Source organism: Rattus rattus, chromosome 3 (genome assembly GCF_011064425.1).
Source record: "Rattus rattus isolate New Zealand chromosome 3, Rrattus_CSIRO_v1, whole genome shotgun sequence".
In the NCBI taxonomy this organism is placed as follows: Eukaryota; Metazoa; Chordata; class Mammalia; order Rodentia; family Muridae; genus Rattus; species Rattus rattus.
In genome coordinates this window covers 204424361-204496449 of record NC_046156.1, presented here as the reverse complement: position 1 = coordinate 204496449, position 72089 = coordinate 204424361, and the positions used below count along the sequence as shown (strand labels likewise).

General features: G+C 44.1%; 2 protein-coding genes and 1 pseudogene across 2 annotated transcripts in view; 2 read left to right on the top strand and 1 right to left on the bottom strand.

Moving 5' to 3' along the window:
* Nucleotides 1–1477: 1477 nt before the first annotated feature.
* LOC116897571 lies at nt 1478–1600 on the top strand (annotated as a pseudogene).
* A 12132-nt stretch (nt 1601–13732) lies between these two features.
* Nucleotides 13733–52797, top strand: Acot12 (acyl-CoA thioesterase 12). The gene is made up of 15 exons (XM_032896895.1): nt 13733–13892; nt 23264–23333; nt 27539–27599; nt 29760–29861; nt 32499–32634; nt 39573–39729; nt 40297–40416; nt 41234–41384; nt 41959–42014; nt 42278–42341; nt 43238–43321; nt 48325–48458; nt 50092–50220; nt 51451–51577; nt 51785–52797. The coding sequence occupies exons 1-15, from the start codon at nt 13763–13765 to the stop codon at nt 51932–51934; spliced, it is 1671 nt and encodes a 556-aa protein (XP_032752786.1). The 5' UTR covers nt 13733–13762; the 3' UTR covers nt 51935–52797.
* A 14228-nt stretch (nt 52798–67025) lies between these two features.
* Zcchc9 (zinc finger CCHC-type containing 9) overlaps nt 67026–72089 on the bottom strand; it is a 9925-nt gene continuing 4861 nt past the window's right edge. The window contains exons 3-6 of the mRNA XM_032899047.1: nt 71272–71422; nt 71024–71116; nt 69200–69268; nt 67026–67752 (exon numbers count right to left, since the gene is read on the bottom strand). Coding sequence (XP_032754938.1) covers nt 67634–67752; nt 69200–69268; nt 71024–71116; nt 71272–71422 — 432 coding nt within the window. The 3' untranslated portion in view covers nt 67026–67633. The remainder of the gene's footprint in view (nt 67753–69199; nt 69269–71023; nt 71117–71271; nt 71423–72089) is intronic.

Sequence of the window (72089 nt, the reverse complement as noted above, 5' to 3'; positions counted from 1 at the left end):
TTGATCTTCTCATTGAGTCCTGGTTTCTTGTATGTTTTGGACCAGTAGCTTTTTCCATTTTACATTATCTTTGACAGTTGTGTCGATGATTTCTATGGAATCTTCTGCTCCTGAGATTCTCTCTTCTATCTCTTCTATTCTGTTGGTGATGCTTGTATCTATGGCTCCTTGTCTCTTCCTTTGGTTTTCTATATCCAGGTGCTTTCTTTATTGCTTCTATTTCCATTTTTAATTCCTTCACCTGTTTGATTGTGTTTTCCTGGAATTCTTTCAGGTATTTTTGTGATTCCTCTCTATAGGCTTCTACTTGTTTATTTATATTTTCCTGCATTTCTCTAAGGGAGTTCTTTATGTCTTTCTTGAAGTCCTCCAGCATCATGATCAAATGTGATTTTAAATCTAGATCTTACTTTTGTGGTGTGTTTGGATAGTCAGTGTTTGCTTTGGTGGGAGAATTGGGCTCCGATGATGCCATGTAGTCTTGGTTTCTGTTGCTTGGGTTCCTGCATTTGCCTCTCACCATCAGGTTGTCCCTGGTGTTACTTTGTTCTGCTATTTCTGACAGTGGCTAGACTGTCCTATAGGCCTGTGTGTTAGGAGTGCTGTAGACCTGTTTTCCTGTTTTCTTTCAGCCAGTTATGGGAACAGAGTGTTCTGCTTTCCTGTGTAGTCTTTCCTGTCTACTGGTCTTCATCTGTTCCTGTGGGCGTGTGTCCTGAGTCCACCAGGCAGGTCGCTTGGAGCAGAAAAGTTGGTCTTACCTGTGGTCCCGCAGCTGAAGTTGCCCCTGGGGGGCTGCTTTTGAGCTCTCCCTGAGGGTGGCAACCAGGAGGGCCTGAGCCGCCTTTTCCTAGGGGCCCCCATGCACTGGGGTCCCAGATGGCACTAGGTGTTTCCCTCTGGAGTCAGAAATGTGGGCAGAGTGTAGTCTCTTCTGGCTTCCCAGGCATGTCTGCCCCTCTGAAGGTTTAGCTCTCTCTCCCATGGGATTTGGGTGCAGGGAGTTTTTGACCAGGTCTCTTCAGGTTCGGGTGGTGTCTGGACCGCAGGGGACTTGCCGCTTGAGTACCCCTATCTTCCGGTTCCCAGAGGCCCTATCTCTATATTTTCTACCTTCTTGAAATATTCCCTAATGGCCTTTTGAGTTTGCTGATGTTTAGTTTTCCAAAGAACTAAGTTTTTTCATTGATTCTTTGTATTCTTTCAGTCTTGATTTCATTAATTTTGTTCCCAGTCTTTATTATTTCTTACTATCTACTATTTTTAGATTTGGCTTATTCTTCTTTTTCTAAATGTTTTGTTCTTTGGTGTTTTGTCTGAATATATTAATAGATATATTATATCTATTAATATCTCTTATAGCACTGCCTCTATCGTATTCCAAAGATTCCAAGGAACTACACTTCACTTCACTTGACTCTGGTAACTTTTCAACTATCCCTTTGATTTCTTCAACAATTCATTGGTCCTGCTGTTCCCTGCCCCTAGAGACACTGCAGGTACAGCTGCTGTGTTATACGTGGGCCAGTAGGTGGCAGAGAGGAGAGAGGCTAAGCTCAGACTTCAGACTGAATGACTGAATGATTAGTAGTCTAACATTTGCTGAAGAAAAGTGAGTCTGACATAACCACCAGTCTGGTACTCAGGACAGGGGCTGGGGAAGGGGGGTCCAGACAGGCCTGGCAGGAGGGGGTCTATTACCACCAAAGGCCAGGCAGACATTGCTGATTTGGGCTGCTCTCCAGGAAAATATTGATGCCTGATGACTGGGCAGAACTGGCTCCACCCCTCATATGGGCTTGGGATTTAGGGGTGGGGGAGCTGTGAGAGCAGGAGGGTTTATACTGCCCCAGGCAGCTGCTGTACAGAGAGCAGGCCCTGCACATTGGAGTAGTTGCCTATGAATCAGCCCTGAGGGTGCGAGAATGGAAGAACTGGCCCTGCTATTCAACTCCCTTGCTCTTTGTCACCTGCAGCAAGTGGGAGACCTGGCCTTGGGATCATGAGGACAGGAGAGATGACCATGCCCTTCACCAGCCCCTGCATCTTGGCTGGGCCTCACAGTAGAGCTGACCCTGGAGGTGGGGTTATGAATGAGCTGGGCCTGAGGGCCTGAGAGCAAGAGAGCTTAGCTTAGAGCCAGGGCTTAGCCCCCTGCGTACTGCAGCACTTGGGAGAGTGGACCCTGCACCTCACCTGGACAACACAGTAGAGCTGGCCCTGGTGGTGTGGACATAGATAAGCCTACCAAATGGCATGAAAACAGGAGAGGAGGGTTGGCTGCACCCCTTGCTGTCTGCGCCATTGGATCTGCCAGCACTGGCAGGGCAGAAGAGCATGCCCTGGTGATATGGGTGCAGCAGGACTGGCTTTGAATTGGCCCACGAAACATCTACCCTATCAAGGAACCATTGGAGTGCATGAAGGGGTCCCAAAACTATAGGTTCTCCATGACCCGGGACAACAATAGGATCTGAGAAGAGTCTCAGCGAGGATCTGGTATGAACAGTGTAGCAGAAGCCAGAGGCCTTGAACCAGACCAAATGACTCATTGCAATGAACATTTACAAGCGACGAAGTGTGGACAAAAGGGAATAACATGGGACACTGTGACACACTTCAGCTTCCACAATAAGATTGATTTTCCCTGATAGGAGGAAGTTGCAAGGGTGGAGGGTGGGTATGAGGGACAGGGAGATGAGTGAGATTGGGGTTCATGATGAAATTCACAAAGAACCAATAAAATTTGAAAAAAATAAATAAAAATAGAAGAGAGCATATTGTTCAATCTCCAGCTATTTAGTTTCTTTCACTATCTATGACAACCTAACCAAATCCGTTACTTTGATTCTTTTACATTTAGGACTTGCTTTGTGGCCTACACTGTGATCTGTTTTTGAGACAGTTCCACTGGCTGCTGGGAAGAATATCGAATAAAATACTCTGTTAGTACCTCAGGAAATTTTCTCTATGATGTGGACTAACTGAAATTTCTGTCGACACGGTCTGGATGGACTACCGGTGATGAGAAGAGGGAGTGGCCACTAGTTTGCATTTGTGTCAGGACCCTTTATGCCCGGTAGTGTTTATTGTATGGATCTGAGAGCCTCGTGTCGGGTGCTTTGATACTTAAGGCTCTCATATCTTCCTGACGAATTATCCCTTGCCTCGCTACGCAGCATCTTTCTTGGCTTTCCTGATTACTTTCGTTTGAAGCCAACTAAGTCAGGTATCAGACAGACTCTGCCAGCTTGTTTCGACTTATGTTTTCACATCATGTTCACTTCTGTCCTCTAGCTCTCAAATTTCTGTATAACTTTGCCAGTGACATGCATTATTTTGGAAAAGAAATAGATGCCATTTTTTTAAAGCAAGCAGCTTTTAATGAGAAAGTTCTTTTCATGAACTTTTTTCATCTATAACCCCATTGAATTTATTTTCTATGCCTTTAGTTTAGATCTCAACTCCTTCTGATTCCCACAGGTTCTTAGATTTGGCCTCTTGATTAGATCATAGAGATTTTGGAAGGTGTTGTTGTGCCCACTTCTTTATATTTCTTTAAGGACATTTGGATACAGTACTTCCTGGACCTTGTCTTCAATTTCTGATTTTTTTTCTCTTGCTTTCTCAAAGCTGTTAGTGTTTTCCACTGTGATTTTATTTGGTCCACTGAGTTTTTCACTTCTAACATTTATTTGTTTGTTTACTTTCAAAATCCATTTCTTTGCTTAATTTCCACTCACACTGGTGATGTTTTTTCACCTCCAGTTCCTGATTTAGCTTTCTCCTCGTCTGCCTGGAAATGTAAGATAAAATCAACTGTGTCCACTCCAAGTTGCTTTTGGCAATTGTGTCTTGTTACAGCAATAGAAACCCTAAGACAGGAGTTGGCACCCTGTCTATGAATAGCAGGGGCTTCACTGTGATGGACCACATCAGGCACTTTGGGAAAGACTGTGGCAGCATTTTAATTTGGGATCAGAAAAACCATTCAGTGCTTAGAGCTGGGTGCTATGCTGTGCTGTGCTGTGCTGTGCTTAGGGGATGAGAATATTGAGAGCAGTAGAATGGTAGAGGCCCGGGTTATGAAGATTCAAAGGGAAGTAAATGCTCAACCAGGACTGCATGTGTGATATGCTATTAAAACATGTGACAAGAGACCCGGACCAAAAAAGTGACATCTTTGGTTTGCTGAGCCAATAGATATTTCTTAGCTGTAGCTGAGGTGTTTAAGCAGAAACCAGCATCACTGAGGCAAAATCTTCTGAGAAGTATTTCTCAAACACATAGAAGCTGTGGTCCAGAGTGAACCAAGGCCATACCTTGTGCTAGCCAAACTTGGTAACATGTAAGAGCATCCTGGGTAATTCTGCTTTCAAAGACATGAAGAGGTCTCGGAGGGGAGCTGAGCCTGGCACCAGGCAAGGCCAGGAGAGGCCACTGGTGAAGGGAAAGCCTTGGTTGCAGTAGAATCCTTAGTATAGACTGGGGTTATGGTGTTAAGGTTGACACCATGTGCCAGGGTCAGAGTCCCTGAAGAGAGACCAGGGAAAGCCTCCTGAAGAGACCAGGAAAGGGGGCAGCCCAGGTGCAACAGGGACACTAGCAGTTTGGAGAATGCCATAGAGAAATCACCAAAGGAGTGTGGTGGAGCCTGCCGGTCCTTTGAGACAAGTGCTTTGAAGCCCACAGTATGATGAGTAAAGCCCACAAGTTCAACACCGAGATTTTCACACTGCTGACTTGAGTTTCCTTTGATAAAATTGTGGCTGCGACCTGGTTCTCTCTTGGAGTAAGAAAGCATCTAACTTAAATTTGATTTTACCAGAGCCTGTGCTCAAGAGACTAGGATTTTTGAGAGACCGGGGTTTTAAGAGACTTGGATGTTTTAAAGAGACTGAACTTTTTAAGGTGTTTGAATTTTAAGGACTATTATAGTCTTATAATTTATAATGTGGTTTATATTTTTATACTGATATTATAAGATCTTGAGTTTGAACAAAAAAGGGAAAGTTAACAGCTTAATAGTAATGTATTGGTGTGTCAAGTAGACTAGAGGTCAATTGTCCTGATTAGTTTTTGTCAACTTGTCACAAGCTAGAGTGACAAGAGGGAACCCCCTCAATTGAGAAAATGCCCCAACCAGGCTACCTGAAGGCACTCTTGTGGGTCATTTCCTTGACTTGTGATTGATACGGAATGGCTCAATGATGTAACGTGGGTAGTTAGAGCGCTGGGTAGGTGGTCCTGAGTTTTATAAGAAAGCAGGCTGAGCAAACTGTGGAGATGAAGTCAGTAAGCAGCACCCTCCATAGCTTCTGTATCAGTTCCTGCTTCCAGATTCCTGCCTTGAGTCCCTGCTCAGACTCTCAGCATGAGGGGCTGTAACCTGTCAGATGAAATAGACCTTCTCCTCCTCCTCAGTTGCTCTTGGTCATGGTGCTCATCCTAACCATAGAAGCCTAAGACAGTGTCCTTGCCAAAGACAGAACCTCGGTGGAGTTACAGGAGACACGAGGTACCCAAATTGGGAGCTATTTCACAAAAATAACTGATCTGTGAACTTTAATAGTTTCAAAATCATAAAATACAAAGAAAAACAATTGTCCTTGACTGAGGGAGACACTGAATAGTAACACGTGGCCTTACTAAAACGATTGCTGAGTTACAAATGGGCTTGGAGGATTAATTTGTAACGGAATGAATGCTAACTTCCTCATTTTGATAGTGCGTTTGATAGTGTATTTTGACTAATGACATGTTCTGTTCAGAAAAATTTCAAACTAACACATTGACAGTGTGCATTTAAATGGTCCAGAGGAAATCAGCTCTTTGCATAGTACTTCCAAATTTTCTGAAGGGTGTGACTAAGTATGTGTGCGCATGCTCTCTCTCTCTCTCTCTCTCTCTCTCTCTCTCTCTCTCACACACACACACACACACACACACACACACACACACACAGAGTTGAGGGAGATTGATATTAAGTCCAGTAGTTAATCAAAAGTAGTGTGTAACCTGAGGAATTGCAGAAATCTATCTGTCAGTTTTCCGAGCATGTGTACTACCCCATCTTCCGGTGACTAGAGTAACCCCCATTTGCAGCATATGCACATCTGCTATCTTCCAATACGAACTCTATAAAGGCAAGAATCGTATCTGTAGCACTTGCCCATATGCCCTAGACAAGGTAAGCATCCAATGGGTGTGCACTGAAATGATTGCTGATGGGTGGGAATAGAGGAGCGGAGAGGTTGGGAGTGAGGCAGAACACCTCCTAAGCCTTGTACCATAGATCTGTTTATGGCTATCACAGCCCAGCTGAGGCAAGAGCCAGGTCTTTTACTACTAATCCCTAGTCATGTGCTGTTGGGCAAGTTAGCACAGTTTTCTTAACTGCAAAGTGGGGATATAAAAATAGTTCATATATTTTAAGGGATGTGCGACTTGTTTCAGGATAATTATCTACACGCGACTCTCTAAAGAGATATTACCTGTAGGATGGTTTTGAGAACTAAAGACCACCCAATAGATAATAAATCACACTGGTCACGATTATATACTTTATAACAATAATTTCCATGGTCTGACTACACTTCATGAACTAGGAAAATACCCATTGTAGAAGTTATACTGGTTCTCCCTCCCTTACCAAAGCTCCCAGAAATAAGTCTTGAACTCAAAATATATTGACAAATACCTTGGCCATATAGCTAGGCTCTTCTCTGACAAGATCACAACTTGCACTAGCCATTCATTCTAATCTGTATTCTGCCACGGTGGCTGGTTACCTGTGCTGTGGTGCATCTGTCTTAATCACATTTTCCTGAACAAACCCGAGCAAATCTCCCACACCGGGCTCTATCCCAGGATTCATTCTGCCTCCCAGATGTCCCACCTTCTATTCTACCCTTTCCTATAGGCCATAGTTTTTTGTTTCTTTTTTTTATCAGCAGGTGATGCATCCATACAATACACAAGATATCCTCTCTACAATCTATTTTACAAAAACAAAAGTCTAATGCGGTACAAGTCAACTGAGTGATGTGCTCAAAGTAGCCCAGGAAGTGGGACGGTCCAACTCAGACATGAGCCAAGGCCTCCACAAATCATAAATGGCCTTTGTTAAACAAAACAAAACAAAACAAAACAAAAACCATGTTGGTAAAGGCTGCTAGGTAAGCCTTATCCCTTTGATGAAACGCTTCTTACAACAGAGGTACCTGGCTTTAGTGCCCAGAGTCATATGGAAGGTTGCAAGCTCTAGATGATTATTTCCACCCCTAGAGCTCCTGACCCTCTGAGTCTGCAAAGGAAGAACAATCATGAGAACCAGCTCAGAAGGCTGGAGATGGAGTCCTGTGGTGAAACTAAAGAGTCAGGAGGGGCAGCTGTCAAGTGGGGCTTATCGTTGCTGGCAGGGTGTTGCCCAACAAGAGAAAAACACCAACTCAGCCCTGGCCTCTGCCTGGGGCAAATCACCTTTGGAGATGAACAGCAACAACTTTCTAAAATCAGAAATGACCAAAAGAGGTAGGTTACTTGAGTAGCTTAATAGCTTTTAAAAAAAAATAAATCCATAATTTGAAAATTTCTCAAAAGAAACCCCTGTGGTTCCAAGAACTTCCCTAGAGAATTCTAGGCTTTATACAAGGTTTCCAGTCACAGAATCCAGAGAAAACTTCCTCGACCCAAAACCAAACCAGAAAAAGGCAATTCTAAAGAAAGAATAGGAAAAAAAAATAGTGGTTGAGGTGACATATCCCTGTAAACACAACACTTGAGCAACTTAGGCAGAAGGATTGCTACAAGTTTGATTCCAGCTTCTAGGACATAGCATTATCAGGCCATCCTGGGGTACATGCACTCAAGCTCCCAAAACAAAATAAACCAATGGGAGAGGAGGAAGGAGCAAGAGGATCGAAGGGGAGGGAGAGGAGGAGGGGGAGGAGAAATAAACCAAGGAGAAGAGGGCTGAAGAAAAAGGAGAACTAAAGAGAGAGGATCACAGACCAATATCTCTCAACAGTATAGATGTAAGATTCTTTAAGGAAACATAATGTGACAGAAATCGGCAATACCTGAAAAAATGGTGTCATGACCCATTAGAATTCAAGATTAGAGCAATCAGTGTTCTCTAATACAATGATAGGCAGTGGTAGTGGTGATGGCCAGGAGACTTCCCAGAGCAGTTACCTGGTCCTGCAATGACATTGGACCACCCTAATCTGGGGAGAGAACAGCCTGGAATCTGTGCCCATGGCCTTTGTTCTAACAAAATGAAGTCCTGAGCTCAACACAAAGTTGATGACTCTGAATGCGTGGAGACAAACAGGAGAAAGGTTGGTTTAAAAATATAGATACTGGACAGGTCAGTAAAGGGTATGCATAAACCACAGAGACCCCTTGAGTAGCAACCACAGGCCAAGAAGAACAGAAGATCCTCTGGCCAAGACATTGGCAGCCCGAACATATGGAACACTATTCTTCAAATTTGTTTCGAGTGTTTGCATTGAAGCCTTAAACTCCAACTTTGTAAATGAGTATCTTAATGAGAGCACTGCTCTGGTATCTTTCCTAACCTCTACCAAAAGTGAAGAGAGTCCATCGTTAATAAACTAATCTTGGTATAAAATACACGAACCAACCCAACCCTCAGCTTGGGATTTGTCTCTTGTGGTGGAAGGACTCCTGGCTGTCTTTCTCGTTGCAGCACAGTACATGTATCAGCTGCTTTTGCTCTCTTCCTCTCCACATGACCTTGGCACTCATTGTTGCAGACCCCAGTGCCAGGTACGGGTATCCTCTTGTCCTGCTGAGAGATGCTTCTAGAACAGATCTTTTATCAAGGAACCATACAGGTAGATGAGTATACCTTAACTTCTGTGCATCTGGGAGGGACAGCTGCGCTAACGTAACGTAGTGGTTCACATGAGAAAATCCTCAATAGGCTCAGGTATACCGACACTTGGTCCCCAGTTGGCAGCACTCTTTGGAGCCTCGCTGGAGAAAGTATATCACTGGAGGCAGGCTTTAAAAGCTCACAGCCGGGCTGGAGAGATAGCTCAGAGGTTAAGAGCACCTTTTGTTCTTCCAAAGGTCCTGAGTTCAATTCCCAGCAACCACATGGTAGCTCACAACCATCTGTAATGAGATCTGCCATGGCAATGACTGTACATTCCTAGCATACATTTGGTTCAGCTCCTACCTTCACCTGGGAGCAGATACTTCACAGTCTAAATAAAAGGCAGACCCTTTCTGCCCCCTTCCTCCTTTTTTTTCTCTCTCTTCTCCCTCTTGTCTCTGTTGTCCTCAGTAAACCTCTTCCATGTGGGACCAAATGGGCCTGGTGTCGTCCGTCTGGACGTGAGCTGCCATTCTATGACAACAGACCCTTATCCTCTGGAACTGCAAGCCCAAATACATGTATTTCTATAAGTTGCTTTTGGTCACAGTGTTTTATCACAGCAACAGAGAAGTAGCTAGCACATCTTTAGCAAGCTTGCACGTGCCTGGGAATCTCCTGGGAATGTTAATAAAGTTCCTGTTCTGACAGGATGTGTGGGAGGGGGCTAGGGTTCTACACTTTCAACAAGCTGCACTGATGGTCTGAACACCCTACTTAGGCCCTCCTCCCCAAGCCTCCTTCATTTTCTACTGCAGTAAACCACATGCCCTCCAATTCCTGACTGAGGGCCTGTTTCTGGGAGAGTATCTCTCTCTCTGTCTCTCTCTCTCTCTCTCTCTCTCTCTCTCTCTCTCTCTCTCTCTCTCTCTGTCTCTCCCTCTCTCTTTCTCTCTTCAATGTATACTTTTTTATTTATTTATTTTTAATTGTATATTTTATTTATTTACATTTTGTTATCCCTTTCCCAGTTTCCCCTATCCCATCCTCCCTCCCCCTGCTTCTATGAGGGTGCTCCCCCCACCCACCCACTCCTGCCTGCCTCCCTGCCCTGGCATTCCCCTACACTGGGGCATCAAGCCTACACAGGACCAAAGGCCTCTCCTCCCATTGATGCCAGACAATGCCATCCTCTGCTACATGTGCAGATATAGCCATGGGTCCCTCCACGTGTACTCTTTGGTTGTTGGTTTAGTCCCTGGGAGCTCTGGGGGGGTCTGGTTGGTTGGTATTGTTGTTCTTCCTATGGGGTTGCGAACCCCTTCAGCTCCTTCAGTCCGTTCTCTAACTCCTCCATTGGGGACCCTGTCCTCAGTCCAATGGTTGGCTATGAGCATCTGCCTCTGTATTCGTCAGACTCTGGCACAGCCTCTCAGGAGACAGCTATATCAGGCTCCTCTCAGTATGTACTTCTTGGCAACTACAATAGTGTCTGAATTTGGTGTCTGTATATGGGATGGATTCCCAGGTGGGGCAGTCTCTGGATGGCCTTTCTTTCAGTCTCTGCTCCACTCTTTGTCCCTGTATTTTCTTTAGACAGGAACAATTGTGGGTTAAAAGTTTGGAGTGAATGTCCCATCCCCCAATGGTGGGAGGTGGGCTTGCCTAACCTCTGGATATGGTCTCTACAGGTTCCCCCTCCTCTTTGTTGGGCATTTCAGCTAATCCCATCCCTGTTGGATCCTGGGAGCCTCTTGCTTTTCTGGTATCTGGGACTTTCTGGTGGTTACCCCCAGTTCCCCATCCCCCATTGCTACACACCTTTGTTCAAATTCCTGACCCTCTGTATATCATCTCCTTCTCTTCCCATTCCTGATACTGCTCCCCCCTTTCCCCTCCCCCTCCTTTCTTCCTCCCATGTTCCTCCCTCCCTCTACCTCCAATGAGTATATTGTTCCACTTTCTATAAAGGACTGAAGCACCCACACTTTGGTCTTCCTTCTTCTTGAGCTTTGTATGGTCTGTGAATTGTATCTTGGGTATTTGGAACTTTTGGGCTAATTCCACATTCTTAACAGTAGAAACTGTGGAAGATCACCTTACCTCCAGAGGGATGGGTTTTCCCACTTAAACACTCTGAAGAGTTTCTTGTGTCTTGAGGTTATGTAATTTACAACCCTCTGCTTGTCCAATTTTCTTGCTCTGTGCATGATCTTTAACGATTGGTCTGGCTCTCCATATGCTGTTAATCCTCAAAAGATATCTCTGAACACAAATGGACAAATGTGGGGCTTTCTTTCAAATAATAAAATTTTCATGCCAGGGTATTTGAGATAGAAAATGGTCACACATGCAGATGACATTTTACCTTAGTGTCTACCACAAAGGAGATGAAATGTAATCGAGTCGTGCAAACAAGAGGTGATAAAGATAAAGAGACACGAGAGTTAAGCATACCGTGTCTGGTTTTTTTTTTTTTTTGGTGAAATACCTCTAGATAGTCATATACAGACACACGTTGTCTTATTTCAAACAGTGTTTTTGGATAGTGTCTTCTGATACCTAAGCTTAAATGTTTGCAAAATGTCTAAGGTTCTTAAGAACTCACAAAAGGGCACACAATTTTACTATCACCATTTTAGCCAAGAATAACACACCTTGGCCCACAATGGCTTACTTTTAATACTTTAGTAAATTTCCCCAAGCACAAGCAGATAAAACTCACTGTTACTGCTGTGTAACAAAGGAGCCCACACATCGAACTGGCACACAACTATGAGCACTAATGCCTCATTCATTCATATCTGCTCATTCATATTCATATATGCTCATTCATATTCATATATGCTCATTCATATTCATATATGCTCATTCATATTCATATATGCTCATTCATATTCATATATGCTCATTCATATTCATATCTGCTGGGTGCCTCTGTTTGCAAGGCTGTGGGTGGCAGGGACCACCAGTAATGTGACTGAATATGTGAATCCAGTCAGATGCTGACACGTCATAAGCTAGGTGAAGATTATTCTTACGGCAAAAGTCCCTGAGAGTACAAGGTGTCACTATGGGTGCAACTTGATACACTTCTACCTCCTCACTTTTCATCGAAAACCAAGTCATGTGACCAAAGTCCGACATCAGTGAAAGCCTCCCACAGAGTTCCCGGGAGATGGAGAGAACACGTGGTGATCAATTACCTAATCCACTGATTCCTAAATGGTGAGGCTTGCCGTTACAGAAGATATATAAAAAGTTGTAAGAACATTTCAGGCGTTTTCCGATAGGGGTTACCACACACGCCAGGGATGCAGTCACACTGTTCCTGAATAAGTGGACGGCTACAGAAAGAGAACATCTTTCGTACAGCAGCTTTAATGGGCTTTAAAGTCACTTTTGGAGTCCGAGAATGTGATTCATTTGGTATGGGTGCTTGCCCAACACATGGGGACCCTGGGCTCACCCCTCCAGCACTTCAAACACAGCACATACCTGATCTCACGGGGGGGGGGGGCAAGGCGAGTACAAATCCAGCCCAGGCTACGTAAGTCCTTCTTTTAAAAAATCATTTTTAATGCTACTAATAAGATCTCACTTAATACTTGCCTATTTTTATTTGTGTTTCTATACTCTGAAACTGGCCAGATGCGGAGGATCCTAAAAGCTATCAACTCAGTACTCTCTTTCTCCTCATTTATTAAATACATATGTATTTACAAAGGAGACAAACCCCCAGGATTGGGGCTGGAGAGATGGATCAGCTCTGACATCAGACAGCTCACGACTGCCTACAATTCTAGCTCATAACTGTCTATAATTCCACCTCCAGGATGGTCCTATGCCTCCAGCCTCAGGTATATACCTACCCACAGACAAATACATACACATACTTCAAAATAATAATTCAAAAAAAAAAAAAAAAAAAAGGAGGCGCAGGCTCTCCTTGGTGATCCTGGGCTGGGCTTGGTGACCAGAGGCCTAATGTTGGAAGTGCAGCAATATTCCCAGGAGTTGGTGAGGAGTTGGAGGCCCTTGGCTTCCAGTCACCTGGTCGCGATGTTTTAGCCAGTACGGGACAAGCCAACTCACCCCTCCTGGTCTCCATGACTCCATCCATGGATCCGGGAGCCACTGGAGGGTTTTGATGTCCCTGTGTCCCTCAAAAGAACAGTTTTGTGAAGCCAGTGGCTGCTGCTCTACAAAGTATAGCACCTGCTGGCCCTGAGTGTGAGCCTCGAGTTCATATACAGTGTCCTAAATTTGTCTCGCACAAACGTCGGGAGACACTAGAAAACCCAGAAAGTTGCCCTCTCTAGCTGGGTGACTCTGATGCACTTACACACTCCAGCTCCCCGGGACGTTTGTTTTTCAGTCTGTTTGGCAGAAGAATCGGTTTCCTAACACATGATCTTTGGATTCGCTACAGTGTCCTAAGAATCTAAAGGTAGTTTGAACAAAGGCCCGGGCAGTAAGTGTTGCAATGCCTGGCATGGGGGAAAAGGGCCAACTACTAAACCGACCAAGCAACAAAGCCCAGAAGCCAAGCTCTCTAAAACTTTCCCACAGCATAAGGCTCTGCACTCTCCGGAGAGCACGCAATCCCTCTAATGCTCCCTCCTTTGCCAAGGTCTTCAGATAGTGACCATTGTCCCTCATTCTAGAGAACACCTGTCTTGGCCCTGTGGGTGCAGGTCGGAGCTGGGGCGGCGATCCTGTTCTGCTCCGGGAGAGGCTGGCTTCCTCCCTCTCCCTCCTCGCGACAGTCCCGGGGTGACTTGTAGGACCCTGACCTCTCACCTCCTAAGCACCTGGGGCGGGCGCGGGCGGCGCCCTTTGGAGCAGAGGCGGGCCCCAAGGGATCTGGATGGCCTGCCACTGGCGTCCCGAGCTCGAGCTCTCTCAGCCGGGACGATGGAACCGACAGTGGCTCCCGGCGAGGTGCTCATGAGCCAGGCCATCCAGCCTGCGCACGCCGACTCGCGCGGCGAGCTGAGCGCGGGGCAACTGCTTAAGTGGATGGACACCACTGCCTGCCTGGCCGGTAGGTGCGCGGCCCACGAGAGAGCACCGTCGGGCGCGAGGGCTGCTGCTGGTGGCCCGGGAGGTGATGGTGTCTGGGAATCCTGAAGGACTGAAGTGTCTGGAACTGGGGATGCACTAGGCTGGCTTGGAAGCCAGAGGGAGCGTGGGAAAAGGAAGGAAGCAATTGAAGGGTAGTGTTCCCAGAGAATGATGACTAAGTTAGCTGCTGACAGCGACTTAGACCAGTGGTCCCCGGACGTTTATGTGTCAGGACTCCTTTCAACGCACAAAATAAGGTGATGACACCTCCCCCTCGCAAAGACTTTGTTTTATAGATTACATATATCTGTATTTAACCACATTCAAAATCTAAAGATCGAGTTCATTGATTAAGTAGAACTGAGACTGGAAAAAGTGTCTATACAGCAAGAATGAAACACAGATTCACCTCTCGATCTCACAGGCACGCGTGCACACACACGAGCACGCGCACACACTCATGTTAACCTATTTTCTTGATAAACAACTCCATTATTTACTGCAACAACAAAAGTGTTCTTACTCAACTGGAAGATTTAAAATCTTCCTTGGTAAAAGATTGCTCTTTGCCAGATTCCCTTCTCTGTTCAGTTTCCTGCCATCAACAGTCACTGGAAACTTGATATTCCTGAGAGAGAATGGGAGTTAGAACAACAAAGGCCTCGTGGTATGATCCAGTTGTGAAGGGCTGCCTGGCTTGCATGAGGCCGGTGTGACTGAGGGTGAGGGTAGGGGGCACAAAAACCATGCAATATGGACTGAATGTCATCTGCATGCCATCCCTGAAGTTTGTATTTTGGAAGTGACAGTTCCCTGGTGTAGCTGTGTTGCTTAAGCAAATGACCAGGGCTAAAGAGAAGAGCACATCCTTATCCCAGGGGGCCAAGCTTTAGATCTTAGAAGCACGTGAGGCTGAAGCAAGAGCCGGTCTGCCCATCAGGAAGAGAGTTTCACCAGTCTGACGTGGCGGGTGGCAGACCTCACAGCCTTCAGAACTCTGAGAAACTAAATGTCTATTATCCAAACCTCCCAGTCCATAGTGGTGTGCTGTGGTCGCCCCAGAAAAGGCAGTCCCTCAGCATTGCTATGATTTATGATCTGACTTTGACCAACTTACCATTAAGATTGAACGAAAGCCCTGCTTTTGAAACCAGTGTGTTATAATGTAAATGGATTTCTAACTAAACGCCTAGGCTGAGCAGGGCATGGATGTCCTATGCCCACGCCGAATTCTCTCATCTTTAGACCCGTTATAGTCTTGGATACAAGCACTTGGCCATGCCTCCCTTCTGAAGAAAATCTTTTGGTATCCTAGTGTAATCTTGCTTCCCTGGGATCTGTTATCTCTACACAGTGAGCTTTAAATACACAAATCATATCACCGATTCCCACGCAGGACCTCTCTGTAGCTTCCCATCATCCTTGAAGTAAAACCCAAGGTCTCTCCATTCTTCACAGATGCTTCTTGGAGTGGAAAACTCACTCTCTGAGGGGTCAGATAGAATCAATCCTGAGTTGATTCTGAGCCTAGCTTAGGATGTTCCACCAGAGGCCATTGGCACTAAGAATAAGTGCAGTGTCATGTTTCCCATACAAATCATCTCCCTGGTAACAGCCTCCCTTCCCAACCGTCTGATAGCAGCAATGGCAGCTGGTATTTTTCTAGAGTGTGTGAAGCTTTTGTCCTTAAGAAATTTGCACCTTCTCTTTCTTTGCCTGTTCCCATGTCTCGCTCCTCAGTTTCAATGTCCTTTCTCCATTTCCCCAGTTTCCCTTGTCTCTGAAGTCCTGACCTTTGTGCTGAACCTCTGTTTCCACTGCCTGGTTCTAGCTCTGGGCAAAAAGGTGAAAAGAATTAGACCTAGGAGGAACTTTAATGTCACATGTTCCACTCACATCCCATATACTGCACACAGCACAAGTATAGTTTAAACCATTATGGACACCTGCTTTTCCTAATGGATTAATACAGTGCTTACCCTCTCCTGTTAGTCACCCATGAAATTTGGCTACATTTTCTTTTTTTTAGTTGTATATTTTATGTATTTACACTTCAAATGTTATCTCCTTCCCCCCTGTCCCACCCCTCATTCCCTCTCCCCCTCCTTCTATGAAGATGTTCCCACTCCCACTCACCCACTCCATCCCCCCACCTTATTCCCCTACACTGGGGAAACGAGCTTTCACAAGTTCTCCTATTGATGCCCAACAATGCCATCCTCTGCTACATATGCGGCTGGGGCCATGGGTCCCTCCATGTGTACTCTTTGGTTGGTGGTTTAGTCCCCAGGAACTCTGGGGAATCTGGTTGGTTGATATTGATGTTCTTCCTATGGGGTGACAAACCCCTTCAGTCCTTTCTATAACTCCTCCATCGAGGTCCCCAAGCTTAGTCTGATGGTTAACTGCAAGCATCCTCATCTGTATCAGTAAGGCTCTGGCAAAGCCTCTCAGGAGACATCCATATCAGGCTCCTGTCAGCAAGCACTTCTTGGCATCAGCAATAGTGACTGGGTTTGGTGGCTGCATATGGGATGGATCCCCAGTGGGACAGTCTCTGGGTGGCCTTTCCTTCAGTCTCTGCTCCACACTTTGTCTCCATATTTCCTCCTGTGAGAATTTTGTTCCCCCTTCTAAGAAGGACTGAAGCATCCACACTTTGATCTTCCTGCTTCTTGAGCTTCATATGATCTGTGAGTTGTTTCTTGTGTATTCTGAGATTTTGGACTTAAATCCATTTATCAGTGAGTGCATACCATTTGTGTTCTTTTGTGACTGGGTTACCTCACTCAGGGTGATATTTTCTGGTTCCATCCATTTGCCTAAGAATTTCATGTAGTCATTGTTTTTAATAGCTGAGTAATATTCCATTGTGTAGATGTACCAACTTTCTGTATCCATTCCTCTGTTGAAGTACATCTGGGTTCTTTCCAGCTTCTGGCTATGATAAATAAGGCTGCTATGAACACAGAAGATCATGTGTCTTTGTTATGTGTTGGAGCATCTTTTGGATATATGCCTAGGATGGTATAGCTGGATCCTCAGGTAGTACTATGTCCCAATTTTCTGAGTGATGGCCAGACTGATTTCCAGAGTGATTGTACCCGCTTGCAATACCAACACCAATGAAGGAGTGTTCCTCTTTCTCCACATCCTCGCCAGCATCTGCTGTCACCTGCGTTTTTGATCTTAGCCATTCTGACTGTGAGGTAGAATCTCAGGGTTGTTTTGATTTGCATTTCCCTGATGACTAAGGATGTTGAACATTTCTTTAGGGGCTTCAGGCCATTCGATATTCCTCAGTTGAGAATTCTTTGTTTATCTCTGTAGCCCATTTTCAATGACAGTCTCTTTGTTTTATTTGCTGGTTTGTTTGATTTCAGACTTAACAGTTCTAACAAGATGTGAATTGGGTTCTGACAATGTTACAAGGTGTGAGAAATATGTAAATAAAAGAAAGACGTACAGAAACTATTGGCATGGCTGATAAGAGAAATGCCTGTTTCCAAAGCACTGAATACGATTGGCATAAGAGATTCTAATTTGACCTTTTGGGGACTTAGATCATAGGAAGACTGTAGATGATCATCTCTACTACGCTTTAGTAATTATATCGCCATCAGTAACTTCATAACTGGAAATGTTACTATTACAAGTACTAAGGACTCCTCATGATAAGGTGGCTTATGAAATCAGATAAGGACCATATTGAACACTCTATGGGAATAAGAGCCAATCAGGAGACATTTTCCAAGTTAGATGGGCTTGAATCTTAAGAGTAATGCAAAAGCAGGATTCTCTAGCATCGTTCCAATCAGAATTCTGTTGCCCAGTGCTCTGAATACTTACATCCCCTAAGGGAAACAAAGCCATGGCCATGTCCCCAAGGCACTGCTGGAATCCAAAACATCTTTCTCAATGTTGAATAAAAACGGAACAGCTCCGATCGCATTAGCGTAAGGCCCCACAACTGCCATCGACCCCTTACTCTTTCAGTCTTTTCACACTGGAAGCTTGAAACCATCACTGTGTCCAGCTCCACCCCCGTGTTCACTTCTTGCTTGAACTCTCCCAAGACCACACTTTCACATGGTATCGGTGAGTCTTTTGGAATGTTTACCTTTAGCGAGTGCCACCGGACTCACAACCGTACCCTTATCTAGGATTCATCCTTGATGAGTGCGTGTGTCTTCCTGCTCCAAACATTCAATACACAACCCCTTCATGTTCGGATTTACTAACGCCATGTTAGAGGAATCTCTTCAGCCCAGCCCCTGTGCTGAACCTTCACTCCACTGCCCAATCTCCGGCCCTACCATCCTGCCTCGTGGATTTCAGAGTGACGCTCAAACTCTTCTCGCTGCGTTCTTGTCTCACCTCTGGAGTGCATCGAAAGTACATCTGGAAATTGCTGACCTCATCACGTCGGACACCTTTTTGTCTTTACTTTTTGTTTCTTTAAAAATGGACTCGCAAGCTCACTTGGAGGGTTTGTTGAGGAAGCAGAGCTACTCACACATGCTTGTCTGAAGACAGGTCCTCCTCTATCCAGGGGAAGATCATCCTCTTTGACCCCGTGTGCAGCTTTGGGAAGGACGCACTTGGATCCCTGAGGCAGGGAGGGGAGGGGAGGGGACACCCACCCACCCAGCCAGATCGTCTGAAACTACCCTAGCGATCGGTGGGGTGGCAGATGTCACGACCAGATCACCCCCGACATCCCCTTTACTAAAGGCTGAAAGGATCTTTCCTCTAACCTGGTCAAGTATTTCCTATCAGAAATCTTTCTCACATCAATAACAACGATTAACTTTGGAGAGAACAGCAAATAAAGGTAAATTAAGGCAACTGAGAAGTGAATGAAAGTGTTTGAAACACATGGACGTCATACTCAGGAGAACAGAGACCGGGCTTTTCTTTTTTTTCTTCTTTATTTAGGTTTTTTTTGAGGTGGTGGTGGTAGTGGTGGTTCTTGTGTGTGTGTGTGTGTGTGTGTGTGTGTGTGTGTGTGTGTGTGTTAGAAAGCTGCAGGTTTGCCAATTTGAACATCCAAAGGACAATGTTTGAGGGAAGCACATCCATTGCAATGTGAAGAGAGAAAGACAGGGAGGTACAGCTCTGCTTTATTTGGAGTCCTTGAGCAGATGTCTCGTGCACTTTGAATTTGGGATGTATAGGGTAGACTTCAAATTTCCAAGTAAAGACCAGGGAAAGTGAAGGAACCAAGCCCATCTCTAAAATGACAGGGCTCTATGGTTTATATTTAGCAAACTGAACCACCTGCTTTTCCAGGAAAACAACAAAAGCAAAACTAACACTTGTCAAAGAGCTCATCAGGGCCCGCTCTTTCAACAACCAATCAACAATAGCTCGGAGCTAATAGAAAACCCTTGCATCCAATTAAGCTGGAAAACATGATTTATTCTTCGAAGATAATTAGTGGAAACCAATGTATAGATGACATTGATGCTGGAATTAAAATTCAAAGGCTTTAATGTGGCTATTATAGTTTTACTCAAGGAAATTGATATTATTTTAAAGATTAGAAAAAGACAATAACTCAGAAAATGAAATAGAAAGTGTTGACAATAGACAATAGGAAAACTCAATAACGGGATTATAGCATCTAAATTTCAAAACACATTATATATCCTTAACTACAGAATGAAAAATGGCTGGGAGAAAAGTCAGCAAATATATATATATAAAACCTTTCATACAGAAACAAGGTTATGGTCCAGTCATATAGCACACTTGCCTACCATGCATAGGGTTAGAATTAAATCTCTAGCACCATACAAATACACAAAGTTTCATACAATCATGAAAAAAATAAAAGAAAGCTTTTACATATGCAGAAGGTCTCCCAAAGGAGAAAATGTCCCCAAACATGCTGAAAATTATCATACAGTTAAGGTCAAGAATCCATAGATCACCAAGCAAGATTAATTTAAAAATTATCTTATGTAGGCATACTATAATCAGATATGCTTAAGAAAAAGTCTTAAAAGGAGCCAGAAAGGCTGTCCTCAGTGTAGCCAGTGATAAAAGTTACCACCGACCTCACTGGCGGCAGCAGAGACCTGGTTGGCCCAACTACATCAGTGCGTTCAGGTAATTGGTCACAGCGGAGGTCAGCAGATAGCTAACAATGTCTGATAATACCATTTCTGAAAAGATGACAGACAAGAGCTTCCAGACCCCATCTAGGGTCTGTTCTTGGCCTTCCTTCCCTTCAACTCCACCTCACTCCTCCTTCTCACTGCCATTTAGCCGCAGAAGCCCCCCTCAGGCCTGCAGTAACCACCCCTCTGTCTGCCCCCCTCAGGCTCACGGCAACCACCGCTCTGTCTGCCCCCCCCCTCAGGCTCACGGTAACCACCCCTCTGTCTGCCCCCTCAGGCCTCACGGTAACCACTGCTCTGTCTGCCCCCTCAGGCCTGCAGCAACCACCGCCCTGTCTGCCCCCCTCAGGCTCACGGTAACCACCGCTCTGTCTGCCCCCCTCAGCCTCACGGCAACCACCGCTCTGTCTGCCCCCCCTCAGCCTCACGGCAACCACCGCTCTGTCTGCCCCCCTCAGCCTCACGGCAACCACCGCTCTGTCTGCTCAGCAGCCCTTCCTGTCCACTCTCCTCTCACACCTAACTCACTCTGGCTCACCCTTCAGATCTCAGCTCAAGAACCTTCACTTGTTCCATGAGCCATGGGCTCTAGGATCTCTTCAGAACACGTAACTCATTCTGTCATTGTACATCTGCGTGATCAGTCTCTGGCTTTCCCTTTACACTTCATGGAAATTGAGGCCAATTTCCAGCCCCCTGGAGAGATGCTGGCAGAGCACAGGTGTACAATTAGTATTGGTTGAGGATAAGAAGGAATGGGTACCAGTGTTTACCTTATCAGTAGCCATATTATGAATGCATGGATTGTACTCGCTCGGCTAATGGACTTACATCTCCCTGGGAAATCAGTAATAGCTCCAAGTATTTCTACTGTCACTGAAAGTGTGAAGGGGAACCAGGACAATCTTGTCCTTTTGAATTCATATTGGTGGAGAACAACTTCCATATCAGAAGGGGAATCAAAGGGCGCACAGGAGCCATTGGAACTCTATGTGGGAGCAATGGGCCTGGAAGAGACTGGTCAGTTAGGAAATAATTCAGCAAAAAGACAAGGATTTGGAAGTGTCAAACTCTAGACATGTTCAGGGTGAACTCAGCTGGAGTCAGTGTGGCAAACGTGAGGTGTATTCATCTGATTTCCAGTCACCTTGGTAAAATGAAGAAAAGACAATGTGTAATCATGCCCACGAGCGAGGGACCTAATGTTGGCCTCTTTTATTGGTGTCTTTTCCTTTTTATTGGTTACTACAAGTGTGTAGTAGAAAGTATGGCTGTTGGGGCCAGGTTCAGTGAGGTGCTCTCTGACAGCATTCTTAGCCTTGTCCACCCAACTCTTTCCTAGAATTCCTATTATACGCAGTCAGAAAACCATTAGAACCATCATTTGAATCTTTCTAGGATTGAATTTCCTCATTTAAAAATGGGACCAATGATAGTACTAACCTTCTCTGACCAGCGTGCATGGTTTGGTGCATGGCCAATGGCTAGCATGCATGGCTTGGTGCATGGCCAGTGAGAAGTGCTTCGTAAAGTTCCAACTGTCACCTGCTGCTGATTCTCCTTGGTCCACCACGCAGTCTGTCACTGTGCTCTGTAAGCATGGTATTCTCCTGGAAAGTGCAATAGAGCGCTACATTCTTATCTTAATGGTTACTACATTTTAATTACTTCAGTCACTTAAAATTGGCAAATCACATTGGTGTACGCGGTCATACTTTATTAATAAGAACATTTTAACCTAACTCAACAGCCTGTCCCTTCACCAGCCGAGTGTTTATTAGGTACTATTTAAATAAATCAATGTTTTACCGCATGCTTTTGGAAAAAACATTCATTACTTCTCTGGAAAATGTTGGCTCTAAGGGTTATAGTCTTAGAGTGGCTCTATCAGGGCCTCCGAGCAGACTGGAATGCCTGGAAATCAGCTGAGCGTGCCTCGTGTTTGCCTCAAGCTGAGTCTACCCTGAACAAGACTAGAGTTTTACGCTTCCAAATCCTTGTCTTTTACTAAATTGTTTTATAACTGAGTAGCCTCTTAGTGTCCGCTGCTCCTATATAGAGTTCCAAAATGGTTAATTTCTCCACCTCTACTTACAAAGATGATCAGTTAGTCCATACATTGTAATCCACTCTACGCAGGGAACAAGAATTTAGTGTAATTCTCTGTCACTTCTTTATAATGTGTATCAACTGTGAAGCCTTCAAGTTTAAGAATGAAGCTAAATGTTCTTCAAAAGGCAGCGAGCCAAGCAAGATATACACACCTAAAAACCTGGCGCCCAAGAGGGTAAGGTGAAAGAGGGTGGGGGTAGGGAGTGGATCCTGAGCTACAAAATGAGTTCCTGGCCAACCTAGTCTCTGTAGAAAGAATCTGTTGGGAGCCGTGGGGGTCAGGGGGAGTCAATGAAAATCTGTTTGGACTTTAACTGAACGCCTCTCAAAAACAAAACTGGCATAAACTCACAACAAATCAGTTGCAAATAGCATAAATTCTGGTATTTTTATGTTAGGCAAAACCAATAATCAAAACCAATCCTGGACAAATCGAGTGCAGATATAGATGTCGAGTGCCTCTTCTCCCTTGCTCCGCCCCTTAGCAACACTCTCGTCTACAGTGTCGTTATGCAGACAGACACATTGATGTTCAATGATGAGGGTGGCCCACCTGCCTCTGTGTGCACCCTCAGATTCCCAGTAACATCTCCTCAGACGTGGGAGAAGACATCCTGGATACCCAGGCGCATCCCCCGGGATGTGGGAGGAGATCTTCGTGCTTCCAGTCATCTGTGACTTAATATACTCAGCTACTAGCTGTAGGAGGCAGTGGGTATAGCTTTGATGTTTGTTTATAAAATAAAGGAATGATAATTCTTGGTAATAATATAAAAAGATTTAGAGTCATCAAAAACTTGCCAAGTTGTTACTTATAGTCGTTAGATTTCCTGAGCGTTGGTTTTAAAATTCAAATTAGAAGATTCCCAACTTAGGATTTGGGAGAAAGTACTGTAATCATCACACAGTAGAAACGACTTACAGAGCAAAGGCCTGCTCCTAAATACAGGTGGCCTTGAATGTGTGGGCAGTGCGGTGCTGCAATGAGAGAGGGGGTGTGTGACCAAAGCCGATCTACGTCAACGTATTTCTTTTTCTTTTTGCTAAGACTTTTAATCAGGGGTACTAACATGGCATACTTTGACCTGGACTTTTTTGTTTGTTTGTTTTTAAGCTGAAAAGCATGCTGGGATTTCCTGTGTCACAGCCTCAATGGATGACATTCTGTTTGAGGACACGGCCAGGTACGTGGTGCTGTTCTGTTCTCTTCTCTTCCTGTGGATTTACTGCATCATTTGCAGCTCACGTTTATTGCACCGAATTCATTTGGAGTCAATGACCGTGTTTTCTTAGAAAACAAGAAACACTTAGTGTAAAACGAAAATCCCCGTGTCCACCAGTCGTCACTATCGTAAGTGCAATTTGGTCTCTGTTTTCTTCAGTAACTCTGGATATCTAATGTGTGGTAGCGTGAGGTTTGGCAAGTTTCCTATCCTCTCATGCTGAAGGGCCTTTTTCCTACCTGATCGATGATACTAAGAATCTCTGCTGCGGGGTGCAAACACTTACCGCGTGTAAACAACCTAAATTATTAGGAGCATTTTATGTGCCAGTGCGCCTGTTCTTAAATAAAGGAGCAGTAAAGAGTTACATTTGAAACCAGATTGTCCTTTAATACGAAGCTTGTTAGCAAGGCAGTCTGGTCTGCCTTTCTCAGCAGGAGACCTAGTAGCACAAAGAAAAAAACAAAACCAAAAACAAGGTCTGGCTTTTGCATATGAAATGAATGGCCTGAGGGGGCTGCAGCCTGGGGGAAGGAGCTGCTGTCTGCTCTGCTCAACTGACCGTTTCAGCTACCATCAGAGCCCTGAGAAGGATAAATCGCAGCAGGAAATATAATCCATGGCCTAAGTATCAGTTAAAATTGGGTCACCCTAGGCTCCTGTGGTGTCAGTGGCTTTGTTGGGGGGAAGAGTAGCATCACTCTTCAGCCACTAGGACCAGAAGACCCGAATGGTTTTCCTGAGGAGCTAGAACTTAAGGAACTGATATTACTTTGTCTACACAAAGTGTGACAATCCATTCTCCAGTGTCCTGTTGTCCACAGTTTGGGCCAGATCCTAGAGGCACGTGATGTTGGGGCAGTTATCCCCAGTGGTTAGAGCTAGCACACTCTGGGTAGACTGGCTGTGCCCTGTCATCTTTGAAGAACTTGGGGTCACCACTAGGAGTTGCGGTCTTTCATAGTAAGATTTTTTTCCATTAAACACCTCAAATGCCACATTCATCAGTTCTCTGACAACTTTGAAGCCGCTATCTACGAAGTATATATAAACTATACAAACTTGGCTTGTTTTCAGTTACTTGCTTTATCTAGGCTTAACACTGAAACATATAAATAGCCAAATAAAGCTTGTCCCTGAAAATGAATTATGTTTGTACTTAGCCTGATTACATGCATAGTTTTGAGCACATTAAAGAATTTAATCACTTATAAGATGACTGAGCATTAAGTTGTATGTCCTAATTATCCTTAATAGTTTATAACAAGTTAGCAGCTTTAATAAGAGCAGGATTTTACAGTTTTATCCTTGCAAAATTTTAGCCTAAAAAAATTAAAATTTTTTAATTGGAGCTCTCTTAATAATCAAAATAAAACTTTAAATCACAAATATAACCCATAGAGAGACTAGGAATTTTATGAAACTATAAATATAGCCCACAGAGGGATTGGAAACTTATTTTATTTTTGATTCTTTTATAGTATATCATTAAATCATATTATAATTTATTGTATGATTTCCTGGATAAATTTCTAGTTTACCCAAATAGTTAAAGCTTAACAGTAATCAAAGACAGAGAGGCTAGACTAAAAAAAAAGACTTCAATTTAATTATTGTTAATTTGAGTAAACCTTAGAAATTTATAACCTTTGCTTAACAATTATATTTTGTTTATTAAACACGTGTTGCTTTTTATTTAAAAATTTCAGGACAAAAATCACCATATAAAAATCCATTCTAATCTAAACTCATCTCTGACCTGTAAGAACAATCAGTCTCCTATCAAAACCTTCTGTGGCCTTTCCCCTCTGTGAATTACCCCAAAGCTAGTTCTAGTCATGATTTGGAAATAATTCAAGAAATACTCACAAGATTCCTTTTGAAAACGTGACATAACCACGATCGCTGCATTGGGAGCTACTTGAAAGAGCTCTCTCCCCGATAGTTAAACTACCAAGTTCAATTACTTTTTTTGTTTTAACTGCATATTAGTTTTGTTGTATCTAGTTTCTCATTTCAAACACTTATAGGCTCGAATGTGGAAAGTACATTTCACCCTGGTATATTTAGTTTCCGTCCCACTGCTTCCAAGGATTCTTCTCTTAAGTATCTACCTTTATTCTCAATAATTACCCCTTTAATTACATTAAAATATAAGTAAGTATTTGTTCATATTTTTAACAAATCGATTCCAATATATTGTATCACTTTCCCTACCTTTTCCGTACAAGAGTCAGCCTGTAATACCACCCTGGAGCAATGCTTGCCGCTGTCCATCCCTTTAACAGGTGCTTTGGCATTCATTATATAGATTCCTATTCAATTGGTCCTTTAGTGCTGAATTGCTTTTTGCATACAGATAATACTTAATATATATTTATGTGCTGCATGTTTGTGTGTGTGTGTGTGTGTGTGTGTGTGTGTGTGTGTGTGTGTGTGTGTTGGGAATAGATGCTAAACACAGAACTACTTAGTCAAAATGCAAATGCATAGGCCAAGTTACTCATTACCTTAGTCTCGGCTTCGAAGGTTTCTGAATGACCTTTATCACTCTCTAAATTACTTAAATTCTTCTAAATGTTAAGAAAAGTATACTGCAGTACTGATTTGTTCTCATTTTCAACACAAAAATTTCTTGTTTAAAGATATATATCTATGTGCGTATGTAGATCCCTTTCTTCTAGTTTTTCTGCCTGGACTGTTACAGACTGTGAGAGATATAGTATATGGGGCCTCCATGTGTGCACAAAGGCATTGAGTAGATATGGTCACTCTTCCAGGAACACCAGTGGATTTACCTCATAGACTGTCCTTAATACAACTAAACACGCCTCTCTGCTGTGATTAAAGTGGAATTAATCGCCATCCTTTCTAGGAGCCTGAGGAGGACCCCGTCTCCAGGGCTTTCACCTCTGATAAGAGCGGGTTTGAATTGTGGCCCAGCCAGTTGCTGTCTGCATTACGGTTTAAGTCCAATCCTTGTTGAGAGTGAAATGGGAGTCATGATGTTGACCATGCGGGGTTATTGCACATGGATGGCATGCTGTTCCCTGTGACTCAGAGCGTTTGGCATGCTGCCTGGTGAACGCACAGCGTTATAAAGCATTCGTGTTGTCACTGCTGCGGCCACACCGAGGAACAGCTCTCTATTTAATGACGAAGGTTTCTGTTGCCAATGGATTTTTGGACTCGGTGTGTTTCTGAGCTTCAGAGAAAACCTTCTGTCCTCGAACTCAGCAGCCCTGACTCATTCACTCCACCTTAGTTCAGTGCTACCATCAGTCAAAATTCAGTGAGCAGAATAAATTAGAAAGGCCCGAGATTCTTCTAGGGAAGTCAAGTACGCAGATAAACGAGGGTGGAAAGAAATGATTTTAGAAGGAGAAAGAAACCTTAAAATATTTTCATTGCCTGGAAAAAAAAATCAGGAAAGCAGAGAGGTTGAAGGTTGAGGGAGGTAAGAGCTGATGTCAGAGGCTGGAAGGAGACGAGGTGTTGGGGTTGGATAGAGCACACAAACATAAAAGTACGGAGAGACCTGTGACAAAGTGGTTCAGTTGGAGTCAGGCGGGATGAGGGCGTCAGAGGAGGTTACGCCGGGCGGCTTTTAACTTCTGCTAAAATGAAGGGATCCCTTTTGGGAAAAAGACTTGATCTCAAAGTTTTCAGTTACAATAGCAGTGGGAGTCCATGGGCTGAGGAGCAGCTCTGAGGGCCCACGTCTATCTAGAAGGCTGACCGATGGCCTGGTTTGTTTCTGTATGCTTGCTGGTCTGTTTGTTTTTTACCTAAGGTTTTAAAATAAACATCAGTAGCACAGGTCTACTTGTTGCCCTGTCTGAATTTTCTATGGGGAACAGCAGCTACTCACAAACAGATCACCGGATCTGAAATTCATTGACACTGAATAGCTACAGTATCTATTGTAGGTGGGGTCTTGTACTCTGTCCTTGCAAGAGCTCGTTTCTGATTAGAGAGAGTCTGTTAACCTTACAAGCATGATTTGAATGGTAAACACCTGTTCTGAAGGCCTTTGCTTTTAGCTTTAATCTGAGTTTTGGATACATGCGTATTTCCAGCTGGTTGGGGGGAATTGCTTTATGCCGAATGCGTCTAAAATAAGGTGTGCTAAGATCACTGAGACCTTTCTTTCTTTTTGAAAACAGAATTGGACAGATTGTTACCATCAGAGCAAAAGTGACTAGGGCGTTCAGCACAAGCATGGAGGTGAGTGGCCCCCGCTCCTTAGGTCTGCCCGATGAGGCTCATGTCCTCATTGCTTTCAGAGAACTGCCCAGTGCTCAGAGTAAAGCTTCCGTCTGACATGGAGGCTGAGTTTCAGGAAGCTCTTGAACCTGTAGTCAGAGGCACGATCAAATACTAAGGAGCTGATCCCCCACTCAGCCATGTCACTCAGTTCAGTGCGGTACCAGCTATTGTAGGATACACGCAAAGTAAAAATGTGAGACGGAAGGGCATTCTTGTTGTGTTTTGAAAATTGTAGACCCTATTTCTTACTTCTTCTTGCAATATTATTACCCAAACTCTGTCTCCACCCCCTTACACACCTCTTCCTCTTACAGTGAAAACTAGTCAATAAAAGGCCTCTTGCAAGTTGAAGTCTTCTGTGGGCTCTATGAATGTCTAATGTTCGGTGAGGTCTGCCTAGAGAGAACTCAGAACATTCCTAGCCGTGTGGGAGAGCTGAAAATATTCATCTCCCGCTCTCTAATGTGAGGCAGGCTCCTCAGAAGTTATTCTGGTCTAGCCCTGTGAGATTTTGCCATGCATGCTCAGATTGATATCAACCCAAAGACCCAAGAAGACTCCATGCATATTTCCAGAATTCTCTCTTTACATAGAGATCTCTTTTCTGGTATTCTGCCCAGTGAATTTCAGATCCCTTGATTTGTTTGATTTCTGCCTCTTTAACTCAGCAGACTTAGGTTTCCCTTTTGGTACAGTCATCTGGGAATTACCTTCAGCATGAGAAAGGACTATTACATTCCTTTTCTTTGTGTTGCTGTCCTGGGCATCAGAACCCTCACCATCTGTTTCTCATGTGCAGAAATAGTCGCTCCCTACATCTCTAGTCTTCTTCTCGTGGAGTATAACTCCAGGTTCACCTGCTCTTCCCTAACTCAGCAGATTCCCCGTGCCATGTCTCTGAGCACTGGTCCATGACACATACCTCAGTCCACTGTCCTGGTGGCTGACAGCGTCCGAACTTTACCACTCCAGAGCTGTAGCCATGCTTTTCCTGTTTGACCTTTTATTCTTCCTTGTCCGTTTCTCTAACATCAAAATCTATGTGGGTAAGGGTTATTTATAGAAGTGAGGAATAATTGGCTTATATCTGGTGCATCACTATCCAGTAAATGTAAGATTTGCCACACACATACAAATTTCTGATTTAAATTAAGTGACTTAAAGTGAGTCATGGGTTATTGATTCTTTTTGTACACGGTGTTCCTGGCGAAGATGTAGAAATACATACACTTTATTGTTCATTACTCAGTGCTGAACTGACGTACCCTGGCTGGCCCATTACTCTTAGAAGATAGTGTTGCTTATCTGGCTGAGATATGAGGAGAGCGTTTATTATACCAAATCTGAGAGGTTTTTTCCTGTGGACTGTAAGTGTACAGAGCCAGCCTCAGGACTCATCACACAGAGGACGAGCCATCACTGTAGCATCCTCACAAAATGCTTCAGTCACTTGCTGACTGCCCGGAGGACGACAGACGGGGGAAACCAAGCAGCAGCTAACATGGCAATTCTTCACCCATTATCATGGAGTATAAAACCTAATGACTAAAGGTGAAAAACAGTGGCAGTTCCTCTCCTGGCAGGCTGTCTTGTTCTTGAGGAGGGATTCACTAGTAATATGATTTTAAAATGTTTATTGCAGCAAGACATTTTTTTTTAAGAATTACAATGTAGAACTTTAAATGCAACATGATAAATTTATAATGTATGCAAACATTGATGTGCATCTCATATACACATTAAAAAAATACACGGACAGTAGTACATTCAGATGTGTCTGTGTGTAAGATCACGTTGTGTATTTGCAGTGTAACCTACATGTATCTGGAAGAAAATTAACCTAAAAGTTAATAAGTCCTTCCTGTGGGTAATAGGCTCGATACGACATACTCTAAATAGCTAAATCCCACATATTTTTCATGGTAATTGTGTGCGTTCCTAAAGTCAGAATAGTTTCATTTGTCATGGTGTGTAGATCGTCGCTGAGGTAGTAGTCACGAAGATAAATTAAAATGCTTATGTCTTTTCAAAACTGAAAGGCGAGCTTGGAGACCTGTGGGATGCAGTTGAATCTGTTATCTATCGGGATGACGGGCAGTTTGTTTTCCTTCCCTGCAGATCAGTATCAAGGTCAGAGTCCAGGACAAGTTCACTGGCATCCAGAAGCTCCTCTGTGTGGCTTTCTCGACGTTTGTAGTTAAACCCCTCGGCAAAGAAAAGGTACATTTTCCCCGTGAGCAGACACCTTCCTTGTAAGCTAGGGACAGAGGGACAACTGCTTCAGAACCACTTCCTTCTGACTGCAAGACTCACTCCCTCGAGACTTTTTACTCATTGATATTTATTGGTAGTATCCCGTGTCGGCATCATAGAACTGAACAAGAACATCTTTGGAGAGGAACACCTTAAAGGAAAAAAAAAGGGGGACCCAACTTAGGAAAAAGGAAAAACAGTGTTTTAAATCATCTGGAAGTCATGTCGACTTCTCAAAAATATTGCTTACTGGATTAGTTCTTTTTTTGGGTTATGGAGTTCAAAATTAAGCTGAACTTTTTTTTCTTTTTAGGCAGGAAAGGCAAGGAGTTGAAAGTTATAGTCCTGTCATTTTTTTAGACCTTCAGGAAAGTATCAAAGTTGCTGAGTTAGTGAACTCTAAAAATAAACTTTAGGGCACCAGGACTGAAAACACTCTTGAAAGAAATACTGTGTCCTCTTCCACTGCCCAGCTCCCAGCTAGCCGGAGCCCAGATCTATCACAACTTAGGATGCCATGGTTTCTTTTCATTGCTTCTATTTAAGGGAAACCAACACATTTGAAAAATGTAATAATTCAAATTATAGTCTAAGTATTTCATTCAAGAATCGTCAGAGAGTAGGGGAAGTGGCTTCTTCTAACCATTTCCCAATGGCAAGGTGTACCACTCACGTCTCCCTCATGCCTGAGTTCTTCCTCAGAGTATCTCCAATGCCAGCGCAGCTGGGACAAAGCCAGGTTTCTGCTGAAGCCAGCAGAGCTGGTCACTGACCACGCTCTGCAGCTACTCCAAACCCATGCTGATGGCACAGCTGGGCTAGAGCACCACCACCGCTGGCTGGTAGGTGACCCCACAGAATTTTGCCACTTGGGGTCCTTTCTGTATTGTACTCCTCATATTAAATGTGCTGCTTTCCATGCTGAAAAGCACATCTGCTACTTACATTATCTAAAAAGAGCAACTTTCTGGGCCATAAATTGAACCTATGAAGTCTTTGACAAGGCATCACAGAGACCCTATGTTCACGAGAATCTAAGCCATAAGAGAGTTCTTGCTTTAGTTTCTTCTTGAATCTCTCAAAATCTTTAAGTTTTTTTTAGAACGAGGGTGTTATGAGACTGGGTACAGAGTTCCCATACTGGACAGCAGATAGATCACCATTAACTGCTTTATCTGGAAGAGGCTGTCTTTTTCCCTTCCAGCCTCAAACCTTTCATTTGGATTTAGGAACAAATGGAGTAGGCACATGCTGGGCCATCTCAGTCCCTTCTCTACAGAGACAAGAAAGGGCTTGCAAGAGCCACTCTTGGAAGCCTGCTCCCTTATGATGCTACTGCAACGGGCTACTTCAGTCAACATAGACTGTAAGGCACCTTTCCCAGATCAACTAATTTTCCAGTTGGGACTCTCTCATTTGACAGCAGACTGTGTAGAAATTTGAAAGGCTGTGGTTTGGTCTGTACCACAAGAAATAGCAGGATCACTGTCCAAAGCGAGTTCATTCCAGGATAAAACTGGCAATGATTAACAAGATTTGGCTCAACAGTTAAAGAGGCCAAGTAATTAGGAGAAGGACTCACAAGACTGAAACAAGACGAGAGGGGAAAGGATGGCCCGGCCACCTTCAAAGGGCTTCACCTTCCAGGCAACACTTGCTCTCAAGTTCATTTTCAGACACACATAATGGACTTTGTGGACTAGGGACCATCATGATGGATGCAAGGGTCTCCATTTCAGGGGAGGCTGGGTATAAATTTCCCAGGCCAACTAATATATTCTGTTGACCATGCAACCACCTGTGACAAGGCAAAGCTACTGTTGTTCTAACGCAATCCTGACAACTGAGGTAGGCAACTCAGGCAGAGTCACTGTCAATCTGCACATTCCAACAACCAAGATAGGCGACTCAGGGAGCTTTGGACTTTAAACAGCACATTAAGAGTCACTAGATTTTTCACTCTTATCTGGGTGAAGGGTCAAGTTCAGACTGGATGAATCCTGGAACTGCCAAGATCTTTCCACATAGAGTCAGCACATGGGCATCTCTGATAGCGCTGGAATCTGGACTCTGTTGCATCCAGGGTTTCTAGAGGTCAGCTGAAGTGTTATGATAACATATTGATTCTTTGTTTGCCTGTTAGACACTGTTTTGATGAAATCTCCATATTGGGACTATCTCTTGAGACAAGATAGTTTTCTCTAGAATGCCTTTATTGCCTCCCCTTTATGTCTTGATTTTGCAAAAGACAGGAAAAATTATAATAAAAATTCAGTGACATTATAATCTCACACCTCATTTGTTGATTTCATACTTTATAGAATTTTCTATTCTGTAATTCCACTGGAAAAAATATAAAATGAGAAAAATAAGCAAGAGGATCTTTCAAATGAAAAAGAACAAAGCCCATTTTTGGCCTTTTAATTGCAAATGTTTGAAGAAAAGTTCTCACCAGAATGTTTCATAGAATCACCGATAAACACTCCATTTACTTGAGTGAAAACCCATATGGTAGGGCATCTGCTTTCTCAAAATTCACACCGGGCATCCATGATTTAAGGAAGCAGTGAATGACGGAGTTAGAGATAAACTTTCTTTCTCTAGGTTCACTTGAAACCTGTTCTGCTTCAAACGGAGCAAGAGCAAGTGGAGCACCGTCTGGCCTCCGAGAGGAGGAAAGTCCGGTTACAGCATGAGAACACCTTCAGCAACATTATGAAGGAAAGCAACTGGCTCAGGGGTGAGTAGGTCTACACACTGGCCGTGGTGTCGGAAGGGGGCTTTCCTAGAGCACATGTTTCCACGATGCAACTTGGATGATGATGCATCTGTTTTTCTGACCTACTCAGAAGGTAGAGAAGAAAAGGACTGGCTATTCAGAGTACACATGATGACCTAGGCCTCTGGGGTGGGATTTCTCTAGGGGAGAAAGTGAGAAACAAGAGATGAGGTCTTGGTGGTTATTAGCAAGTGAGCCCCAAGTAGCATGGCAGAATGAGGGGGACAACCATGACACATTGATAAGGAACTTCACAGGTCACTACGCACTTTCCCATTCAGGACCTTTATAAGCCATATGCATTCTCCACAGGGAAGGGGACTCTAAGCAGGGAGAAGCCTGCTGAAGATGCCTTGTGATAAGAATGTAGGGGAAAGAGCTTATTAATACTTCCCGGTGCTTTCCACACTGATGCTGAGTTTTATGGGATACACATTCTTAGCTGCCTGGCAGTGGTTTCCTGGGCTCCTTGACATCATGGGTCCCTTCCGTCTCTGCTAACTTTATTTGACGCCATTAAAACCCCAAGAGAAAACATAGTCCAAGATAGAAGATGGAGTGAGCTTTCCTGGGGACTAGAGAGGCTCACAGAAGTTCCAACTCCACTGACTCCAAAGGAGGACACAGAAAAAGAGAAGGGGAGGCAAAGGATGGCACTAGACCAGCATAGAGTGGAGAGAAGGAAGAGGACAAGGAAGAGAAGGTAGAGTGTCAGAAGTTTGGAGGTTTCATGCTGGTCAGGAAGCATCACCATGGTCACAGAACAACTATATGGGAACCCACTGGGTAGAAGAGAAGATAGATCTCGTTCAGTCTTCGTGGCCCTCAAGGTCAATGAGCACTGTTTTCCAGCACAGTAAACTTCAACTCGATTCTAGACTTCATCTGATCAGGATGGTTAATATGGTCATTGGTGAAGTAGAAGTTGGCTTTAAGGAAACAACATAGTATTCTTGTTGATGCTGCTGTTCACAGTTCTGAATGCTGGTATGACTCGCTGACTTCATAACAGTGAGAGCCACTATCAGAAGCCACTTTGGGAAGCAGAGACTTCATCATTAAATTACAGTGCTAAGAAGGGTCTCTTTCTCTACGAAGACGGTCTCAGTTCCACGATGTGTTTCAAATGCCTTTATTCCCAAGGACTGAAATATCTGAACCATGATAATATCCCCAAGGCAGACCAGATAACCATTAATAGAAAACAAAGCCAAAAGGTCAATCAACCCAAAGTACACCTTGTCTTTTCACCATGAAAACTCCAGGAAGGGAAAGGAGATGACAAAGTTCTTTGCTTCTGCCTAAGTCTTGGCTCAGGAAAAATGCCAGTTCTTAACAAGGCTCTCAATGAGTCTGGGCAGTTACCCTGCCTTCATCCACCTTCCTTGCCGCATAGTCATTGCTTTTTAAAAATGCCTCTGTTTTTGGGTAATTATACTACCTGAATTTATAAGGGAAACGTAGGAATAAAGTCACAGAACAGTCACAAGATTCTTCCGTGATCTCAGAGGGAAGTTCTAAAGTCTGTGTGTACTCATCTAAAACGTTGCAAGAATTTGCTTCACCCTCTCCAGTCATCACATCAATGCCTCAAGGATAATTTTCCAGACTTTTGACTTGAGAACTCTGGAGCAAGAGTTCTCCTGAGGGAAAAGGCAGCCCTGGGCTGAGCAAGGGGCTGGCCAGGTGGTCGGGTGCTTGCAGGGGGAGCTGAATGTGGATGAGGTCATGGTCTGTCCTGTGGACGTCTGGCTCCTTCACTCTCAGCATCCAGAAATAAAGAACACCGGACTGCTTATCTCCATCTAGGACAGACCTATTACATGCCTACCACCTGCCAGGAACATGCTTGCCCGTAAGAAAGCAGAAGTGATGCAAGACCTTTTCACTTGAAAAATTCATACGCTAGAGGCAGGCACACAAATCATTTTAAAATAATGTAGACAGTGAGCAAAGAAATGCAAGGTCCAGATTTTTTGGGCCCGGTGGTGGAGGACCCCGGAATGGTTGGGAAAGAGATCGAGGGAGGAGCTACAAGAAGGAAGTTGAGTTAGAGAAAAGTCTCATTGCCATTGAGTGCTTGCTTCAGTTTAGAATTAGAGAGAATTTTTACAGTGTTTCCATTGATTTAACTTAACCTATCTGAAAATACATTATCCTATATTCTTCTCAATGGACCTGGGGAAGCAACTTTTAACCAAACTCTGTCATATCAAGTTGATCTTCGCTTTGGAAATATTACCAACTCCCATATCACCAATGATACCACAGCCCTCAGAAGCAATTTTTCTCAAAGGGTAATGAGCTCTGGCACTTCAAGGCATGATTAGGTGTGTGGTCTGTCTCAGAGAGACTGTTTTAAATTAGAAAGCATATTCTAAAAGACGATGGACAGCTCATCCCTGCTGAACTACGGGACCTATACTATCATAACATCAGACCCTTTGAGGTGTGAAGGAAGGAAATGAACAGTTTGAGCATTGGCCAAGGTGATTTTAGCCTCAAAAAAAGTGGAAAGATTAAATTAGGTTTTGTAAAAGGATGATATGTTGTTGTACCCCTGGATCACTGGGAGTTGGGGAGAATTAAGGTTTGGGCTATTTTAATTGTAGTTTGTCAATGTAAAATCAGACCTTGATAGCATTGCTCCGGTTGATCCTCCTGGATGTGCAGAAAGAAAACAAGAGCTAGAACAAAGTTATCTGAATTCAGGTCAAAGTTCACGATCTAAAAAGGAAAAAAAAGAGAGAGAGAGAAAGAAATAGAACAAATGTGAAATTGACCAAACAAGATGATGAAAGAATATATTAAAAGCAATCAATGGCCAACCACTGAACTTGATCACTTGCAGAATAAGGCGTGTTAAACTAGACTTAGCCCTAGCCAGGTCTGTGAACCTGAATTGTTCTCTGGGGAAGCTCTGTTTTTCCCTTATTGACTGGCATTTATCTACAGGAAGACACACTTCCATGCAAAAGATACAGACCTCCATGTACTTCTGCATTCATGGCATAGCTGATGCCTGTATGTGTTTAACCTGACCAAGGAGTGATTCCCCAGTGTGTGTTGCATATGTCTTCACAGGAACTGAGTGACTTTTTCTTTCATTTCCCCTCAGAAAGAAGAAACTGCCTAATTCTGTGTTTTTAACAACACACCTCAGATTTTAAGACCTCTATTAATTTTTTGGTTTATTTTTTATTACATATGAGTACATTGCAGCTGTCTTCAGACACACCAGAAAAGGGCATCAGACCTCATTACAGATGGTTGTGAGCCACCATGTGGTTGCTGGGATTTGAACTTAGGACTTCTGGAAGAGTAGTCAATGCTCCTAACCACTGAACCATCTTTCCAGCCTCTAGTAATTTTTTTTATTTTGCAATTATTTTGTAATCATATAAAAATTGAAAGTGTGCAGAGTAAGGAATTCACAGAGCATGAGAAGACATACAGTGAAAGAGTAAGTCTTCCTCCCAGCGGCTAAGTATAGCTGTGTATATGCTCTGATAAAGCAACAGTTAAATGGTTAGGCACTTAGAGGTTGATCACGTTATAATATAATTTACAGACATTCTAAAGTAAACAAAGCTAATGTTTTCTTCTGGATAAAAAGATACCATTTGGACCAGCAATATTTAACTGAAAAATGTTTCAATCAGCACTAACTCATCCTGTTTTTAGAATCTCATCTAATAAAATCAATTTTGCAATCAGAGAGCAGGGAACGGTGACATGCACCTGAATCCCAGATACTTTCAAGGCTGATGCCAAAAGATGCTGGCTTGAACTCAGGAGTTCCGAGCCAGCCTGTATGGCACACCATGATCCAGTTCAGAAAAGTACATAGAAAACTGAAAATAAACAGAAGTTAGACGAGGTTATGATTTTGTGTGTCTTTTTTTAAAAAATCACCCAGAAAACAAATCAGTTTTGTTTAGAGCAATGTGATATAGATTTGATATCTGGGGAAAATCTACAGTTTGTTTGCAAGTTCATCTTAGCAGGCATAAAGGAAGGGAAAGCAGTGATGTCAGCAGCGGCTCGAGAACACCAAAGAAGCAGAGACAGGCTGTCCTAACCCTGTCATTAACTCTGGGACCTGTAGGTACCCAAAGCCACAGACTGTAGGAAGACCCAGGTGCTTGTCTTAGGTGGAAAGGTGAACCCAGAAATAGTGGGAGGCTATAATTCCCCCAGGACCCTCCCTGAGTCCACATACAGTTCCCACCCCTTCAGAGAGCCCTGGTAGGCGCCTTTCTGTCTTGGCAGTAGCCCTGGTGGCTTGGAGAAATCGTTCCCTTAGAGAATCCAGTCCCAAAGTTCTTTTGCAGACTTGGTGCTAGAAATCCACTAACCTCCTGGGAAGAAGCAGATCAAGTGAACTTTAGTGGAATGTGGACCATATTCTAGCCTCACTGCAATCAGCAGCAGGATATAAAAACCCACTGTGGAGAAGAAACTTTAATCCAGCTTCGGCAGTGTCCTCAGATAATTTCCAGGAAATAGGACTTTTAAAAAAAAAATGTATCACAAGAGACTGAAATCAGTAAGACCCAGTGACACCAGATCCACAAAGGATGAAGAGGGTCCATGAGACCAGTCCTATAAGAAGGTGGTGTAACAAAGCCACTGTAACTTAAAGAGAAAGAAGACATAGAGTGTAGCCTGTGCTTGCCTGTCAGAACCGAGGCCTTGGAGTCAATGCACAGCACAGTAAGCATCTTACTTAGACGAGAAAGGAGAGAGAATCAAAGGTGCTATTCAAGAACAAAGAGACGGTCTAGAAAGCTTGACAGAGAAGCAGGGAGAATGTCTATCAACCTACATATGTAACTGGTCATGGTGGATCATGCCTGTAACCCCAGCACTTGGAAAGCTGAAGCAGGAGAATCACTGCAAGTTTGAGACTGGGAAATAAGCAAGGCATAGACTAGACTAAAACTATGGGAGGAGTTTAAGAACATCCTAGTCCACATAGCTAAGACGCCGTCTCAAAATACAGAAACCCTCCTACACACAGGCTATATATAAGATAGAAATGGCATGTGTGTGTCCCTGTGTGAGTGTGTGTTGAGAACCTAGCATTTGTTAATTGAACTTTCAGAGGTGGGATAGAAGCCAATGAGATAGATATTTAATTAAGAGATAGCAAGGATCTCTAACGTACATATGAAAAGATGTCGGACCTCATTAGTACTTAATGCAATGCAAATTATAACCAGCATGGTATACTACTTCACACCCACTAAACCGGAGAACTTGCATGATCATAATACTGTTTAAGCAAGTCCTAAAAGCAGCAGTCATTTCTTGTGTGATGCAGTGTGGCCATAGTGTTTCCTTGAAGTAGTCTACTAAGAGTAGGGACCACGATGTGGAATGACTCAGCAAAGTCAAGTTCTCTTATTCGGTAACAAATCTTTGTTAGTGCTGGTATTGCAAAAATTAGCCTGCCTAATCATTGCACACACACACACACACACACACACATACACACACACACACACACATAGTTTTGTGTGTGTACATATGTGTGTGCAAGTGTGCATGAGAACGTGTACTCGTGTGTGTGGAAATAGGTCAATAGTGGTGTTTTTCTCAGTGACTTGCCACCTTAGTTTTTTTGAGACAAGTCTCTCACTGAACCTGAAACTCACCAGTTCCAGATTCATCTAGACTAGCTGGACGGGAAGCCCCACGGACTTTCCTCTCTCTTCCTCCCTAATCCTGGGGTTATAAAGTCAAGCCACAGCACCTGGCTTTGACACGTGGGTTCTAGGGGATCCGACTCAGGTTCTCAAGTTTGTGCAGCAAGTGCTTTACTGAACGAGCTGTCTCCCAGCCCTAGTTACCATGTGTTTTCATAGAAAGAGGGCATCACTGATGTGATCCAGGAAGGAATAAAACTCAAATGGGAGAAGGCATAGAAAAAGGTAGGCGTGAGGTGCAGCAGACTGTAGGGGCCTGTGGAAATGCCCTGACCTCAAAGACAGTGTTCTTCACAGTAACTGATGAAAGGCCAGTGTGCATGGCAAAGAGGGGTGGGACCTGGCTGGGGAGGTTGATGGTCACACGGGCTGGACCAGGACAGAAAGCTTGTGGGTTACAGGAAAGAGTTGAGAGTTCATCTAGGGCGAGAGAGCTGCTGCCACATTTTTAAGCAAAGGACTGGGATAATCAGCAGAAGGAAGGGAAACATAAAAGAAATAGATCACCAAATAGTTATAAATGTAAAAAAATCCCCTCATGAAGTGCAGCTAAAGGAGCCTAGAGCCAAGCCCTTATCAACGAGAGGAAAGTGCTCCCGGCACGACTCATTCCTGTTAATAACGCTGGGCTTATGTGAGCGTACACACTGCCTGCTGAGCTCTGTTGACCTGGCATGGACGCTGGGGTGCAGAGATCCTTCTCCTCCCCACAGCAGCATCCCGTCAGTGGCCCCTCAGATTTCCTTCTTTATTTTAGTGGCCTTCCTGAAGTTTAACGGACACACGGTAGATGGTTCGTATTTAGAACGGGCAGCTTGAGTTTGTGCATAGGCATGCAACAGTAAAACTAGCATTAGCAACAAAACAATGACACGCCATCATCAAAATGTCTACCCTTCTGTGCCTGCCCATGCCCCTCTCCTCCACGGTAGGCCCCGAGTTAAGCAAAACCATACTTTCTTCAGAATTCTGGTGGAGGGTCCTCCTGGTCTGTTAGCTCAACCAAACGCCGGAAGTAGATGCTCTTCAGAGGCAGTCCACGCTACGGAACCCACTCACGTCCTTGACATAAGGTTTCAAGGACAACGCCATTCTTCTGAAAGTGTGAGGGTTGTGTTTGCTGCAGGGAAAGGGAAGTCCGGACGAGGTCCCGTGACTGACCCCACTGTCTCTGCGGTCACTTCACAGATCCCGTTTGTAATGAAGAGGAAGGAACGGCCACCACCATGGCCACCTCTGTCCAGAGCATTGAGCTTGTCCTCCCACCCCACGCAAACCACCACGGAAACACATTTGGCGGGCAGATCATGGCGTGGATGGAGACGGTCGCAACCATTTCCGCAAGGTTCTCAGTGTTGACTCCGGCGTGGGGCTGGGGGCACAGGAGAAGTGGTGTGGAGTGGATTTCCTTTTTAAAATTGCACAAAAACCGTGACGTATATTTTGTAGCCTTTCTCCTTTCGCGCACCAACCCAGGCAATTTTTTCCGTGAAGGGAAAGTTTGGTTTTTGATCCGTGCACACATTCATTGAGCAGGGAAGCCAAGGAACAAGTGCGATCAGCATTGGCCGCCTGTCAGTGGTCATTGCTCGCGCCCTACCCCAATCCACAAGTCACAGTGTGCTAGGACTTTCATCAGGAGGTGTCAGGATGAATGTGACACTTGATGACAACAAAAAACATTAATTCCACTGAGGACAAGAATGATGCCAAGGAACCATGTTCATGGATTACCATTTGTTGCGCTAAATGTCTGAGGTCGTGTGCAGATCCTCTCCACACATAGTTCTCTCGAGTCAAGGGAGCTGTTTACCCAGAAAATGTGGTGTTTGTCTAGGGAAGCCACAAACTGGTGGTTTATGACAATATTACAGATGTCCATCTCCTTTTTTCTCCTCCCCTGTCCCTTTAGCCGCCTGTGTCATGGGCATCCCTTTCTGAAGTCCGTGGATATGTTTAAATTCCGGGGACCGTCCACAGTTGGGGACCGCCTTGTCTTCAATGCCATCGTCAACAACACCTTTCAGAACAGGTAAGGCATGCTGTGTGCCAAGACAGAGCCATTCATAAGCTGTGTTCTCATTTCAATGCCACAGTCAACAACAGCTTTCAGAACAGGTAAAGTGTGCTGCGTGCCAGTGCAGAGCCGTTCGTAAGCTGTGCTTTCCTGTCAGCTGGGGAGGGGGGCGTAGGAGCCGCAACACAATACCTTCGAACTCCACTCAGTCGGTGGACACATACTTTAGTCTTCTGTTCTGCGTGTGCTCTCTTCATACTCAGGAAATTGTAACGTGTTGTTTTGTTGCACACGGTGCTGGGACATCCACCCGGCCCAGGGTGGTTCTAACGGTATCTGCCATCCTAACATGCTTCTAAGTTCTCAGTGAGTCCAGACTACACGCTACCTATTTTTATTTTATTCGTGGTACGTAGTGGAAAACTCTCACATAGTGTTTTTCTTCTTCTTTTTTTTTTATGTAAAATAAAGGGGGCGGGGAGTATCTCTGTTTTCTGCCAAACTTCAGCTCTTCATCCTTTTAAACCATAGAACTGTGGTTTTTAAGGAAGAAAACCTGGTTTGAGCACAATATATTCACAATATAATTCACCTTCCCCATTAACTAAATATGCCAGTGGATGTGTGTACACATTAACATCCCAGTGGGAAAAGGAAACAGGAACTCACTCATGCGCTCCCACAATATCCTCCCAGTGGGTTTTAGCAGTTATATGGACTTGCTGATATCAGAGGAGAAGCACCAGGGTCCTGGTCCTCCTGTTGCTTGGTGGAAGAGGAGGCCAGCCACACCCCAGTCCTCCTTGCCCACGGCCCTGCATCCCCCTTGCAGTGTGGAAGTTGGCGTGCGTGTTGAGGCCTTTGACTGTCGGGAGTGGGCCGAGGGCCAAGGCCGCCACATCAACAGCGCTTTTCTCATTTACAATGCTGTTGATGACCAGGAGGAACTCATCACCTTTCCCAGAATCCAGCCCATTTCAAAGGTCAGTTGTCACTGCGCAGGCTTCAGGGATCAGACCCGTGGGCACAGAGCTTCCTGTGGCTTCCCACTGCCGACCACCTCCACAGCTTTCAAAAGATGTCTATTTCTTCTATGACTAAATCCTGGGCTCTTCCCTTTCCTTTGCTCCTCGTATCTCTCTGGTGATGGGCTTTGATAGGGAAAGCCCCAAGTACCTCTCTGTACAGCTGGATGCTGCTGTGTGGCACATGGCATTCTGTGTCCCCTCTCTGCGTCTGCTGTTGTGTGTGGGCATCCTGTCCCAGATGCTGCACCCCATTCACGGGAAACCTGTCTTCTCATCCAGGACCAACTCAGGGCAAACGTTCACTACCTCTAAAAACCCCAGAGTGAGATCTGTGTGACTTTAGCAGCAGAAATTAAAACACTCTCTACTTTGAAAAGGGAATGAAAAGAGCTGTCAACGTCACCTGGGGACTCAGACATCACCAGGAAGTGTCACAGAGACACAAAGCTCAGTTAGTCCAGGGGAAGGATACTTCAGGGTCACAATACCAAACTTTTAGAAATTGATTGGCCGTACTGTTTTTGTAAAGGATGATTTTCGACGGTACCAGGGAGCTATTGCACGGAGGAGAATTCGCCTGGGCAGGTAAGTATGAGGAAGTCATAGGCTCTTCTCTGTCTGACAAGCCACATAACAAAGAACCTCTCCCTGGCATCCTTGGGCCCACATAGTGGGACAGGGAAGGGCCTGATGTTTCCTTGAAGTTAAAACCAGCCCGGCCTGGAAATGATTCTTCCTGATTCACCCGCCAAAGAGAAAGTTTCTAAATGACTTCAAATCAAGAAATCATCATGGGTCATGTATTAAGCATAAGAAAATTGTGTCTTAATATTTCAATTTTTTTTCAGGAAATATGTTATTTCCCAGAAGAAAGAAGTCCCACTTGGCACACAATGGGATATAAGCAAAAAGGTAACGGGTTTGTGGTTTGCAATACTTCACGTAAACATCCTACCATCGCAAAAGCAGAAACTTGTTTGTTTAACAGATCCAGGTTGAACCTGCGTGGGTTAGACAGCAAGGTGAACTGTCATGACCCTCCATTTCTAAATGATGCCAAACAAGTCACCAGCTACTAGTATCTACTGTCAGGTTTGAACTCTGTGACATTATGCCCGAGCTGGCATGCCATGTTCAACCTGGTGTCTTGCCTTGATTTGCAGGTAGTAGCATCCTTATAAACTTGAACTTCTAGAGAGCAAGAAGCATTAGTTGGGGCTAGGGTGATGGCTCCTTGGTTAAGAGGCCTGGAATCTTTTCCAGAGGCCCTAAGTTTAATTCCCAGAACCACACAGAGGCTCACAACCATTTGTTTCTCCAGTTCCAGGAGTTGTGATGTCCTTTCCTGGCCTCCACAGGCCCTGTACACATGAGGTGCCAACACATTCACAGACAAAATATCCATATACTTGAAACGAAAGTAAATATTAAAAAAGAATTAGTCATTAAAACATTTTTGACAATAAAATCTATTGTGGGGTCCATGCTTACTTATCACACACATTGTTATACGTCGCACGGAAGGGCATCTATCTGTATTGGCTCAGGATACGAACTAGGCACATGCACACTTGATGAGTGCAGAGTTCCCCTGTCTGCACTTTGAGATAGAAGTTAGATATTAGCAGTAGATAGTTTATCTTATGCTCAACATTTTCGCTTTGGCTCAATAGAAACCTCTTCTGACACTGGCCATTATTGAAGCAGAAAACGCTTGACCCCAGACCTATATATTGAGCACAGAGCTTCACTCGTGTGTGTGTGTGTGTGTGTGTGTGTGTGTGTGTGTGTGTGTGTGTGTATTTCAGGGATCCATAAGTAACACCAATGTGGAAGCTCTCAAAAATCTGGCATCCAAGAGCGGTTGGGAGATCACCACCACCTTGGAGAAGGTAAGTGCTCAGGGCTTGTGCTGCTCCTGTTCACCGCAAATTAACGTTAGCATGGTGTCCATGCTTCTGAGGGCTCCCTGCCGCTTTTGCTCAGGGCGCAACAGCTTCTGAAAGTGGACCCTTCTAGCCATGAGCCTTCCTGCTGGCTGACTTCTAGCACTCCATACACACCCGCATCTTGGCAGGCCTGGGTTCTCACATCCCACCCCTTGCCTCTTACTCCCTCTTCTGCACCTCCATCTACCCAAACCTGAGGATCGCTGATGAGTGTTGTAGTTAGGGTTTTACTGCTGTGAACAGACACCATGACCACTCATAAGTCAACTCTTGTAAGGACAACATGTAATTGGGGCTGGCTTACAGGTTCAGAGGTTCAGTCCATTATCATCAAGTGTCATCATGGCAGTGTCTAGGCAGGCATGGTGCAGGAGGAGCTGGGAGTTCTACATCCTATTCTGAATGCAAACAGGAGAAGACTGGCTCCCAGGCAGCTAGGATGAGGGTCTTAGAGCCCATACCCACAGTGACACACCTACAGTGATACACCTACTCCAACAAGGCCACACCTCCTAATGGTGCCATGCTCTGGGCCAAGCATATGCAAACCATCACAGTGAGCTAGGACACATACTTTTCCAAAATCCTCTCCTGGCTCAAGGAGCTTCACTAGCTCATTTCACCATGACTTCTCTTAGACTAATTTATCTTTGAGTTCTTTTCTGCCTTTTGGTATTTCTTCCACAATTGCTGTGAGTTGATATTTAAATGTTATATTGAAATTTAGGATTTCAATGATCTTTTTCCCAAAAAGATAATAAATAAGACTTGTAAGAAGGAACATTCCTTGTCTTGATTCTTTGTATCTGTCTTAGCAACTTCTACAAATTTCCCATATTATCACATTGAAATAAGTGTGTATAATTTGGGCCTTAAATTTAGGGTATCGGAAGACCCTTACAAGTCAGTGCCTACATGTACTAGACTGTGAGCTCTAGGGGACATTTTGCTCACCCATTGCATTCCCAGACCATAGTAGTGCCTGACATTTGGAAGATGATCAGGATTCCCAGTTTTCAGGAAATGTTTCAGGAAATGGACTGCTGTTCACTGTCATGAAACGCCATTCGAAACCAGGATGATGAGATGTCCCAACTGTCCTGAGACAGTCCAAGTTTGCACCTGCTGGACCATCATGGCTTCAGTTGTGCCATGGTGTTTCAATGTGGATGAGTTAGACAGGCCTCTCACCTTGGAATATAAGTAAATTCTGAGGCTATGCTTTGTCATTTTTAGTTCTGACCTTGACTTCTGAGTGTTTCTTCTTTGTTGTTTTGGTTGTTTCCTTGTTCTCACCATTGACTCCTCTGGGGTCTTCCTTAGGCCCTTTAGGTTCAGACAGGTTCCCATGTTTACTGGGCTCAACACTGTAGGAACAAATCTAATAATTAACTATTGGTTTCTCTCTAATGCTCATAAAAGGTGCCTAAATATCTTCTTTTGTTTTCTTGATATGAAATCTTTCTCTTTCTTTCTCTTTCTGAGCACCCCAACAGGTTATACCCACCCCCAACCCCAGCTCTCTCACAATGTAGAGAACCCCTTGGCCTTGAACCCAAGGTCTTTTTACATTTTCCTCCCCAGAACCTGGATCACCAGTGAGTACCACAGTCACTTTTTAAAAAGTTCTCATTTTTGATGTAATTGGATTTGAAGTCTGATATTTATAATACAATCAGACAGTACTAAAGGTTTTAAGGGGTGTGCAATTGTCTATATATAAGCGTAGAAATACCTAGAAGTAATGTAAGAAGCAAAAAACAAATCTAGAAGCAGCACACATACACATGAAATTGCAGAAGAATAAGAGGCGGCCACTCACACACCAGTGGGTATGGTAGTGTTTAGGCCACAGAGGCCAGCTCTAACGTGGTCAAGGGAAGGCCCAGAAAGACAGAAACACTGCAACAACGAAGGGGCTTGGAGGTATTTGCTTCTCTTGGAAGTAATGTCATGAGTGAAGACGAAGACAGCTTTCTTGGCATTGTGTAGCAGCATGAAGCTTGAGTTGAGTCCTCTGGGTAAGAAATTACTGGGAGGGGTCTGGCCTGACAGGTATGGAATATCTAAAGTCTGAGAATGAAGGAAAAATACAGTAAGAACAAGAAAGACGTGGACGGCCCCTCACACAACCTGGTATAGGAAGCCAAGCAGAGAGAATCTATCCCAAAGAAGCTGAAGAAGGGACAGATTAGGTCCAGAGTGCCACCAGCCCACCTTACCACCGATGGCAATCCCCTGGTGCCTCCATGGTCTAGGCCTCTATAAAAAGTAGTTTCCTTTTCTTGTCTACAGTGAAATCTCAACAACGACATATCAATTGGAGCAAACAGTCTAAAATGTTTAATTATTAACATTTCATTGCAATACTGACATCTAAATAGAGATTGGAGCAGAGCGTTGCTATGACGAAAGCGGATCTACCAGTGGGCTCTGGGCAGACTCACTTCAGTGAGCTCCTCTCATTTCATCTCAGTCCAGTCACCCCAAACACTAGAGTTGGTTATGAAAGGAATCTACCTCCATTCCCATGTGCAAAGGGAAGCCATCTTCTTGAGTAGCTGTTCTTGGAGGATCTTTTCACGAAGCCGAAGCTGGCTGGATTGGTCGCTCTCTGCTGCTGTGATGACAGCCTCCAGGGAAAATGTCTTCGTGTACTTATGTTCTGGAGGGTTAGAGCCCACAATGGCAAAGACATGGCGGGTGGTAGGCACAGAAGAGAGTTCCCATCTCAGGCCCAAGCAGGAGGCAGAAAGAATACACTGGAAATGGCATAGGTTGTTAAAACCTTACGTCTATCCAGTGACACACCTTCTCCAACAAGACCATACCTCCTAATCCTTCCTAAACAGCCACCAGTTCCAGACCAAGTACCCAGAGTCTTATGTGAAACATCTTCAAACCACCACAGTGACTTTTCTTTGGCAAATATAAAGAGAGCCAAAACAGACCACTGACTTTTTGTCTCTTTTGCCTCTGTGGCCTTGGTTCTGGTAGCAGGATAATGAGAAGGACTTCCTGATACCTTCTTTACCTTCTCAGGGGGAGGAGTAGATGTCATTCATTCACCCGCTATGAATCTTGGTGCTGGTTAAGTCAGTGAGTTCCATCTATAAAGGTAGAATTACATGGTGGCTACTCCTTTTGGTTCAAAGGTAAAATATATCTGCAAGCTAGAGAGCAACTTGCTGGAAAATTGCTGGTTTAATTTCCTGAGGCGGTCACAATGGAGGACTGGTCACTGGGTCACTGAAACAATAGGAATCTGCAGGAGCTCCCTTGTGAAAGCGGGTATTCTGAGATCATGATGTAACCCTGGTTACTTCTGAGGAGATTGGTTCCTCACCTCTCACCCAGCTTCTAGAGCCATGCCAGTCAGATTACAGGTCCTTGGCTCGAAGATGCATCGCTGCCTTCGTTTCCACATGGCGTCATCCCTGAGTGCATGTCTGTGTCCAACTTCCCTTCTCTACAAAGACATCAGTCACAGCAGGCCTACCACACTGCCATACGACCTCAGTTTAGTGAATTACATTGGCAAATACCCTATTGCCATATAAAGTCATATTACAAGGTACAAGGGGTTAGGACTGTACCATAGAAGTGTGGGCAGGAGTGTGCCATAGTACAACTCTAGGCCGATCGCACAATCTCTCCCCACACCTGATTCACCAAAGCAGGCAGCCCTAAGGCAAGCGTTCAAGCAGATCCTCTGGCTTGGCTGTGCACGGAGAGCTAGGCCTGTTGACACCTCACCTCTAACTTCTCTGTGGCTTTTCACCAATCCGTCTCCTTTCGGTTCTGTGCTGATGGCAGCCAGGCAGAGTCTCGCCTGGGTTTGTTTGTATTCAGCAAATGCTCACAGGCTGGGCTAGGCCTTTCTTTTCAGGCCGGAACTAAAGATACACAAGGCCTGGAAGGGGAGTGTCTACATGAGCGGGTAGTCACTTGTTTGCTGCACAAGCTGCCATAGATGTGATTTCTTGTTTCTTCATTCTAGTAGCGAGGATGATGTTATGTTTAGATACAGATATATGATTCAGTAGAGGTCAGCTCTTCACGGCTGGATTTCTTTCCATCTGCCTGATTCCTGTGGTTGGAGTCCTAACCTCATGTTTGTCTTCTCACAGCCTGTTGCCATGGTAATGATTATAAGATAGAAATTTTCAACACTAACTTCAAAACACCCTGAAAGAAATGGACAAAATGAGCAGAATAAAAATGTGCTCTTAGTGGAACACATAGCTCTCATAACGAAGAAGAAGGAGGAGGAGGAGGAGGAGGAAGAGGAGGAGGAGGAGGAGGAGGAGGAGGAGGCGGCGGCGGCGGCTCAAAGCCACAGAAATGGCATTAGTGTTTTAGTATATGCCAAGTGGCTTCTGTTTATCTAACAGATACTACATATTAGAAATTGGCCTTGGGATCCAGAAAGCAAATAATGCTTTATGCTAAAGAAGTGTGTCCCAGGGGGTCCTATTGAGAAATTAAGTCTATCCTAGAGATACTTGGTTTGTTTCCTGGGTCCCTTTAGGCCACTCGAAGACGCACATCACATCCTGGGAAAGCACTGCAATCTAGTGTTAGGGTAAAGGGGACATGGGCCTGATGGCATTCTCTGCTTTTAGTTTGTGGAGTCAGGAAATATCACAGAAATCAAGAGAGAAAAGCTTCTGTTCTTTATTTTACATTAACAACAACATCAACAAAGACACGACGCAAATTAACTAGCCCACATATAATTTGGATGTCACAGAACCAGCATCCAAGACTGAAGTGAGATTGTTGTTGATAGATGCCTTTCCTGGTACAGGCAAGCACATATGACTGCCCATTCACATGTGTGTATAAATACACGCATGCGTGCACACACACATGCGTGCACGTGTGTGTGTTTTTTAAAGTAAAAAATATTTTTTTCTCTTCTAATTTTTCTTTCTATCTCTCAGATAAAAATATATACTCTGGAAGAGCAAGATGCCATATCTGTAAAGGTGGAAAAACAGGTTGGAAGTCCAGCCCGCGTGGCTTATCATCTCTTGTCCGACTTCACGAAGCGCCCTTTATGGGACCCCCATTACATGTAAGAACAAATTTAAATGTTTTTCTTGATCAAGTCTGACACTGTGGGAAAGAGAACTTCAACTGTAGTTCTTCTCCACTGCTCAATGCATGGCATATTGTTTCAGAAATTTAGAGACGTTTTAGGGCTTGTTCTGCCTAAGCTGCTGCCTGAGACTTTAAAAACACAAAACAATTATCACACTCATCTGTTTCTCCTCTGTATTGAGTTGGCATAGGTGATCAACATCTGTTGTGATATTACTGACAACTTCAAAGCTGCTCTTGTCCCTATTTCTGAGATCCGGCCCATCCAGACTTTGTAGCGTACACTCTTGCTTCACTGCCCAGCCTCATTGCCCTTGAGGAGGTATCCAAAGTCTTCCCAGAGCGCTCTTCCTGCCAAGCCATAAGTCTCAGGGAGATGCTGCTGAGTCAGCAGTGAGTCCTGGAGGAAGATGATGCCTGCTGCTTTCCCTGTGATCCAGTCATGTTTTTCTCCCACAGCTTTCTGTCTCATCGTCTCTGGAGCTCTCTCTTCCAGCCCACTTTGCCGGAATGTGGTTGTTCATACCTATTTATGACCCTGGCTCTGCATATACAAACACTTTAGATAAAGAGTAGTGTGTGTGTGTGTGTGTGTGTGTGTGTGTGTGTGTGTGTGTGTGTGTGTATTGGAGTGTTGTGTCAGCATCAAGCATGGGCAGATTTCATTGTTTAAATAGTATAGCAACTTTCAACATACCGCTTTCATTACAGAAGTGATTTGGAGCATGATTTGGAGCATACCAAAGGATATGTCTGTGTTATAATAAAAAATACTGTGTCAGTGTATGTAAGGGACTTGAGCACCAAAGGTTTTGGGGTCACCACAGGTCCTAGGGATGACTATGGAGCTCTGAGCCTTGTATGCTATACCCTGCAGTGACAGAATATGCTCAGGCCTAGCCTCCTAGGATACAGAGCACTGCAGCATCTCAAAGACAAGATGTCTTGTCTTTCAACAACTTCTTTCAAACTCTTTTCTCACGATTCTGGTTCACTTGGCATTCCATTTAAATGAAACAAGAATGAATGGAGAAGGCAGTGAGTTCATTTAAATTCAGATAACTTGTCTCTACTTAAGGCTCAGGGTCTGCACAGAGTGTTTGCACTTAGCTCTCACAATAATCCCCTAGATCGTATTATCTACATCATGCAGATGAGATAATAATATGACTTGTCTAGCATAATATGACCAGTACACGGTGGTGAGACTCAAAGGCACGTGGTTTACCTTCCAAGTCTCTGTTCTTCCCAGCACACTCTATCTCTTTCCCTGAGTGCTTAGACTGGCTTTACGTCCCACTTGCCCTCAAAATGTTGTACTGTTCCTAGAAAAAAACAGTAATTTTGTAAAAGGATTATTACCTTCCTCTGGAGTTTTGATGGAGGTGAGCTGGGGGCCAGTCAGCTGGCCCCTTTCTGTCACAGGCAAAATTACTCTTTCTGAATAAGCAGTTTGTTCCAAAGTCAGCCTTCAAGCAGTGTCTGTGAGGGGCGGGGCGTCAGTACAATAGGTGAAGACAGATGTTGAGAAAGAGATCGTGCCGATGACTAAACAGAGCTTCTGGAGGGTAGGAAGTAGGTGTTTGAACGCTGTTCTCTTCACACAGATCTTGTGAAGTCATAGACCAAGTGAGTGAGGACGATCAGATATATTACATCACCTGCTCGGTGGTAAATGGAGACAAACCCAAGGACTTCGTAGTACTTGTGTCACGAAGAAAGCCCCTCAAGGACGAGTGAGTATATCTGGCTCATGTGACATCCCAGCTCTGTCTGTTGGAGACTAGAAACAAAAGGATATGAAGGCAAAAAAACCATCGTGGACATGTCTAGTCTTCAATCACATTCATCCATATTTTAAGATATATGAATCTTTAGTTACCATTTTGATGTGCATTCATGCATTGTGAGCTGTGTGCAAAGGACCCATGGGTATTCTATCACGGCTTCCGTCTGCTCAGATATTAAACTTCATATCTGAAAAACCTTCAAGACCTACCCCTTGTTATCAATAAAGTCAGGAAGAGGAGTGGTAACCAGAAGTTGACTTAGAATTCACAAAGGCCTTGCATTAGCTATTTAAAATGACCCACTGTGTGCTAGGGCCATGACCCAGAATTTGAACATGGCCTTCCCATGTACAGTGGACCACACAGAGCATGGGTTCCAAAGAGTGTGTCCCAGACAACCTCCCTACATGTGAACTGGCACACAGAGGTACTCACCGTAGCATGTTCCATTATGTCAAAGGATAGGACAAACACATTGACGTTGATGTTATAAATTATGATAAATCCACAGCACAGAGCAGTGTATGACCTCCAACAAGGATAAAGATGTCATGGGAGCACAAATAGAAAAATGTCTCAACATGTTTATCATTAGATGGGGAAATCAAGCTGTGGGCTGTATTTGCAAAGTGACTATATTTGTATAACAATCTACGTGTGTGTTTGCTAATGCTGGTTGTATCCATTAACAACATCTAGAGACCTGCATAGCAAAAGGTAAATAAGAATAGTCCTTCACAAGCCAGGGAATAGGATTGGAGCTAGAGCAGGCAGAAAGCCCAACTTATTTCCGAAGCTCTGGTATCCATTTATTGTTTGAATATTGCTTTTCTTTTTAATTAAAAAAAAGATAGGAAATTGACATTACAACCTGTTAGGGAACAGAAAACTTCAGCAACTCCGGCCTTGTGATGCTACCTCACCGCCTACATTTGAAAGTCTCTGTAGAGAAGGGTTTTGATGCAGAAGGATTTTCAGAGCTCACTTCTGCATGGACAGAGGAATCGTGCCAAGAATTGGGATGTAGGCAGCACTGGACAACTTGCCTAGCATGCAGGAGGCCCTCAATTTAATCTTCAGAATCACAAAATTAATTTAATAAATGCCAGTAGCTACAGAACTGTTCTGTCTAACAAACATTCCCTCAGAGTTAGAACTTGTGCTCTTCTCTTTCAGCAACACCTACATTGTGGCACTAACGTCAGTGGTACTGCCGTCTGTCCCTCCATCTCCACAGTACATCAGAAGCGAGGTCATTTGTGCTGGGTTCCTCATCCAGCCTGTCGACAGCAGTTCGTGCACTGTATGTTTGATGAAATGTTTGTGCCTTAATTCATTCTCAATGAATTTCCCTCAGATCTCCTATTCATCACAGTTTTATAACTTGTGTCCTCTCTAAGACCCCCCTCTTCCCTCCTTCCAGACTCATTCACCAACAGTTTCAGTCTCTTGCTTGAAAGTTCTCCAAGTCAATAAAAACTCAACATGCTGTATTTTCTCTTTGACACAGGTAGCCTACCTGAACCAGATGTCAGACAGCATCCTCCCTTACTTTGCTGGCAATATTGGTGGCTGGTCAAAATCCATTGAGGAAGCTGCAGCCTCTTGTATAAAATTCATAGAGAACGCCACTCACGATGGACTTAAAAGTGTGTTATAAATGGTCAACTCTCAGTTACCTGTAACTTAATTTACTGTGTTTAACTCCAAGTGTGTCCTTAGCCCTTTTACTTGGCAAGCTTTGGGGGCCATACAATGATTTAATATCAGCCTAAGCAAAATGTAGTTATGAAGAGATGAAAAACCAAAGTGTGTTCTGGTGACTTGGAGCCAAACTCCAAGATCTCTAAACTCCGCTGTACAGACACTTGGAAATTGCCTGGACACAGCATCACATGATCTATAGAATGGCACAAAATTAGTTAACACTACCACAGATGGCTCTGGATTACAGAAGCACAATGTGTATTCTACAATGGTGAGTTTATAGCACGTGAAATGATGGGTTAAAAGCTGATGAGTGTTTAATATTATTCCACGGACAGCAGGTGCCTTTGTCAGGGGTCTCTGAGAAGATGTATTCTGTGTTTTAGAACTTTAAATTAGGAAGCATTAAAGCATAATGGAATCCAATCAGTTTTAGTAATAGGAACTACTTTACTCTTGTCATTTTACATATATTCCAGGTAAATGGCCAGTTCATTCCTATACATGCACACGCCGAGCACCTGTAAAGTGTGATATTACAGGAAGAATATTAGCTGAGCTCTGTTATCTGTTATCTGTTCCATTAGTACTTTATCTCCTAGACGTCAACATTTATCACTCTACACCATGATGTGTCTTAACTCCTAAGACCAAACAGAATGTGTCAAGTTAGCCTCCTGCAAAGGATGACTTTTACAAATGGAAGGAGATCTTCATCAGAGCTGTGAGCAGGAGACAGCTTAGGGCTACCCTGCTGTGCGCTCACCAGACCTCTACCTCTGCCCCTCTGCCTGATCCCACACGTCCATTCGAATAGTCTGGGACTGGTTACAGTTTTTATCTTACTTATCTGTCTTAAGGTTTTCCTGTATGTGAACTTTAGACCACATTCTAATTTTATAAATTATTATTTATATATCATAAGAGTAGATGCATAGAACATTCTAGGACTAAAAAGACTGCTGGAAATACTTTAATTCTGAAAGGTAAAACATTTAGTAATAAACGGCTTATATGAAACTACAACTTAGTATGCTATCTTTTCAGACTCTGGAAATGAAGAAGCTTCTAAATACTATATGCGTAGACTTGGTCTTTGAATTCAGTTTTTGAAATGTTTTCCTGAACAGAAACAGAAATACTGAGTAACTTTAGCCTGCTCATGTTAAGACATAGATACTGTGTACTCCAGTTTGTAGGATCTACCTTACCCAGGATGGGTATAAACTGAGTCTCAGAGTATTGTCACTTGTCCTAGGTTTGTTCCCATAAGTTGGATGAAGTTTAGTTGGTAAATTAGAGATTCACAATAATCTCTAATAAAATCGAGCCATCCTAGCAATGCACTTATGTAAAAAGCTGGGAGTATGAGCTCCCTCTCACAGTATCGTGCTGGGCTTATCTTTCTCCCTTCTTCCTGAAGGGAGCAGAGTTAATGAGGTGCCTAGGTGTACCGATGAGCTAAGCTGAGGTGAATTTTGTAGACACTGCGAGGTGGCATAAGCTATGGTTGGCCTCCTTTCTTGAACGGGAGCACTGAAGTGTTGTGACAGGGATATTAGAGGACAGACAGACAGGGAAAACACAGATTTGTTGGATGTGAGGATGATCGCTCATTCTCCTGGTGGGACTAATTTAGACATGTTACACAAAGTGCTGCACACACACACACACACACACACACACACAAGCGTGTAACTTACTTAATTCTAGAATTTTCCATAGACCATCTCCAGACAGTGGTGGATGGAGTGACAGGCACACTGGGTCGGCTAGGTGACGTGGACATAGTCTATACCCACCTGCATTCATTGACATGACATCGTGACCCTCACAAATGCCTTAAAACTAGATGAATCTTTAAAAGCAGCTCTTCAGCTACCAGCCCCCTTTCAAGTACTGCTGGTCACACAGAGTTGGTGCCAACTGGAATGGGAGCCCAGGCAGGAGACGTCATCTTCACGGTCTTCAGCTTACCCCAGTCTCAGGGAACAGCCAGGTCCTGCTGTTTTCCCCACTCCACCTCCCATCAAACAACTCTTTCTAACCTTCCTAGGAGATATCATTTCTATGCTTCTGAGCATAGATGTGGAACCCATCCACCTGGCTGTTTCAGGGTCATTCAGCACATCCTAAATTGATGTGTTCCTTTTTAGGACTCCTTGTCTTTGTAAGAACATGATACAGGAAAAGACAGCAGCATGCTATGGTCTTCTTACGCTGTTTCAAAAATAAACCTAGTGTCCAAAACAACGCTACAATGCATTCATTGTGCAGCACAAGCCCTTGAGCTCGCATTGTCTTACAAGCCTTTTAATGACATTTATTTGTATTCTGTGTGATCATCTGATTAGTGGGGGCATTGCCACTAACCTGTGTGGAGATCAGAGAACACCTTGTGGGACTCAGTTCCCTCCTTCCATCATTGGATCCCAGGACTTGAACAGATGTTGTCAGGTTTGGCCCTGAGCCCCTTTACCTTACAGTGAACTGACCTTGTGGGTCGTGTGTTTCCACTCATTCTACTGAGGTCTTTGCTGCTAAGCCCTTCTATGCTCTGCAGTTTCTGCAAGCAGTTGGAATGTACTTATTATACATAAATAAACTGGATAAGTGATACGCGATGTTGGAAGACCTGCTATTTGGGATTGTAAAGCAGGGCAAGGGAGATGGGTGCTGGGAGGATTGATTTTGAGGTGACTAGAGACATGGGAGCACAAACCAAAGACAGACAGACAGACAGACACACACGCACAGAGAGAGAGGCAGAGATAGAGACAGAGAGACAGAGAAACAGAGAGAGAGAAGGACAGAGGGGCAGAGGGGCAGAGGGACAGAGGGACAGAGACAGAGACAGGGAGACAAAGAGGCAGAGAGGCAGAGAGACAGAGATAGAGACAGAAAGAGATAGAGAGCAAAGACAGAAAGAGATGAGAGACAGAGAGACAGAATGGCAGAGACAAAGGAGCACAAACCAAAGACAGACAGATAGACAGACAGACACACACACACGGGGGGGACAGCGTGACAGAGGGACAGAGACAGACAGACAGGGAGACAAAGAGGCAGAGAGGCAGAGAAACAGGGAGACAAAGAAGCAGAGAGGCAGAGAGACAGAGAGACAGAGAGACAAAGACAAAGACAAAAAAGACACACAGAGAGAAACAGAGAGACAGAAAGGCAGAGAAGCAGAGAGAGAGTGACAGAGACAGAGGAGACAGAGAGAGAGAGAGAGAGAGAGAGAGAGACAGAGACAGAGACAGAGACAGAGACAGAGGGACAGAAACAGAGAGATACAGAGAGAGGTAGGGAGACAGAGAGGCAGAGAGACAGAGACAGAAAGAGACAGAGAGAGACAGAGAGGCAGTGAGACAGAGTGACAGAGTGACAGAGACAGAGACCCGTAGCCACCAAAGGGTCAGCCCTGGACAACTCCTAAGGACAAAGCCTCTGGCTCATTCTAGGAAAAGCAGAGAACCAAGTGAGGCTCAAAGACTATATTTCTACCTCGCACTCCACAGTGCCCAGGTTTTAAGGAAATGTGTATATTCAGAAGCAAGCAGTCGACTGGTCCAGCAGATGTCACCTGATGGGGAACGGGGACAGAAAATGTTATACTTCGGATGGGGAAGCATTTTACAGGCCCCTTTAAAGAGCTATTGGTGGTGATAGCGCCTAGGGAAGGGAGACTCAATCTTGTTTTATGGGGGGTGGTGGTTAAGGCAGGTTGCTCACAATCCACACCCCACACCCATGCACATGGGCACACTAATTGGACTTAATGTGTTAGTTAAATTTTTAGAAAAGGACATGAAGCCTACAGTGGAGTGTGTTAGAAACGTTTAGGAGGAACTTGGTGGGAGAGCCGATGTGGATATATTCATTTTTAGTTGTATAATATATAAAATTGTCAAAGAATACATTAAAAACGTGTTTTTAAAGATCAAAAAAGGAAGTCACTTAAGTGCAAGTTTCATTAGAAGCGTGCTCTGTTTCACATAATTAAACACTGTATAAAGTCACTAAATAGTCATAATTACTCAAACAGAAATATTAACAGTTGAACAAGCCCTACATCCATTTTTATTCATCCATGATTACATATCAAATTCATGCTCCAATATCACTGTCCGGTCTCCATTCCTTTTACTAAAGCCCACAACTGGGTTGGCTAAAAAGAGAAAGGGGATTATGGAAGGTTTTCCCTTTTGAGTGTTGTGGTATTTTGACAGAATGTTAAAGGTGCTTTCCAGTGCTTCTAACAAGACTGGAAGGTTTAGGGTTAAAAAGGCAGCCTTGTTTCTCCTTAGTCTTCCTGGGTTTCTTTATGCAGCTGAGCTGCTGTCTACAGTACCTTTCCCTTCACCTCTGTCATAGAACGAGACCTAGAGGAAGAAATGTGAAAATCGATCAGAATGTGAGTACTCTGGTGATCAACCACTTGTGGGAAATAACTGATTTTAATAAGATTAAAATAAACTAGAATATGTTTTTAATACAGCCTTACACTATTCAGTTCCGGTTTCCAAGCTGCTCACAGTGGAAGTGAAGTGCCAGGATAGTCCTGTCATGGTTGGGACTTTGTCGGAGAAGCCGACTGAGATGGATGTGTAGGTGATTTCCAGGGAGTGAGTACAGGATCTCCCACAATCCCAGTGGGGCAAGGAGAGTAAGAAATGTGGGCAGGAGGGATGATTTTTTTTCCAGAACTAGTTTAGCACATTTTTATTGGTGTAGTTTAAGGGATAATTTTGAAAATGTGTTTAAAAGGTATATGGAAAGGAGTATGTTTTACAAGTTGGGGTAAATTATTAAAGCAAAACACTGTTTATTCATAAATCGTTTCTGTCATTTGAAAATAACTGAAACCATTGGGGCTGACTCAGGGTCTGAGTATGCTTGCCCACTCTTTCTGGGTGTGTGAAAGTTGGAGACATCTGTATCCTAGTTACGAGTAACAGGTCAAGACAGGCACTGTATGGCGTCAGGTCAACTGTTAACTCTGGCAGAAGTTGGTGGAAGGGGCTGGCTCCTTTGCTCTGACCACAGTGTTTGCCACTTGCTCAGAAAATACGAGGTCCAGAGCCTCGCACCCCGTGTCTGGAGCACCCCATGTCCTGGTGTCAGCACACCTGGTCATCCTTGTTAGGCTTGCAGAGCCTAAGAAAGGAACACAAATGCACGGATGCTCCTAGTACTTGCAGAGCCTCTAGCAAGATGGACCTCTGTGCCTGATCAAAGGAGCGAACCTCAGGTCCTTTGCATTTCCCGGTCCTAACTCAGTTCCCTCCTCACAAGTCAGAGAAAGATTAAAAACTCCTTTCTCACTGTATCCCTGGGAGGATGACGTGCATATAAAACCTCACACCTGTGCACTGAGGCCATCTTTCAGTTTCGGTTTTGCAGTCTTGTAAGAAATGTGATCGGCATGCAAAATAAGTAAATAGATAAAACAAACAAACAAACAAACATTTAAAAATAGTTAAGATGAATACAGACACTGCTCTCTCCTTTCCACACCTGGCTTAGATTCTGTGGGAGAGCCTGTATTCACTTCCTGGGAATTACCTGTATCTCTCATTCGACCTATTCTCCAACAAAACCCAACCATGGTGGGGCTCTCCCAGTTGTTCACTTCCACCGTGAGCAGCTGGAAAAATCGTAGACTCATCTCACTTCAGAGCTCTGATCACTGATACTAGAAGACATCCAGGGCCCTGTTGACCCTCTCGGCACCTTTCCTAATGCACACTGACTTGAGTCCAGAACATGGACTTTAGAAACGACCTCCCCACCGGAAGGCGTCACTCTGTATGTAAGCAAGTGTCTTCTCACAGTCCCATCTATGCCCCTTCTGCCTCTGCTTCCTTCTGATCACCAGGGCTGGAATCTCTCCACATGAACCCAGAACAATCTCTCTTGCCTCTCCCAGTCTCCCCAGTTCTTTCCACTCTCCTGCTCCCAAACTACGGTCTCAGAAGCCTCCTCTTCAATCTTTCCCACTCCATCAGACCTTGTAATATTAGGGGACAACTCTGTCCTTGGGTCTCTCTCCTATCTACTCCACCAGTTCACCTGTCTCTGGGTTTTCAATGTTCACCGGTAACTCTCACTTCTGCATCTTGTCTTAACCTGGCTTGACAGCTAAGTACATATTTGAACTTTTAGCATGACCCTATCATCTCAAAGTCAGTGTCCTTAGAACAGACAAGTCTGCTCCCTGTCCAAGCTAAATCTCCCTGCTCTACCCCAGCAAATCTAATCACGTCTATGTTAAACGATATTATTAGTATCCGAACACTTTAAATAAATGTAAGAGCTGGAGAGATGGTTAAGAGCACTGACTGCTCTTCCAGAGGTCCTGAGTTCAATTCCCAGCAACCACAGGGTGGCTCACAACCGTCTGTAATGGGATCCAATGCTGTGTGTGTCTGAAGACAGCTACAGTGTACTTATATACATAAGATAAACAAATTTTTAAAATAAAATAAAATGAAATCAACATAATCACCACAACACCAAATCAAACTGCTGTCTTCTTTTATCTGGGTATCAGTCAGTTTCCTGCCTCTCTTCTTTTCTTTACTCTGTCACCAGTCCAGCCTCTCATCTTGTCATGTCTCCTTATGGTGAGCAATTCTGCATATCATAGGAATAACCAGTGTCTCCCAAGGATCTATATGGTTGTGTAGTACTTTATTCTTTAGAAATGTTCACTCTGCCTCCGCCATCACTGCCTCCATGGAATGAATGAAGTTCCTTATCAGCTGTCTCTAGGCTTAGCCATGTCATTCCTCAACAGAATGCTAGCAGGCATGATGCAGCCAAAGGCTTGAAGGGTGTTTTGCAAATGGCCTTGTCCTTTGGCGTCTTTGTCAGTATCCTGAGACACACATAGCAGGGTTGGTAGCTGGTTTAGGAAAAGGAAGAGATATGAGTAACAGAGTAGCTTTATCTAAGGCCACTCCCAAAGTGATGCAGACCCTCTTACTTGAGATCTGCAGAGCTTGCCCAGTCAAGACCTCTGACTCACTAAACAGAGACACTGATGGATACAGCTCAGAAGATTCCTATTACCTACCTGACCTTCTCCAACTAGCTTACCCCTCACCCTTTTCCAGCCACTTCATAGAAGGGTAGGACAGATGAATATCTGCCCAGCTATAGTGCTTAACACTTGTTAACAAGGTCTGCATGCCATTTATTTGGGAGGTTAAATAGGGCCATAAAAAGCCCCCTGAATTATAGACTTATTCATTAGCCCTCTGCTTGCTCCTACCTCATAAGTGAACTGATCTCTTGTCAGCCCTTGGGAAAAGCCAGGCTTCTGTTTGTATCAAGGTCATGTAAAATGTACCTTTTCTCATCCCTAAGAATGCCCACCCCACCTCTAGGTTTTCTGTTTCCCATTTTCTAACTTATATACTTTAGCCATTTTTTCTGTCACCCTCAATTAAAATGCAAGCTTTACAAAAGCCAAGATTCCTGCTTTGTTCATTGCTATAACCCCAGTGTTTGTGTACATACCACGTTTTCAATAAATTGTGAATTAAAATAACCCTTCCTCCAACTTCCTCATTTTACTGTTAAAATCTGAAAGTTTTAAGTATATTTGTATTTTTAAGTATATTTCTCTTCACCAAAAAAAAAAAATTGATGGAAGAATTTTATCATGCATTCATTGAAATACTTTCCAAGTTTATACTCTGTTGGGTTTGAATGTGAAATGTATCTCTAGGTTCATGTTTAAACCCTTAGTGCAGAGCTAGGGGAGGGCATGGTGTGGGCAGAGCTGGAGGAAGTGGATCGCTGGGGGTGGACCTTAAGGTTCCCTAGCTCAGCTCCACTTCTTATGCTCTCTGTTTCCTGCACAATCCCCCTTACACCCTACCACCATGCCTTGCTGCCAGGATGGACTGCCTCCTCTCAAATGGAGAGCCTGACAAACCTTCCAGAAGCTGCCTTTAGTCAGGTTCAACACACTGAGGATGGTAGCTAATATATATCCGTTAGGGTAAAACACAGACATGCTGTTGTCTATGCTATGCCTTAGCTTTAAGTTATTCAATTTGTGCAGTTGCATATCAGTTTTGTTTCTCTTATTAATTTTGATTCCATGTATGTATGTAGTTTATGTATGTGTGTACATGTGTGTGGGTGTGGGTGTGTGCGCACGTGCATGAATGCACACGTGTGCCCTATGGAGCACATGTGGCAATAGAAGGTAACTTTGAAGTTAGTTGTCCTCTTCCATTGCATGGTCCTCATGCCAACTCCCAGGATGGGCTCTCATCTCTCTTTTTGCATCTTAGAGTCCTCACACAATCTCACTTCTACTCAAAGGGCAACAGTGAAGTGTTTTGCTTTTGGTGATGCTTTCTGTTTTATTTGTTCTTGTTCTTTACACATATTTTCAATGGGTGTAGAGTTCGAAACTGAAAAGGATTTTGCTGTCTCTAGGCTTTCATTCTTACTGTGAGGTAGTAAATTTTTCTTCTTTTGTAGGTGACATGTTTCACCTACAATACTTTTAAGTATTCTTCTTATTCTTTTTTCCTTTTATTGAAAATAGATTTTTCTCTTACATAATATACTGATTACATAATATATACCCTCAATTATTTCAGATTCATCCCCTTTCTGTCTTTCATTAAAAACAAACAGGCCTCTAAGGAATCATAACATATATGACATGATATGACATGACGTGATGTGATATGACATGACAGGATATATGACATGACATGATGAGAGAATAAAAACTAACACTGGAATAGGACAAAACAAGCAAATGGAAAGAAGGGAGCCCAAGAGAAGGCACAAGAAACAAACAAATACTCAGAAAGCCACACACTCAAGAATCCACAGAAACACTACACCAGAAGTCATAATACATATATAACTGTATTATGTGCATATAACGCATTGTTCAAGCACGAGGACCTGAGCTTAGATCTCCACTACCCTGCAAATGTCAGGCATGGCAGTGAAGCAGGTAACCCCAGCGATGTGGGCGGAGGATTGGCAGAATCAGGCAGATCTCTAGGCTAGGTGGCCAGCCAGGATAATGGCAATAGCAAGTTTCAGCTACAGTGAGAAATTCTGTTTACACACACACACACACACACACACACACACACACACAGTAACAGACAGACACATACACAGACACACACTCACACAGACAGACACACCACAGATACACATATACAGACACAAACTCACACAGGCACACACACCCAGACACACACACACACTCACATACATTCCATACACACACACACAGACACACACACACTCACACAGGCACACACACTCACACACACAGACATACTCACACATACACACACTCACACACAGACACACATACTCACACACACACACACACAGAGACACTCACACAGAGACACTCACACAGACACACACACACACACACACACACACACACACATACACACACACACACACACACACATAGACACACACACAGACACACACAGACACACACACACACACACACACACACACACACACACACACACACACATGCGATAGAAAAGGTAGGAGATAGCCATTTTACCAAAAGCGATCTACAGATTCAATGCAATCCCCATCAAAATACCAATCCAATTCTTCAGAGAGTTAGACAGAACAATTTGCAAATTCATCTGAAATAACAAAAAACCCAGGATAGCTAAAACTATCCTCAACAATAAAAGGACTTCTGGGGGAATCACTATCCCTGAACTCAAGCAGTATTACAGAGCAATAGTGATAAAAACTGCATGGTATTGGTACAGAGACAGATAGACCAGTGGAATAGAATTGAGGACCCAAAAATGAACCCACACACCTATGGTCACTTGATTTTTGACAAAGGAGCCAAAACCATCAAATGGAAAAAAGATAGTATTTTCAGCAAATGGTGCTGGTTCAATTGGAGGTCAGCATGTAGAAGAATGCAGATCGATCCATGTTTATCACCCTGCACAAAGCTTAAGGCCAAGTGGATCAAGGACCTCCACATCAAACCAGATACACTCAAACTAATAGAAGAAAATGTGGGGAAGCATCTCGAACACATGGGCACTGCAGAAAATTTCCTGAACTAAACACCAATGGCTTCTGCTCTAAGATCAAGAATCGACAAATGGGACCTCAAAAAACTGCAAAGCTTCTGTAAAGCAAAGGACACTGTGGTTAGGACAAAACGGCAACCAACAGATTGGGAAAAGATCTTTACCAATCCTACAATAGCTAGAGGGCTTATATCCAAAATATACAAAGAACTCCGGAAATTAGACCGCAGGGAGACAAGTAACCCTATTCAAAAAGTGGGGTACAGAGCTAAACAAAGAATTCACAGCTGAGGAATGCCGAATGGCTGAGAAGCACCTAAAGAAATTTTCAACATCCTTAGTCATCAGGGAAATGCAAATCAAAACAACCCTGAGGTTCCACCTCACACCAGTCAGAATGGCTAAGATAAAAAACTCAGGTGACAGCAGATGCTGGTGAGGATGCGGAGAAAGAGGAACATTCCTCCATTGTTGGTGGGGTTGCAGACTGGTACAACCATTCTGTAAATCAGTCTGGAGGTTCCTCAGAAAATTGGACATTGAACTACCTGAGGACCCAGCTATAGCTCTCCTGGGCATATACCCAAAACATGCTCCAACATATAAAAAAGACACGTGCTCCACTATGTTCATAGCAGCCTTATTTATAACAGCCAGAAGCTGGAAAGAACCCAGATGCCCTTCAACAGAGGAATGGATACAGAAAATGTGGTACATCTACACAATGGAGTATTACTCATCAATCAAAAACAATGACTTCATGAAATTCATAGGCAAATGGATGGAACTGGAAAATATCATCCTGAGTGAGGTAACCCAATCACAGAAAAACACACTTGGTATGCACTCATTGATAAGTAGATATTAGCCCAAAAGCTCAAATTACCCACAATGTAATCCACAGACCACAGGAAGCTCAAGAAGGCTGAGTAAAACGCGGATGCTTCCACTCCTTCTTAAAATGGGGAACAAAAATATCCATAGGAGGGGATATAGAGGCAAAGTTTACAGCGGAGACTGAAGGAACAGCCATTCAGAGCCTGCCCCACATGTGACCCATATATATATATCTCCACCAAAACTAGATAAGATTGATGAAGCTAAACAATGCATGCTGAGAGGGACCAGATATAGATCTCTCCTGGCAGACACATCCAGAGCATGTCCAATACAGAGGTCAACGCTAGCAGCAAATCACTGAACTGAAAATGGGACCCCCTTTGTGGAATTAGAGGAAGGATTGAAAGAGCTGAAGAGGCTTGCAACCCCCTAAGAACAACAATGCCAACCAACCAGAGCTTCCAGGGACTAAACCACTACCGAAAGACTATACATGGACTGACCCAGGGCTCCAACTGCATATGTAGCAGAGAATAGGCTTGTTGGGGCACCAGTGGAAGGGGAAGCCCTTGATCCTGCCAAGGTTGGACCCCCACTGCAGGAGAATGTCGGGGGTGGTGAGAGGGGGGTTAATAGGAGGGGAAACACCTTAATGGGGGAGGGGGAGGGAATAGGGGGCTATGGACAGGAAACTGGGAAAGGGAATAACATTTGAAATGTAAATAAAGAAATATGTCCAATTAAAAAATTTTAAAAATACCCAAACATATTTCATATTTTTCCTTTCTAAAATTGCTACGCTTGTTCAAAATGTTCTTCATGAGATTTAACCAGAGAACAAAGTGTCTGCTGGGCTTTTATGAGGCTTCCTTTGTCAATGCAATTAATCTGAGTCTCTTCACCTTAGCCTCAGGCAGATTCTACAGACAAAAAATAGACACATTCTTCACCAAAATACCACAAAACAGTCTCTAGGTCACATAGTGAAATTCTTCTCCTGTGAAACCTCTTGGGCCAGGTCCATACAGTTCAAATCACTCACAAAAAAAAAAAAAAAAAAAAAAAAAAACCAAAAACTTTCATATTCCTACTAGTATAGCTCATTAAGCCCACCTTAAAACACTGCATGGTTTTCCAAATCCAAAGTCCCCAAATCTACATTTTTCCAAACAAGAACATGGTCAGGCCTATCACAGCAATACCCCAGTCCCAGTACACCAACTTCTGTCTTAGGGTTTTACTGCTGTGAAGAGACACCAAGACCAAGGCAACTTTTACAAGGACAACATTTAATTGGTGCTGGCTTCAGGTTTAGAGGTTCAGTCCATTATCATCAAGGCAGAAACATGGCAGCACCCAGGCAGGCATGGTGCAAGAGAACTGAGAGCTCTACATCTTCATCTGAAGGCTGCTAGCAGAATGCTGGCTTCCAGTCAGCTGAGGAGGAGCTTAAAGCTCATGCCCATAGTGACACAGCTACTCCAAAAGGCCACCCCTCCAAATAGTGCCACTCCCTGGGCCAAGCATATAGAAACCATCATAGACGTTTATTACAAATTACATTCAAGAAAAGGAACACAGTTGAACTATCCATTTAAGTGTAAGCCATGAAAACACGAAACATCAAAGACACATACATTCAAATCTCACAACCTCTAGTAAATGGTTCATCAGACATGAGGGAAAAGCATACACATCAATGGAAAAGCAAGTAACAAACTGGTCTGGATCAAACTTGTGGGCCCCAAAGGACATCCTCAAAAGCAGAAAAAGGGATCTCGCAGGCGAGAGAAAATATGCTCAACTCTTTGATCTCCTCAGGAACTTCCGTAAAGTACAAAGAACCTAGGAACCAGTGGTAATTGTGTTATCTGTTTAACAAGACATTAGTCCACAGGCGTCACACAAATAGCTGGTAAGCACAGAAAAGGAAGCGGAAAACAGCCACAGCCAGATCCTACTTTATACTACAGGCTTGGCTAGCAGGGAAAGGAGGTGGTGCTTGTCTGAGACTCGAAGCAATGATCCTGTTTTGACTGGAGTGGTCAGTCACCCTGAAGGGCACCTTCCCACCATTTCAACAGCACACATCATCTCTCTGGTCCTCAAATATGGCAACCTTGTTCTCCCTCCACGGGCTCTGCCTGCCTGCCTTCTTCCGAGATGTTCGTCTACATGTATTCATGGTAGTTCTTTTTCTTTTTGTCACTTAGATTTCAGTTAAGTCTTCCCAAAAGTTTTCTCTGGATTATGCCATGGGAAGAGGCTCCTAGCAATGACATCATCCGTTTATTACCTTCGCCTCGCTCATTCACCCACCCACTGGACATAGGCGAATGGTTCTTTTACGTGGACACCTTTGGGAATCTAGCAATGACTAACTATGCCAGTCCTGCTCTCCTAAGGGCTTCAAAGGAAGTACTGGGTAGGGTTTAAATGGAGAAAAGATGGGATGAAAAGTATCAGGACAGGGAAGGGACCATTTCCCATAGGGCTGCTAGTAGACACTGTGAGCTGGCTGGAGAGCTGAGGGAGGAAGGGCACGACCTGGAGCATAGGTGGTGAACACAAAGGACCAAGAAAGGCACTGACAAGTTGTCACTGCAGGTGGACTGCAGTTTGACTCGTCAGTGGAGCGGCCAATTGGAACTGTCTGAGAAAACCGGGGATGCTCAAGTTGCATGTACTCAGGAGCCTGCCACAGAAAGGTACAAGCCATGCTTAGAAGAGAAATCAGGTGAACAGAAGTCTAAGAGATAGAATCCTAGTTACGTCTCATGGGGTTCAACAAAACATTGTTTTTTAAGATTCATTATTTTATGTATGTGAGTGTACTATCTACATGTACACCTGCAGGCCAGAAGGAACACCAGATCCCAGTACAGATGGTTGCGAGCCACCGTGTGGTTGCTGGGAATTGAACTCAGGACCTCTGGAAGAACAGGCAGTGTTCTTAACCACTGAGCCATCTCCCCAGCCCAAAACATCCTGATAACGTACTAGAACATACCTTTCTGATGTCTTCCCCAATCCGCCTTCACTCCTTAGGCCACCTTAGGCCTGCTTACTATGACACACGTGGCCTCACTTGTTCCTGGCCACAATCCCAGTGCCTGAGAACTAGCAGAGCTTGCCGCTGGGTGGACAAAGTAAATGTCAAGTTTCTCTGGCATTCCCAGTGGAAGAGCTAGCCCATCACTCCCCCGTCCTACATCCTTGCCTCCAGGACCTCCTCGAAGCATCTGTGCACTTTTCAAACGCTGCCCTCAACGTCTGTCATTTATTTTTACTGTTTTGGGCGGCAAACTGGCCACCAGCACTGCTGCAGTGAGGACTGTTGGGAGAGCACGCAACTTCCCGCAGCTCCCTCCAGGATGCAGGCGTTGGTGCTCTAGGGACGTTCACCACTGTCTCACAGAGGAGTGGCTGGCATTTCAAGTGTCGCTCATTCCCGTAAGCTCCGGGATGCTGAGCAATGTTTCGTCATCACGTTTTTCCCTCACCGAAAATAAAAGAGCGGCTCCTATTAAGACTAGAACTGTTGAGCTGTGCAGACGCGAAAACAGAGGCCGTGTTTCTTTTCTTATTTGGTAAATATTTAGCTTTGGAGGCATCAGTAACTAATCACAGCTGCTTCCTCTAGTTACAAATGGATTCAATCAGGTAGAATTTCAGATGAAACTCGGAACTGCCAGTCAGAGGCGGCACAATGGCAGCAGCAGGGCTGGTGGAATATATGTTAAATATGCATGTATCATCAAGTCAGACAAAGAAGCTAATGGGCCTCTGATTAGTGCTCTAACTCTATTATGGTGGTGCTCCTCCATCTCACCCACTCAGCTACAGCAGGCGCAAACACCGGGGAGACTGACACAGGCTGTCGGCCAGCACCGTCTGAGGAATGCACACCGACTTTCTGACTGGAATGTCTCTCGTGAGAAATCCAAGGCCAGAAAGAGCTGTGACGCCAGAGTGCTCTTCGATTTTAATATTAATAATTTCTAAATCTTTGTATCAAAACTAAACAGATCCCCATTTAACCCTATTAAGACAGTTATTTTATTATTTTTGGAAACAATATTGTTTTTAAAGGGACTCCAGAGTGAGATAACAGTGACCAATTCAGCAAAGACAAACAGCTGATATAATTTTATTCAGCACTAAAAATTACAGATTTTGTGACAACATATAAATAAATTTCTATGACAATAAATTGATACTCTGAATTAAGAGCATATAACAAAATATTTATTCACAAGCTGAAATGCATGTGCTTTGTTTAGGGGTCAATTTTGAGTCATAATTTACATTTATAGCAGTGACTGCCACCATCAGGTAGAGGCACTTAGCTGTTTCTAAGTTCCATCTGATAAAAAAGCTCTGTCACATTGCCTGAATCTCAGTACTCTGGACCCGGTGCACAGTTATTAGTCTGAAGCCAACCTGGGCTACATAGACTCTGTTTCAAATACAGATAGACACACGGGCACAGAGAGACAGGCAGGCAGACAGACAGACAGACACACACACACACACACACACACACACGTCTAGAGACTATAATCAATCACTCTGTACTCCTTAATAGACAGACTGCAGGCAGCCTGACCCCCATCAAGACCAGAGTCGTGTCTCTAATACAAGTTTGCCCCCACTCGGGCCAGCTTTAATCTCTAAAGGCCTACTTTGGGAAGTAACCTTGAGATGGTACTTAACAACTGTACCAATTCTTATCAAAAATTAACTATTTTGGGTACTTTTGTTTTAGGTTTCTGTGGTTTGGGCACATCCAGAACATCTTCGTGGTCTGCACTCATTCCCTTTGCCCAGCGACCAACTGTGATGATTCGATCTGAGGGATTTAAGAAAAAAGCAATCAGGATATAAAAACAACAGTAATCAAATGCTTCCCCTTAGAGTGGTATCGGTTTAGGAAAGGAACTAGTTTTGACAGGAATAATCACAAGGAGAGACGACCCCATCACTGCAGGGAAGGGAGCAATTCTGTAATTGATTAGAACCCTTGATTTCCAAGTATCACAGGCAATTTCTTATCCCAATTAGGGAAATGCAGGAGCTGCTTTGCAATGACGGATTGATGAGAGAGCTCCCTCTCTCCTTCCCTGAGTTCATCACTGTATCAATGATTCCGAGAGCCCGTGAACAGCGAGACTGAGGAGGCATCCGTTTTAAATGCACAGATTCCACCTGCAAAATTATCGAGCATCTGCTTGTCAGTTTTGTCATTCGGGAAGTGGCAATCCTCCCAGGAGGGAGAATTCAAACCCCACTTCATCATTTCAGTCTCACTGCCTACCCCATATAAAGATGATCTCCTTCTAGACAGGATTATAAACAAGACTGATTTTCACATGAAACATCTGGGAAAGAAAGTAAAACTGGGAGGACTCAGCCCGAGCTGTGCTTTTCCTCCAAGAAGCTCTACTGGGGTGCTACTGCCTTTCCTTACCTGTATGTATGTACATGGCTCGTGTGGGAGTACGCATGCACATGTGTGTGCATGTGGAGGCCAGAATGCAGCCAGGTGTCTTTCTATAGCACCACCTGCCTTGACTGAGACAGGGTCTCTCACTGGCCTGGAGCTCAACGAGCAGGTGAGGCTAACTGCCCCGCAAGCCCAGGAATACACCCCTCCTGCTTCACTGTGCTTGGACTGCAAGACAAATGCACCACAACACGCCCAGCTTGTTCGTCAGCTCTGGGGCCCAACACAGGCTCTCTATCTATTACATCTATCCTGGCAAATGAAGAGAATAATGGTCTCTCCTTCCTCAGAGGTCTGCGGCATGCAGCAGTGAACACTTATGAAGTTCTTAATGATCAAGGCTAATATTTCACTGCAAAAGCTGTACCAGCAGCTGCTGTGTTGATAACACATTTTTAATAAGTTTAACAGCTTTTTACAGTCATTTTGGAGCATGTAAAGCAATGCACAGGAGGACACTCAGGCTTATGAATGTTGAAAATTAATTTTGTATTTGAGTTTTATCTTAGGAATCAATACGGTTTTGCTAAGTAAGAAAATAAGTCCTGGTATAATTAATTTCATTCTGAGCAAACAGGATGGCTTGTGAGATGCCTTTCGGAATAGAGTCCTGCAGCTTCCAGCCTACCTCCCCTGAGAACAGCCCTGATGTTCAGGGACTCGGCACTGGGCTGATGGCTCGCAGGAAGTGGAAGCAGCTATCCGCAGTCAACAGTGCCTCTGAGTTGTTACTAATGGAACTCAGTGAGTTCGGAGAGAAACACCCCTTATGAACGGACGCCTAGGAGCTCACCTGAGTTCTGATTTTCAGGGCAATCTTTCTTAAAATGTTCCACGGAGCCACAGAGTTTACAGCCGCCACCTAGTAAAAGAACAGTCACTGAGTACTGCAGCGTCCTGGGAGGGTCTGTAGCACTGTGTTGTGTGGTCCCACCTCGCTGACGGCTGCACAGGAGGTCTGGAAGCAGGTGGGCACCACCACTCCTCTTAGTAATATTCATTTGCCATTCCCGAATCTCAGACGCTAATGGAACCAGCTGTTCCTTCCCGTACCTGAGCTCCAGACAGAAGTGGAGAAAAGGAACATGGCGGAAGGCACGGAAGTCGAGGGGACCCATGGAGAGAGTCCAAGTGCAGAGCCTTCACCCGGGAAACAGCTCGGACCAGGTAAATGCTCGAACCTCCAGTGGCCCCCAACAGTAAGCACCACTGCCTGGCCTGCCGGGTAAGCTGGGGCAGTGACCTACTCAGGCAAATGTTTCTGTCTTCCCTCTGGCTGTCCTGCTAACCTGAAAAAAGACCGTGTCTGTCTGATTGAAGCACTATTCCGGGATGGTGGTTTCTCCAGCAAGGGTGTTCCACATAATAATCGGACCTTCTCGTGGTCATGCTTGTGTAAAGTGCCTCATCAGAAAATGTCCCCACGGCACGCTAATCTGTCTCCCGTGCATCAGATGCGCGTCTCTTGCTTTGTACCAACAATGGCGACGACAACGACAACAAAACACTCTGTCTGGAGAACCAAACAAAGCCATTCTTGCTCACAGGCCAACTTCCCAGGCCCTTCCTTCTTCTTCCTTCTTCATGCCAAGGTGGAGACAGATGAGGCCCTTGACTAACGCACACACTTTAAAAATGAAGAAGGCCATAACTGGGCAAGATCTAAGATGCCACTGACTGTGAAGTGTGTCACTACTTCACCAGGCAACAAGGTGCCAGTCATGTAGGCAGGCCCATGGCACGATACATTCTCATTTCAGATATAAAACTGTGAAGACTGGGGGTTGGGGATTTAGCTCAGTGGTAGAGCGCTTGCCTAGCAAGTGCAAGGCCCTGGGTTCGATCTCCAGCTCCGAAAAAAAGGAAAGAAAAGAAAACAAAAGAAAAGAAAAGGAAAAACTGTGAAGACTGAATCTTAGAATCAATAAAACCAAATTTCCTTATCTCCATTTTACAGGTGACAAACTGAAGAAAGGTCAGTTCTAATTAGCAAAGACCTGGAGCTGTGAGGGGTGCTGAGACTGACTCCAAGAGCCACGCATTTCCACTGGACCCTTGCGGAGCAGGACCTCAAGACACAATACAGAGACACAGCAGGCCTCTCCTTAGAAGGCAACAACCCCGCTCCTGCAGGTCCTCAGACACAAGTGCTTACTGCAGGCTCTTAAGACACTAGCTGAGCCAAAGACAAGAAAGTTCATGAAGCCCCATGTCATGAGTAAGGAGAAACTTCAGGAACAAATATCATACCAGGAGAGAACAGCACCCAGCATCGTCTCTAGCAGAACGGTGTGCTAACGGTTACATTAACACACGCCATGGCTTTTCAAACCTACCAATTTGAGACAGAAATCCTCTGCTTCTTCTGAGCTTAAACACCCACAGATGCTTAATATTTCTCACAAATAATGCTGAAGCAAGGAGTCTGAGAACCACGCCATGGCTTTTCCTGATTTATGAATGAATCACACTACAGAGCATGAATACTCCAGCACAACTTGGTAAAGGCACTAAGGTTTCATCTTCTCGATGATTTATTAACAAACAGGTAAAATGTATCAGATGGCAATTCTGAGCCATCTGCACCCGTCCAAGTCCTGAGGGTAATGGCACTTACCGTCAGCATAGACTCCTTTGGTGTTATCAGGGCAGGATCTGGACAGGTGTCCCATTTCTCCGCAGACAAAACACTTTGCAAAAGGAAATTCGCCTGTAAGAGTCATGCTCTCATTAATTTATTGCATATATGACAAGCTGTATAAGTCACACTCCTTTACAACACTGTAAACAGAAAAGATCTTTTTACTGAGTTGGCTAATGCTCACCTTCCCTCAGCACCAAACAGGAAGACAAAAGAGAACATACCAAGTGCAGGGTCTACGTTAGCTCTGCACTTCGTCATCTCGTGCTCCGTGGACCCGCAGCGGTAACAAATGCCGGTGCCCATGTCCTGACTCTCTAGCACAGCTGGGCAGTCAGCGATTCCATGGCCAGGTTGTCGACAGTGGAAACACACCTAGGGAAGCAAAACATGAGTTTCCACATGGCTACATTACTCTCCTGCCTTTACTAATATTTTATCAAAACTATTTTTATTTTGCATTTTAAAGTTTAAAAGAAAAAGCATCATCAGTATTTTATCTGTAGAAGAAAGTACTTTCCACATTCCCAAAGAGTCAAGTGCCATTTCAATCACAGGGGCTTAAGTGCTTCGTAGATTTAATTCCATGGGTCTATTAATATCAGACACAACATTACAAATGGCTTTGTAGGTGGCAACAGTTCAAGTGAATTGAGCAAGTATGGATCATACATCTTTTACTAAAGACGCCTGCACCAGAAAACAAAAGGTGTGTTTGGAGAAGGGTCTTGGTAGAAGTTACACAACAGCTAGTTAGTCCTTGTATTTTTAAATTTCGGGCTGAATGGAGCTGGGTTCTGTGTTTGCACTGTGATTCAGATCACAAGATAGGAGCTATCGGGGTAGGTCAAGCAGTGTAAGCGGCGGGTTACAACGGCTGAGTGGAGCCAAGGTTTGTCAGTGCTGGGAGGCACCGATGCATCATTAAAGTGTGGGTAAGAAAGTGTGGCACCTGAGATCCAGTGTTAAGGACCGCACCGAGATGCACTCCACTCACCTGCCTGGCAAGGGCAGGTCCACAGTCACTAGCAAGAACAGGAAG

Coding starts and splice junctions, on each gene's coding strand:
- Acot12 (XM_032896895.1), top strand. CDS start 13,763: ATGGAACCGACAGTGGCTCCCGGCGAGGTGCTCATGAGCCAGGCCATC. Junction 32,635..39,572: donor GGAAAGCAACTGGCTCAGGG/GTGAGTAGGTCT, acceptor GTCACTTCACAG/ATCCCGTTTGTAATGAAGAG. Junction 51,578..51,784: donor TCGACAGCAGTTCGTGCACT/GTATGTTTGATG, acceptor TCTTTGACACAG/GTAGCCTACCTGAACCAGAT.